This window comes from Haliotis asinina, chromosome 1 (assembly GCF_037392515.1).
Source record: "Haliotis asinina isolate JCU_RB_2024 chromosome 1, JCU_Hal_asi_v2, whole genome shotgun sequence".
NCBI lineage: Eukaryota > Metazoa > Mollusca > Gastropoda > Lepetellida > Haliotidae > Haliotis > Haliotis asinina.
This window is the reverse complement of record NC_090280.1, coordinates 40,694,150-40,766,238: the sequence shown is the minus strand read 5'-3', so window position 1 is coordinate 40,766,238 and position 72,089 is coordinate 40,694,150. Positions and strand designations below refer to the sequence as shown.

The window sequence follows — 72,089 nt, the reverse complement described above, 5'->3', positions numbered from 1 at the left end:
GTTCAACAATACATAAATATATCAATTTCATAGAAAATACTCTCAGGCCAACAAATTTTACAGGAACACCTGTTTCTTTTGCTAAGAGAGTGGAAAATACACTGGCTACAGTGCAATGTTCAGGATAAACTGCAACATGTCTGTTAAGAACTAGGTCAGTAAATGTCTTTGATTTGGGACATGATGTTACTAACTATCTGCAAATCAGAGTCAGATTTGAATTCGGAACCAGGAAGCAGTGTTGACAGGACACTTATTCCAGCATGGCAAGTCCATCTGATCCTGATATCATCTGGCAAGGCCCTTAGGGAGGTGGGTTAAACCTGGCACCTAGCAAGTAGGGGTGGCTGCCAGAGGGGACTTTATTATTCACTCTAATGTATAGGGTCAGCATGGCCAAATAACTGTGTATAGCGTGTATATATTTTCATGATTATTACATAAATGTAAATGTTAGTAAGTTAGTAAGTATTTATATTTGTCATATATTTTGCAATTTTAGACTGTAAAAAGCCAAATATACTTGAATGCTAAGTGCCAGCTTATCAACTTAAAAACTGTGAAGATCCAGGTTAGAATTGGTCTTTAGGAACCCATGCTTGTACCAGCAAGTAACTGGATCGGGTGGTCAGGCTCACTCACTTGGGTGACATCATTGTTTGACAGTTACTTAGATTGACATTCTTATGATGTCTGTCACTGGATTGTCCAGTATAGACCTTGTTATTTACAGACCAGTGTCAAATAGCAAGAACAGCAAACAAAATAACTGGTTCCTTTCAATCTCGCTAAATACAATCTCTGAGCATTTTACTTGAAAGGTTAGAGTCTGCATGTAGGTGGAGTCTGCATATAGATATATACGTCACAAAATATAAGCCAAGCAAATTCTTTTGCACACAAATGTTAGTAAGTATTTATATTTGTCATATATTTTGCAATTTTAGACTGTAAAAAGCCAAATATACTTGAATGCTAAGTGCCAGCTTATCAACTTAAAAACTGTGAAGATCCAGGTTAGAATTGGTCTTTAGGAACCCATGCTTGTACCAGCAAGTAACTGGATCGGGTGGTCAGGCTCACTCACTTGGGTGACATCATTGTTTGACAGTTACTTAGATTGACATTCTTATGATGTCTGTCACTGGATTGTCCAGTATAGACCTTGTTATTTACAGACCAGTGTCAAATAGCAAGAACAGCAAACAAAATAACTGGTTCCTTTCAGTCTCGCTAAATACAATCTCTGAGCATTTTACTTGAAAGGTTAGAGTCTGCATGTAGGTGGAGTCTGCATATAGATATATACGTCACAAAATATAAGCCAAGCAAATTCTTTTGCACACAAAAAACCCAATCTGTAAGGTATAAGATCTGTGGGCATATACTTGTTCTGAAGACTGAACAGAGCAATTAATGAATGCTAAGCTGACACCTAGTTACTGAGGTACCTGTACAGTGCATGACAATGCAGGATTTTGTGGGCGTGGCACTTCACCTTGTATGTGGACAATTTGCTGCTGCACATGGCTGAACAATAATGCAACATAGTTTTCTCTCAAAAGGAAGCAAAGTAAAAACATGTGTTCAGTCTAAGCTGAGCATTGATGACTAAGTGTGTTTGATAATTGCCAAGGAGTCATGTTATGCCTTATGAAGAAAAATCATTTGATTGACCTTATCTGTATTGATCTTCATTGATTTGACATGCTCTTTAGGGGATGTGTCATAAATATTAAAGTTAGTTTTGATGAAATAGGGAGATATACTGGTTAGAGATCTATACTGTAAGACTGTCACTTTTCTTGGATTGGTATTGGTATTCTGTTTCAACCCATTAGGTGAAGCTGATTTGATATGTTCCTTAGGGTTAGTGTCATAAATATTAAAATCATTTTACTGAAATGGGGACATACGCCATTGGAGACCTTTGAAGCAAGATCGTCATATCCCTTGCTATTGGTATTACTGTTACAGTAGATTGGTGAAGTTGATTTGTTTGTGCTCTGTAGGATATATGTCATTAATATTTAAGATAATTTAGATGAAACGGGGAGATATATTCATTGAGACCTACAGAGCAAGACCTAGTTTCTCTTGGGTTAGTGTTAATGTGCCATTATGTTTGAAATCTGATTTGGGAAAGAAGATTTGTCAAATGATATACCTACATTATTTGATATGTACATAGACAGTGCAGTGTTTGACAAACAAATTACCTCTAATATACAGCCTTTACTGGGCCCTAAGTTCAGATGATCTAAGCTTGTTATTTGCTGTTGTTTAAAACTACTTAGCTTATATTTTGCTGATTAACTTGATTAAATACCTGCCTTTTATCTTGTTTTTTATAGTTTATACAATCACAGTTGACGTCTTGATGAAAGTTCCATACTGAAGCTGACTCTTCTAATCATGTCCATGACTCCCTCTCATGACACCAGGGAGTCATGATGACTCCTAAGTTTTCATGTCTAGGGCAAACAGTGACAGTGATGGAGAGAAGGTTCTTTGTACATGCACACAGTTACAGTATATGGAGTAGAAACTGCGACAGGTACAGAACTGTACTCAAGGGACAGTGGGTTAGTAGTGGGTAATGGATTTGTTCAGCTTGTTCTGTGTTCGGGATCCAGTGGTCAGGCTTGCTGACTTGGTTGATTCATGTTATTGTATCCCAGATATGTAAACTGATGCATATACTCTTGATCAGTGGATTAAGTGGTCCAGACATGACTATTTACAGACCGCCATCATACACCTACACCTGGAATAATGCTGAGTGCAGGGTAAAACTAAACACAGTCGCTGATAGTATGATTAGGTTTCATCAAAATATTTATCAACTTAGTTATTAAGTTTGTTAAGACTATGTGTAATAAGAGTTTGAAAAGTACAGTGATGAATATCTCTCACAACATATTAGAACTGACAGATAGTTTGATCAGGTTTTTGTTCCTGGTCACTTTCTGTTGAAAATTTAATCAACATTCATTTAACAAACTATGGTTAAAACAAACTGACATTAAAGGTCCTTTTTGCCTTTTTATAACCATAACTTTATCCATCATGTTTGTTAAGGAACTGTTTGTCAAGATATATCTTGCATCCAGAGATAACATCAGACACACGATGATATAAATATATGATTGGAAGGTTCAAAGCATAATTTGTAACCATATTTCTTCAGGTGCCGAATCTAATAACAGACTGACTTCCTAAATGTAGTTTTCTGAAGTTTAGTTATACAACATACATTGGCCAGAAAAATACAAATTTCCCATTCAAGTGATATGCAAGTATGTCTTACTGAAACATTAGAACATCTACATTTACATTCTGTATACTTAGATAAGACTAGTGTGCCAATGTATATAGTTTCTATATTTAATTTCATAAGGAATGGTACAGTACACTTCTTAATTTTAGGGACAAAACAAATCAGTCTAGCATTGAAAAAGTCATGGGAAAGATTGCTGTATCTTTAAGCAATGAGAGTGGTTGATTTTTTGAAAAATTACATTTACTTTTACTTTTGGGTTGTTAGGTCCAGCAGGTTTGTGCCACATCCACTACAAAGAGAATTCTCTGAATGTACAAGGGCTTTGTAACAGTTCTACAACACAACATATATTTTGTTACAGTAGCCAGTCCCTTAATGTTTGTATTGCAGAACGTTATTATGATACATGGCTTCTTAATGAATTCTAACAACCCTAATAAAAAACCCTGTGAATATGTACTTGAAATATACTGATATGTTTCAGTACCCAAGTTAAGTATATAATCTTTGCTGGAGGCGCTTTCTGCTTGTCCAGGATCTCAAATCAACTGCATGCTATATGTGTAATATTGCCCTCGTGGGGACTATCTATTGTTATCAGGCTCCCTTGAGAGCCTGTGGGTTTCTCGCAGGTGCCGATCACTAATGTCACACGCTGTCAGACCTGGGTAAATACTGGGCTCATATTTCATCGGTCATGTCAACTGGTTGTCCAGCTTCAGGCCACTTGCTGACCAAATATGAATATTGATCTTTCGTGTGGACCATATGAACATAGTGTGTTTGAACTTTGAGCCTCCATATTTAGACAATGTGGTCTTGTGGTGTGAAGAATATCATTATTTGCATGTATGGATGTAAACACATATACATCAGTTGAACCTTTCATGGGAATCTGAACACATTAGAAAGATGTCTTGAGCTTTCCCTTGAAATTTCAAGTGTTGGTTTAAATCTTGATTTTTGCCTTTTGTTGGAATTGAAAGTAAGTGTATAAACAGAATGCCTAAACTAATGCTTGTTCTCTGAATGTTTATTATTTGGTAACACCTATATGAATTGAAAAGGAGCCTCACGGAGGCCAGAGATTCAGAGCATATCTTAAGGCCAGCTTCATTTAAGGCCTTAGCATAGCAGAGAGCTTGGAGAAAGTAAAAAAGTGGAAAGTAAGTAAGGAAAGTAATGTGGTTCAGGAACTGTGAGACAGAATACAGAATCTTTTTGACATATGTGTTAGTTATTTATCCAACAATTGTAATCAAGTGTACAAGTGATAATCCTTAGAAGGGGGAAAAAACTAAATATACCAAATACTGTAGACACTGGTTAGTGAGGTGGTTGAGGTTAGCGTTGACTTGCACAAGTCTTTTAGATAATAATGAATGGTTTAATACAACATTCTGAAGAATATTAATTACAGACCGGTGTCCTTAGACTATCCACTTATCTTGATGTGCTTCATTGAAAGATGGAATGACCTTGTGATACATATTCACAGACTTAGCATTCAGTACAGCCTTGGAGAAAGACTAAGGTCAACGTGGAATCTAAATATAACGTTTTTGAGCTCTGGATCTGTAGTTTCAAACACTGCAAAATAGAAAATATGAGCTCCTAACTCATGATAAAAAATCATTTAATTTGCAATGTATGAATAATTGTATAATAGTATTTGAGTGGGAATATCAGATTTATTATATTTCAATGGAAGTTTTAGAAGAGAAAATTCAAGTTTCTCAATGGTATTTCTCTTTTTATGTACTAACAAAATGCACACTTCTTCTAACATTCAGGGGCTCCTTTCACAAAGCAACCTTTACTAAGGTTGACCATAAATCCCATTCAATAATACTGCACTTTGTGAAAGGAGACCCAGGCCTATAATCATGATAATGGACTGCCTCTTCCAGCCAGGTGAGGGAAAATGTAAGTATTGGCCAAGACACAAGTAGGCAACTTCAAAGGATACATTTCAACATTTGTCTGTCTTGGCAGAAGACCCAGTCCCTGTCTTTGTGACCTGAGTGAAGGCTATTGACACAGTGTAGATAATTTGTGACAGAGAGGGCAGATTTGACACTCACTGTTTGCTGTTTGGGCACAGTCAGTTGAAGCTGGGAACGGAAGGAGTTGTCTCCCCTTTCTTCTTCAAGCTGGCAGTCATGTTGCATGCATACCAGTTCATGGCAGTAGGATTAGGGACCGTTCATAATTCATGACAAGGGTGTTGATGATGATTACTACGGAGAAGCATGTACAGTGTGAATGACAATACCTAAAATAAATGACCCCCTGCATGTCAAGAAGTTCAAAAGAAAATCCCATAATTTTTAGCTTATCATATACTGGAGTAAAATAGTTAGGGATATATGTAACTTTTGAAAGTATGTATAATGATCTATTTATTCATTGACAATCTGATGAAATATCAATCATAGCAATGCCGATATCCCTAAGTTATTTTGTCTGGGATATGATGAGGATGAGGATGATAACAACAGAGTGAAGTACTGCAGGGGTCAAATCATCATTTGTCTAAGCTTGGTGCATCGAATTGTTGATTATAGTGAGACTTATGGATTGTTACAGTGATTTGTTGTCAGTAGAGAATAAAAGAATAAAGGAACAATGTACAAAATGTTTCAGTTCTGATGTGGTAAGTTAGGAACATGATCCTTAGATCTTGACGGTATTACTAGGATTAAATATTTTCTATCTTTTTCTTTCCAGGTGTTTCTAATGTGTGTGGATTAACGTTGACCTCACCTGATAAGACGGCAACTAAAGGACCTCACCCTGTGGATGTTCAATGTGACTACGTTTTGGGAACAGGAGAAACGCTCTTTTCAATAACCATGAGTAGAAAGAGAGCTGCAGACCAAAGTTTCACAGACATTGCAGTGTTTAGATTCAATCCAAATTCATCACTCTATGATCAAAGTGTTACACAGGATTTTAAAGATCGAACAACTCTCATGGTAGTTGGTGCTTCCACAATTTTGCGCTTTGATCGTGTCGAGTGTGAGGATGAGGAAGCTTACAAGTGCACGGCTTCTTACCAAACAGCTGGCAACACGGCTGCCTCTCAGGAAGCGGAGATGAACCTTGTTTTGCTGGGTAAGGGAATTTTATGATCATTACATTGAAACTTAAAATAATTACTGCGGTTAAAATGACGAACTGTACCACTGGCTTGTCATGAGATTTTATGCAACAGTATGATAAATGATACATTTGTTTCTGTATCGATACACTAGCTATGATACTTCTTGTTCGGTGACACTACCCTACCCATGTTTTGTCATACCAATATTACAAAATGAATAGATATTACTTCAGGATAATATCACCTTTCTGTTTCTTTCTACTTTAATAATTACAGGACATTGAGGATCAGAACTAACTTCACTCATTTGCATGTTTAAAATAGATAACAAAATGGTCATTGTGTTTGTAATTTGTGCTTTCTGATTCCTTGAACTGGTGCCATCTTCTAGCATTCATTTCCCAGTGAAGGTTAAGAATTAAGTCATGCTCATTAAACTGGACAACTTACACCACTACTGATTGTCAAAGATTCACATTTATGGTGGAGAGATATGCAAACATTTATACATATTCATGCATATTTATGAAGTTCAGTATTTTGATTACCTCATTTACCTCAAATAATTGAAAAACATTCAAAGTCAATCTTCAAATAATGGACATATTTTGGCTGCAGGAAACATTAAAAAACCAGACATGAAATATCTGTAAACAGCATGAGCATCGATCTAAGCAACTGGGAACCAATGACATGTGTCTTCCAAGTCAGCACGCCTGACCACTCAATCCTGCTTGTTGCTTCTTATGACAAGCATGGGTTCCTTGTCCACATGCAGGACCTAAGAGGGCATAAGTACTTGAACATGTTGGGTCAGCTGCTTAATGTAAAGTGATATCTTACTGATAGTATGTTTTTGTTTCATTGCAGCTGAGCCCTTGACACCCACTATAACACTGTCTCCTCCAACTAGCACTGGCTACACGGAAGGACAGCAGGTTGAGTTCCAGTGTCAGGGAGTGGTTGGAAAACCTGCCGGAGATTTCCTGTGGTTCCGTTACCGTGACAACACACCAGTTGACATCACCAGTCTGGCAAGACTAAATCCTCCTTACCCAAGTACAGGAACTTGCACCTCTGAACGAATAAGTCAGCTCGCGCTGAATATGAGCAGGCTAGATAATGGAATGACCATCCGATGTGCTGCAAACCACACCACACTCACAAAGCCCACAGGATTCGAGAGATGCAACTCTACATGTCGGCAAACTGACACCATCACAGTTTTCTGTAAGTACAGAGGTTGGAGACAAGGGGACATTGACTGACTATCATTCAATAGTTCTAAATGACTCTTTTTCGAATTTCGCAATGACAAAATGTCTGTTTATAAGTCAATGATGTCCTGAATATGTCCTGAGACATTTAGTCTGAAGAAAATCAAGTTGACAATGTATGTTATTTGCTGTGGATATGTTCCCAATCAAAGTAAACTTATCCTCAGTACTTTTCGTTACACTCCACTACGGAGTCTAACAAAACCTTATGGAAGGTCAGGTAACCTTTTAGATTGACCAATCAGAACACAGCTTACCAAATCGCGAAAGTCGACATTCGCACCTACCATTTATACGTTTTATCTCGAAAAGGTTCGTACCCGATCGATTCCGAATGCTACTTAGTGTATGCTCACTTCCGGGTGATGCACACGGCTTACGGCAGTGTACGTACAACCATGATGAGTAAACAGTCACTTAAATGGTGTTTTGGGCAATATTCAAGGATGTCATCTTGCTGAAATATTAGCTAATGGTAACATGTCAACAGAAACCCCAAAGCGTATATACTGCAGGTCACATAATTGTGTTATAAGCGGATTTTTGTTTGTGGAGGGATCTGTGTCAGTGACCTGAATATTTTGAAAGGCTTTCGATCCCTAAATACAAGCCGTTGTCTGATTGGTTAAATCTATTTAACCATCTCGCATTTGATTGGAGAGTCATTGGTCGCTCAAAGGCTACCAGACACGACCTTCTACTAGGTTTTGTTAGACTCAGTGGCGGAGTGTATCGAAATACACTGAGACTAAGTTTACTTAGACTGATAGTTCCATGCTTTAATATTGATGCAGATGAAATGCCAGTTGTTTTAAAGTGAGTGAGTGAGTTAGTATTTAACGTCATGTCGGCAATATTTCAGCCATGTCGTGACAACCAGTTGTTTTAAACTGTGCCTTGAGATATGTGATGAAAGTATTGTTTCACTGGTTAATCCATCCTTGATATCTCCAGGGTATACGTTCGGACAAGTCTCTACTATACCCTGGACGCATCTACGGGTCGGCCCGATAATTTTATTACCTCCCTTTGCTGGCTTCACATTCTCACAATAGCCAATCAGCTAGGCCGTCGTTATAACCAAGCTTGCCACTGTCAAGAGAGGTAGCGGTAGCGAAAGTTTGCTCGCAGTGCGACTCAGTATTTGGAGAAATCATACAGACATATTTTTAGGTCCAAAAAGAAATACATGTGTATGTGCAAAAACTCCTTCTACCTCTTTCAGAGAACCTCTGCATAGTTTGCTTTGCCAACATTAATCTGTTAGATAGTTTGAAAAGCGAAAGCGAGTTGTGATTGGTTCGCTCAACTTCCCAGCATAGACACCTGATTGAATAAATAGCCAGCCAAGGGAGCCGGCTGAGCCGTGGATGCATCCAGGGTATAGTGGAGACTTATCGTATACCCTGGAGATATCGAGGATGTGGTTAATCAGACTTTGCTATCATTTGGGTGAAAGAGAGAAATTTGATGGTGGTACTCTACCATGGTATGGTAGATGTTGCGGCACAAGACATTCAGTTCAGTATATGAGATATGATCATAATGTAGAAAACTGACAACCAGAGCCAAACATTACGTTGTTTAATAACATGGAAAAAAACCATAATTATTGATTGAAAGAAAATGTCATTTTATGGTTAGATAGAAATTGAAATTACAGAATTTTTTTTTATTGCATTGTGAAGGAGAAATACCATGGTTCTACTAATATTGTGGTATATACCGTTAAACACCTAATGGACAGTGGTTATAACAGATAAGGTATGGTAGCTATTAACATTAGGTAACAGTTATATAGATATGTATGGTTGTTTCTGGTTGGGTTCAACACTTTGAAGATCCAGTTCGAATCTCAACTGTGTGCAATGTGTAACACCCATTTCTGTTGTCCCTATAAAGTATGTGACTGGAATGTTGCTGAAAGCAGCACAAAGCCGGGTTTAGAGTATCACTCATCCTGTTGTTTTCAGATACATTCCGTGACAGTGACCCTGATGTTAGCTCCAACCCATCTGGAGGCACACACACCGTGGGCGACACTGTCACCCTGAAGTGTAACGCTGTTACCAACCCACCAGCGACCTACACCTGGCAAAAAGATGGAACTGTTAATTCCACATCGTCTGGCGATGAATTAATACTTTCTAATCTCCAAATTGAAGATTCGGGAACATACACATGTTTGGCCACCAATGTTGTTGGTGGTGTGACATACAATGTATCCAAGTCCCTCAACATCAATGTTGGTGAGTATGGATATTGGCTTCCTTACATATTTGATGATATCTGGTCTGTATACCTTCTGATATACCCAAGTATACCTTCTGGAAAATCCAAATTATTCTAGACAAGGTGTTTTACCTACGAACTAGACAGACAAATATGGATTTTGGGAAAACTTTGTGGAATTTTTCAATGTATGACAGCATTGTAGTCATCTTAAACTTTATATCGAGGTACTTATCCTTAATTATGCTGTGTATCTTGCTTGTATTGTGGTCAGTACTAATAGCCAGGATCATTATGCAACCTTAGCTTTTGAGCCCTGATTTCAAGACATGACATTTCTCATGTTTTGAAGTTTATTACCTATTGAAGTAAGTAAATCAGGTATTTATTTACACATGCACATGAGATTGTAGCAGCCACCCAGTGTTAGAGCTGAGGCTAAAAAGTACTAAATAGCAAAAAAATAGGGTACAGATATGACAGGTATATCTGAAGTTGTTGTAGGAATGACTTGTACCTATATCTTTGCACGAGCATGATAATCTAACTGTGACTGAACTAATGCATGTATTCCTCTCTGTCTGTCTCTCTCTTCACCAACATCGGCAGTTCCTACAACCACATCCCCTCCCACTACAACTGCTACAAGTACACAAAGACCTTCTCCTGGAAGTACTGGCGCTGTTAAACCAGGACCACCAGGTATGTTGACCTGTTAACTGTAGTCATGTGACAGTCACATGACTGTCATGTCTCTTCATGTCATATCTGTCATGTGATGAGCTGTGACCTTTCACATGACATTAGCATGTGATGCACTTTGACTATACATGTGTGACCATGACTCTGTCGTCTGATATGCTATGTCTGTGATTCTGTCGTGTGATGTGCTGTAACTGACTGCCATGTGATATGCTGTGATGATAAACTTCTGGTATGTGATGGTGCTGTGACCATGATTCTGTCTGATGTGCTGTGACCATGATTGTGTCGTATGATGTGCTGTGACTTTGCCATATGTGATGTGCTGTGACCATGATTGTGTCGTATGATGTGCTGTGATTTTGTCGTATGTGATGTGCTGTGACCATGATTGTGTCGTATGATGTGCTGTGACTTTGCCATATGTGATGTGCTGTGACCATGATTCTGTCGTATGATGTGCTGTGACTTTGTCGTATGTGATGTGCTGTGACCATGATTGTGTCGTATGATGTGCTGTGATTTTGTCGTATGTGATGTGCTGTGACCATGATTGTGTCGTATGTGATGTGCTGTGACCATGATTCTGTCGTATGATGTGCTGTGACTTTGTCGTATGTGATGTGCTGTGACCATGATTCTGTCGTATGATGTGCTGTGACTTTGTCGTATGTGATGTGCTGTGACCATGATTCTGTCTGATGTGCTGTGACCATGATTCTGTCGTATGATGTGCTGTGACCATGATTTTGTCTGATGTGCTGTGACCATGATTCTGTCCTAAGGGTCTGAATGAGCATGTAAAATGCTACTGGTAATTTTACTATAGGAGGGAACACATTAGGACAAAGCTAACATTGGTGCCCACTGCTGATTTATTCCAGAAAGCAATATGTGGGGCTATATCCTTGTACAATGTGACTGATTAGACACTGGGTTGAGCTGATAATTTACCCATAGTGAATGCCTGCTACTTCATTAATGTCCAAGGTGAAATATATTTTCACGTGTTTGCATTGAGTGGGTTATGTGCCATGTGTGTGTTTGTATGACTGTTCTGTTGCATGTTGGCATGGAGCTTTGTTTGCATCAGTAGATGTGTAGCAATAGCCAATCCCTACAGCAACATCAGAGCCCACATGTACACCTGCCTTCATTATCAACCCCAGACAGTTCTCACACCAACCCTGTCATTTTACTGGTACAACCTCTACTATATGGCAATCCCACCAGTTCTATTTTGACAGCCTCTTGAACCTTGAAATTTCTCCATCCATCCTCGGTTTACCTGACCCTTTCCTTATTAAAACAACACAAAGCCATATGACCCAATCAAACCTCTGTTGACAGAAAACGTTCCCACTTCACAGAATGCAATACCACTTTAGTTGATCCCATCCCACTAAACCCACCCCTACCCCACCAAACCTCCCTCAACAGAACATCACTCAAGCTAATCCCATCCCACTATACTCAACTGCACCCTACATAATCCCACAAAACCCATTAACCAAACCCCATTCCTCATAAATCCATCATCACCAACACCCTCCACCCACATAACCCTATCTCCCTTAGCTCAATCAATCCTCCTTAACCCCATCCCACCTAGCATTATCTCCCTTACCTTGATCCCACCCCCTTAACCCCCATCCCACCTAGCATTATCTCCCTTAACTTGATCCCAACCCCTTAACCCCCATCCCACCTAGCATTATCTCCCTTAACTTGATCCCACCCCCTTAACCCCCATCCCACCTAGCATTATCTCCCTTACCTTGATCCCACCCCCTTAACCCCCATCCCACCTAGCATTATCTCCCTTACCTTGATCCCACCCCCTTAACCCCCATCCCACCTAGCATTATCTCCCTTACCTTGATCTCACCCCCTTAACCCCCATCCCACCTAGCATTATCTCCCTTAACTTGATCCCACCCCCTTAAACCCATCCCACCTAGCATTATCTCCCTTACCTTGATCCCACCCCCTTAACCCCCATCCCACCTAGCATTATCTCCCTTAACTTGATCCCAACCCCTTAACCCCATCTCACCTAGCATTATCTCCCTTAACTTGATCCCACCCCCTTAACCCCCATCCCACCTAGCATTATCTCCCTTAACTTGATCCCACCCCCTTAACCCCATCTCACCTAGCATTATCTCCCTTACCTTGATCCCACCCCCTTAACCCCCATCCCACCTAGCATTATCTCCCTTAACTTGATCCCAACCCCTTAACCCCATCCCACCTAGCATTATCTCCCTTAACTTGATCCCACCCCCTTAACCACCATCCCACCTAGCATTATCTCCCTTAACTTGATCCCACCCCCTTAAACCCATCCCACCTAGCATTATTTCCCTTACCTTGATCCCACCCCCTTAACCCCCATCCCACCTAGCATTATCTCCCTTAACTTGATCCCAACCCCTTAACCCCATCTCACCTAGCATTATCTCCCTTACCTTGATCCCACCCCCTTAACCCCCATCCCACCTAGCATTATCTCCCTTAACTTGATCCCACCCCCTTAAACCCATCCCACCTAGCATTATCTCCCTTACCTTGATCCCACCCCCTTAACCCCATCTCACCTAGCATTATCTCCCTTAACTTGATCCCACCCCCTTAACCCACATCCCACCTAGCATTATCTCCCTTAACTTGAACCCACATCCAAACCCCCACCCCACCCTCATCCACTCCCCACCCCAGAAACTTCGTATTGTAGAATGGCCACCCCAAAAGGGTGACATCTTCCACTGGTTGATGCTCACTTTACTTGAGGTAGTATTAAATGCTAGATCAATGTTGATGTCCATGTACAAAGAGACACATTTCTGCTAAATACTCTGTCACTGTCATGGGGTCTAAAAGTTTTTCAAAATATTAGGGTTGTCTGAGTGAAGATCACATGACGTATCTTTTCATTTCCATACCAACAAAGAATCTGCATGCCTTATTGTTCCTGTATTCATCTGTTATTTATTGCTGTTCTCAAACCTTGTTTTGACTTTCTTTTTCTTTAGAATGTGAAGTGTTCAACAAAGACCATCTACACATTGTTGTATTCTATCTATCTGTTTCAGACGACAATGACAATACTGTCATCATCGCCGTGTGCGTGGTTGTTGGGGTGATACTCATCATCGGCATCATTGTCGGCATCATCTTGTACAGGAAAAGAAAAGCAAAGAATGACATTGAAGGTCTGTGTTGTGACAAATAGCAACCATCCACACTTTAGTCAGTTTTATCAGGAGATTGCAAGAGGTGCAACAATATAGTGAGCAGTGTTTCCATTGATAAATTTGGAGATTATTGGTCACTGGGTCTGGTAAAATATCTAGACTATTTTTTTGTCCTGCTTTAAGTTACTAACATTAAAATTAACTCAATCAAATAATCCTTTAATAGAGACTCGTGATTGCATTTTTCGTGTGGGGTGAGGTTCACTTCTATTATCATTAAACTGCATGCAAAGTGCTTGGTCAGTTTGAGAGTCATTCAGAAATGATCACTGTGTTTTGTATCATTGAAACATCACTATAATTACTGTTGGAACAGGAAATCACTGAAAATATCAACTTTATCATTTCGTTTAAATATGTTGAGATGGCAGGCGGAAAGCAGACATTGCTTTTCACTCTTTGATGTAAACAGAGGGTTTCATCTATGGAGGATGATGAAACAAACTAGGGACAAAATAATGATTCAAGTGGGAATAAGTCTTCAAAACTAAAACCTAGTAAATTATGGACTTTTAATCCAGACAATGGCAGGCAAATTTTAAGCAGAACCAGTAAACCAGAAACACTCGTATATCTCCTGAGTAGTCACATCAAAATACAGTACTATCAAAAGTTCATATTCTCCCCATTGTCAAAGCTGAATCACAACCCTGAATAGTTTGTTTCCAAATTTCCACGAGCAGAGATTGTTGAGAGCACTATGCAGATTCTGTCAATAAATGACATACAGGAAATACTAGACTATCTGCAGAAGCTGCTTCTTGAACAGTTGCTGTTATTATAAAAGTGTTGACATCAGTGTAACTTGTACTGTAATTGGGACGGTGGGGTAGCCTAGTGGTTAAAGTGTTAGGTTGTCAGGCTGAAGGCCCAGGTTCGATTTCCCACATTGGAGCAAGGTGAAAAGGCCCTTTCTGGTGTCCAGAAATGGTGTCAGTATTACTGCATCCAATATATTGACATGTTTAGGAGTTGAACAGGTCCAATCAGCTAACCTTGCAAAATACTTGGCCCCACTGCACAAAGGGCAGTGGGGCAACATACCCTAGTGGATAAAGCATTTGCTCATTGCGGAGACCTGAGTTCTAATTTCCAGATGAGTACAATAGCCAATTTATTGTATCCCCGTCATGGTTTTGCTGTAATGTGGCTTAAAGCCGAGTAAAACTAAACTCACTCACTGGCTGTTATGTGATGGATTTTATGCATTGTGATGCAGAAGTTGTTAATCAATGTTTTCATAGCCTTGTACAGAGATACAATACCGCATTGCCGTATCACAACACCAGATAATAATAATGGTACATGTGACAGTATACTGTGACCAGAAAGAAATGCAGGTGACAAACTGGACCTGGTGGTGTTACCAGGTGACTTGACTGCATTTGTGGATCTAGGCTCATTATGTCTGTCACTGGATCTATGTTCGTTATATCTGTCACTGGATCTATGTTCGTTATATCTGTCACTGGATCTATGCTCGTTATATCTGTCACTGGATTGCCTGGTCATAATTTGATGAGTGTTGTAAGCAGCTACCAAAAACTAAAGGCATTATGATATATTTACATATATTTACTCAGAATTCATGTCGATCATGTGTTTGAAATGTTCTTCAGTGACTGATTACATGTTGTATTTTTCTGTGTCTCACATTCTCCTATTATTTCATTTACAGAGCCATCAGAAAAACCTTACAAGTAAGTAGAAGTAACTAATATACCTTCACATGTACAGTTTACAAAAATACAAATATGGCATGGAAGTACAGTTAAGGGGATGTACATAAATATTTCAATTATCCGAAGTTCAGCATAACTGATAATTAAACGATAATGTAAGAATATGAATATTTAGACAGACACGTAAACTGAAATATAACATGCTAGTGTTTGGCTGTAATTGACTTTATTTTATTAATTAGGTATTTCATTGAAGGTACAGTTATATGAATGTATATTTCTAGAAGGTACTTGGTAACTCTGCTTCAAGTGTCAACAAAATACCAAGCAATAACCGCAGTGGAAGGGAGGTAATTCTGAAGAGTTATCTGCCCTCATCTGCACAATATGATATGCTCACACACTGTGAAATATATATAATGTTTTAAAATGCAGCCTGAATATATAAATATATGTGTTGGATCATCTCTTTTGTAGCGTTATTGTTTATTCAAGAAATTTAATGCAAGGATTTGAGTTTCAGTGTTTGTCAATCTGTCTTTTTGCAGCAACCAGAATATGTCGATATACAACACAAAGCCAGACCTGGTCACGAGTGATCCCAAGAAATATAACCAGTACAATAATGTGAGTAAACTGTGATATAGTTAGTTAAAATTCTCACTGAGAATAAGAGATTGGCTGGAAATAAGAAAAAAAGAGACAGGTGCTCTTTGAATCAAGTTGATCTCTGGTGTACCTTGAATAGTGTACCTTGCCCTTTCGATATTCGGCCTTGATCATCGGTTCTAACTTGAATAAAACTACACTCTCCACATAAAAATACCTAAGATATTCTCTGTGCTGTGATCAGTGTTTCCTATATCTGTTAAATACCAGACATAACCTGTTCAAAGTGAGAATGTTCAGTATTTTCAAAGATTGTCAGTCATCTTGTTTGGTATATTGTATCATAAATTTTGTAATTACATCTGTCAATTATATTTCTCCTTGAAAAATCACATCACATAACAATGGCATCAAGAAAATAGCAGTTTTGGAAAACCCAGGCTAAAATAGCATCGACACATTGCAATACCCTTTAAATATCTGATTGGTTGTGAGATTGCAAGGTCTCAAATGACTGATATTTGAAATGCTAGCTAGTCACAATGTCCAGCTGTAAAAAGCCCACTGGTGATATCATGTACTGTCAAAGCAAAGCAGAATTACTGTCACTAGCCACTAGTTGACCAAAGTGGAGTGCCCTTCAGATGGTAATTTGACTCAACCATCAACACTTCTTAGAAAATGCATCTCTTTGATTCAGTTAATTTGGGAAATTTCCTTAGTTTCAGAAATTTGGAATTTATTTATAACAATAATATTAAGATATGTATATTGTGTGTTTCCAGACTTCATTTCCAGCTCAAAACACACAATCAGATCATTATTAGGCCTGATGAGCCAAGCTGCCTGTGAAGTGCTAGAGGGTTAATAGTCACATGATTTATCACACCTGGTACTCAATTTCAGCTGGGTGAACAGGGGCAGTTTTGGAAACACTTACTTGCCTATTAACTTTGTAGAGTGCTTTTAAATATAAACTAGGATCATTTACATGATTTATGCATGAGATGTTTCATAATGTAGCAAGAAAGTTGTTTGATACAAAAATATAAAACATGATTTTATTTTTTTTAAATCAGAAAAATGAGGATGCTCTGAACTATGCAGACTTGCAATTCGACACCAAGCCTCGGAGTCGGAAACCAGTAGCCCTTGCTGACAACATGACGGATTATGCCGATGTTTCCATGCCCCAGGTCTGATGAAGGAAATGTCAATTTCCCCACATGGTGATAGAGCGTTATCAGATGTCATGTTCATTGCCATATGAACAGTATCACTTGTTAAGAGATATCATGTATATTGAGAAAGATACCACACACAATGTGCATGATCATCAGTCAGTGCTATATATGGTTTATGTTACTTAAAAATTGAAAAAATGCACAAAAACAACAAAGGTGATTTCCTCAATCAGCGTTCGTTGAGACATGGGGTGATGGAGATCAACAAGGGATGATTTTCTTTGAGTGTTTTCATGGACTGTGAATGTCCATCTATACAGATTACCATTACCGGAACATCTGTCCATAGAGATTTAGAATCTTCTGAGTCGTTACAGTGTGTCCAAGACGTTCTGCAGTTGTAAAGTTCCTTCAGGGTGACTCTCACCCAAAAGAATATTTGTCTTTGAAAGTTCCTGATATTCATGAGAAACATTTTGTTGAAGTTGAGAAAACTGTTGCTTTCTTATGTGGATACAGAAGTTTGATCTTTCTCAAGGCTTTGCCGAAAGATGGAAAATGATGACCACCAGAGGAGAGCCAAGTCATGATCAGGAACGAACTGTCCTACATGTGATCTTGTAGCATTATCCTCTTGTGACACTGTTCCTGGTCTGAGTTGACCTGTTTGTGCACATTGACTCCAACTGTGGCTTTTGTACCTGGCTTTTTGATTTGTATTCAAGAACAATTAATTAATTTTTCTTGAGTAAGGCGTTGTTTTAAATGGAAACTTGATGAAATGCTTAACTGCTGTTACCGAGTCCAGCTAGTAGGAAGTGATATCCTTTTCAATTTGCAAATCTGAAATTCTTCTCCCACCCTGATATATTGCCATGGCTAATTTCAATGTTCATTGATTGATTATATGAAATTGAGACATGATAGATTTAGCCATTTGAAATTGTGACACTACAGACTGGCTTATCATACAAGCCAGAGGTTTAGAAGATGAAATTGGTTTTAACACAGAACTGAGAGTTGAATGTGTTCTATCAGCTTTGCATTTGGCAAATCTGTAACTAGAAAGTTACTTTGTATTTGCCTTTAGAGACCTTAGAGATCTAGACATTTTTGCCTCCCCCAAATTTTTCTGCCAACTCTCAAAAGTTGCAGTGACATTCTTTTAATTTTCTTTTTGTCAAGAAAGATGGGAAAATATTTATGAAAGGTCAGCATGAAAGCATGATTCCACAGTAGAAAGATTCTGAGCCATGTCAATATTTGATACTGATAGGGAAACAGGACAGGAACATCATAGTGTGTAAGAACATGATGATAGCTTGAGACAAGATTTATAAAGGCAGTTATTCAGTGATAACAACCATGTTATTGTTTCATGTTACATATTACAGACTTGACTTCATCAGAACGTCATCAGGACTGATTTTTATGTGCATTGCTTGATGTAAGGGACTGACCATTTTCAAGAATTGATACGTTGTTTTAATGAACATTTTTTCAAAATGGCTTCATTTAGCTATGTGTTTTGAATCAGTGATGAATGTTTTACTCACCGTTTAAGGTTTTAAGTTAATGGTTAAAAGCATTTTCAAGGGACAGGAAATATTTTCTTTAGCAATCCCACCCCTCCAATGCCCAGAACATCAAATGGTCAGTTCCTCTATATGTTTTTTTTTTAAAATCTCCCTATTTTAACCAAAGACATTCTGTTGCCATCATGCTCAGTCTTTTCAGCCATTAATCCGAATTTCGTTGATCATTGAACAGGGGTAGTGTGATGTCTGGTAGTGTGGTTTTAGGTTTGGACATACTTTGTTGTCTTAATATTAGAGAATATGTTAAAATCAAAATATATTTGTACGTGTGACATTGTAATGTTTGTTTCACGCACTTTTTAAGAATCATGATTGAATCATCAAGAATATGTCATTTCACTTCCATATTATCTTAACCAATATTCTACACATCTTTCACCACATCTGATGTGACGTGTTTTCTGTGTGTGTAAATAAAATAGACTATTGTCATGCTCTTTACTCAAGTCGGCAAAAGGTCAGTTGGATATTGTATTCAGTTTACCAGTTGTCATAGTAACTTAGATTCTGTTGCTAAGGAGATAAAACGTCAAGATACTTAATTAGCCCTGATGGCCAGTTTCAGTTTAGACTGTCCTTGAATTTGTGTTTATCCGTTCAACCCGATCTCATTCTATAGTTGATTTTTGTCATTTTACTCAGTGTTTTATGGAACTTGATTAGTTTTAAATACAGCTTTGATAGAACTCTTCATTATATGGCAAGAAAGATACCTATTCTTGATGTCTTTATTGAGAACTTAAACATAATAGAAAGTGTCATGTTTTTTAATGCAGACAGAGACCTGGACAGTTGCTTGACTTTAGCTAAGATTGCTGTAGATAAAATGTCAGCCATTGATATTATCTTTCTTACATGGGCTGTGAAACCAACCAAACGATATATCTTTTGTTTAGCTAGATAGTGTATAATGCAATAGATGTTATAGTAATGATTCTGATTGGCAACTAACACTTTAGTATGTTCAGCCAATCAGATTGCTTTAATGAGGTTGTCAGCTGACAATTTCAAATACTGATATATTCTTATACAGCTACTAGCATGCTTCGGAGCCTATTATTTATATAAATGCCAATGTTTTCTTTCTTTTCTTTTTTTTGACATGCCTTCTCTGCCAGATCGCCTATTATGAAATCTGTACAGTTTTTCAAATTGGATTTACCACAAATTTTTACTAAGAAAAAGAGTGAGAGAAAAAAGAACAATTGTCCAGAATTTGATATTGAAAATTATATATATAAGTTGTCGGCTTTCCTTAGCTCATTAATTTGAAAGAAATGAATAGTAGTTAGTACAATTTCAGAAAAGATAAAGTAAGATGTCATGAATTTACTATATGAGTGAAGCTGAAGAAGGTTTGTTATCGTATTTTTCTTTTTTACTGTTTCTAATTGTGATGTAAATTACAAGGAAAAATATCAATCCAAACTGCAAATTGTATTTCCTTAGTCAAATTGCATGTCAGATCTATTTCAGTTTTAACTTTAAACTGAAGTAACAGAAACGAAATGCAAATGCATACCGTTTTCCATCTCATGTATTCTGTATATTACAAACTTTGTCATTGCAAGGGGGTCCTATATCCCTACCATATAAATTGCTGAAGATTGATTCAATATTCATATTCTCATTTGGATGGATCATTGGCACATTGTACTGATTGTGAATGTGTTTCACATTTTTTTTCATGATTGTGAATGTGTGTCTCACATTTCTCTCATGAGTGTTAATAAATGCTTCACACTGATTTCATGATGATTCACATTCTCAAGGGAGACAATCCCATGAGTGACGCAGTGATTATTAATTACACTGTTAGTATTTTTAAATGAAATCAACATTTTGGCTTCTTCAGAGGCTGAAATGAGATCTTGGTGTCTAACTGTGATCATATTGACCAAACCTTTCACTTCTCGCATGTTTTCATACTCGTTTTGTGAGACAAGGGTTTTCTACATCTTAAAATTGGTATAGTCTTTATATTTATTCCCAAGTTGTATCTGGGTAAGTGGTGGTTACAGTCAGTCGTTTTAAGATCTTGCATATTATCAGACTTACTTGTATGATCTCATCACAGTGTACAGTAAAACTTTACATAGTTCTGTCCACCACCTTCAACTTTCTTCTAGCTAGAAGTTATTTGATTGCACCCAGCTCAAATGTCAGGTTTAGAGCAAACTATTTGATATATATCTCATTTGTTACAATATGTAATTCTGTTCAGAGTTTATGTAGGTAAATTTGAGTTATTGGAGCGAAATCTGAGACCATCGTGTCTTCTTGTACATTTAATCTTCATTCCTTTTAATGATTAAGAAAATGTACACTTCTTGGAAAATATGTTGATATATGTTCTTAACTGTTTGATTTTAAGGAATTTTAAGGTATTATATGACATACTATATTATTTTTTAAGCTACACACCTCACGAGCTGCTTAGATATATCAAGACGTGTCTAAGAGACAGTACGGTGATAATGAAGGTTTCTGATGAGTGTATCAGTGGCTTGCCTGTATGCATGAATGTTGGTTTTGTTGTTTGTCCTTTTCCCTGTAGTGGTGTTTTACTTGCATGTCATCCAATATTGTCATCACATTGTCATCATTTTCATTACATTGTCCCCATTGTTGTCATTGTCATCTATTGTTATTTCATCTGACATCCTCCAATCTCCGGTGTTTTCATCAAGCTCCCAGAAAGTGCATCCAAAGGTAAAACAGCCGATGCTCTTTTTGCCATCAGGAATTTTCATTGGGTCATTGTCTGGTTTTAGGCCACATGTTTTTTGTTTACGAGTTGGCTCGGTTGGATGAAACTCTTGCTTCTTACTGTGCACACCTTAACCTAAATGGGGTGGTAGGGTTACCTAGTGGTACAGCATTCTCTCGACATGCCGAAAGCCAAGGTTTTATTCCCCACATTGGCACAATGTGTGAAGCCCATTTCTTGAATCCCTGCCATGATGTTGATAAACTATTGCTAAAAGCAGTCTAAGACCTATCTCACTCACTAACATAACCGAAAAAAACATCTGAACAGAATTATAGTAGATATGTTTGTTCTTCCTCTGTTTTATCAGAATTTTGATGGTCAGAAACTACTATTTTGGCATCAATATTGATTGTTTTATTAAAAGAACAGACTTTTTAAGATCATGTAATTTTTTAGTATATATTGTATTTAGCAAATGATAACATATTTTAATTTTTATTTTAATTTTTGTTATCTGACCTTTTGCTCCAGTTGCCCTGGTAGCCTGGATGGTTTAGCAGAAGGCAAAGGTGTTGATGTACATACACCTGTGATTTGAGGATGATTCCTGGTCATAATTGCTTATTTCATTTGTAATTCATTTGTAATTAATCATGATTAGACTGTACATAGGTCATATTAGATTATTATCTCAGAGCATATTTTATTGTATTGCTAGCATGATCAATCACTGTAAAGAACAAATAAAACAAATTTATAATAACTATTGGTTTTAGATGTTTCTTTTTTGTTATTTGTTTGTGGTACGTGAACAGCTTCCAAGGAACCAGATGTCTTATTAAGGTGTTTTGTGAGAAACATTATTTTTAAACATGTGGTCAGTGACAGAAGGAATCTTATAGAAAGGGGCACATGCAATAAACAAGATCTTTCAGAAAAGGAACAAGCTGTCCCACAAAACAGTGCACATGTGAGAAACAATATATTAGACCAAACAAGATAAGACAGCCACATAGGAACTTTAGAAAAATAACATGTCTTACCTAAATTGATGGATGAGAAACTTGCAGGACACCTCTTAGAAACTTGATGTGTGACCAACAAGGCCTCTTACTACATAGAACAAATGATGGAACAAAGTGGATCCGGGTAGACTAGGCCTTCAGCAACCCATGCTTGCCATAAAAGGCGTCTATGCTTGTCGTAAGATGGCAGTTTCCTGATTTAAGCAGCACTGTTCGTGCAGCTATATGGCAGCGGTCTGTATTTAATCGAGTCTGGACCAGACAAATCAGTAATCAACAGCATGAGCATCGATCTGCTCAATTGTGAAGACATGACACAATGTTACGTTTTCAGCTGAAAATAGATTTTCCAGTTACCATCTCAACTTACACAGACCAGAATAACCGCACCTATCCATGAACAAGTCCCGCATGGAAGATCACCATGACTTGCGTCATTCGTCCACTGCCAGACTCTGTGTGAGATTTTACGTCTGCATGGAAAGATAACTGCCATTCATAGTACACTGAAACGTCTGTAAATGAACTTTACTGATGTCATTGCGCATTGATGTTTGCGATCTGGGAGTGGGTATTTGTTCAGTAGACAATCTTTCACAATTTCTATTCATCTACAAAGTACATGTACATGTTATCAAAGTAGCTAACGCAACACTGATATTTACGGGTTACTTATTACACCAACCTGAGCCTGACTGGGCTTCAAGCCAGACCCATAGTATAAATTCATTTATGCCACCTTTGATGGATGCGGAAGCCACAAACCTTGTTTGTGTATATTTTAACGCCTCACTCCGCGGGATCTAGTACTTTAAGGCACTGAAGGTTAGACTTCGTCTCGTCTAAACGAGGGTCTGTTTTCGCATGACGTGCTCAAAACGGATCACAATACGATGGGTGTTTGGATTGTCTGGCTGTTTATCGCCGCACTCAGCAATATTTCAGTTAATTTATCGAGTCTTGCCGTGGCAATCCAGTGCTGACGTGCAGCATAAGCATCGACCTACGCAGTTAGAATGCGATGACATGTGTCAGCCAAGTTAGGGAACTTGACCTACATACAAGTAACGATTGTAGAAAAGATATAAAATAATGTACAGCACAGTTACAAAAAAATCACATTTCATAAACCGAATGACAAGAAAATAATTGTTAAAATGAATGAACATTACATTTAGGCCATTGGTATGACATGTATGCGTTTCATATCTCCAACGAATGAGAGCGGGTGGGAAGAAACATCAAGTAAAAGCACCAATTGTGTAGCTTATTTTATGAAGAATTAAGGTCTTTCATTTGCTGCTACCTTTTATAATGTGGATGAGTGAGTGAGTGAGTGAGTGAGTTTAGTTTTACGCCGCTTTTTAGCAATATTCCAGCAATATCACGGCGGGGGACACCAGAAAATGGGCTTCACACATTCTACCCATGTGGGCAATCGAACCCGGGTCTTCGGCGTGACGAGCGAACGCTTTAACCATTAGGCTACCCCACCGCCCCTAATGTGGATGAAACAGGCTTGCTTCGGAAACCATATATTAATACATGTGGATGAAGAAAGGGTAAACTGAATCAGATTTTTGTGAATGTGATACAGTTAAGGATTTGTTTATCACAGCAGTGCGTACATTTCCAGAACGGTCGTGAAAAATGAGACAATAAAAATATTCGCTATTTCACGTCAGAATGGAAATTCGCAGCGGGAGATAGGAAACGCACACTAAACTACAGACAACCCTTGAGACAAGTGAAACAAGTGGCAAGCGAGGCACATATATAGCTGTATTTATACCGCCATGAATAGCTATAGGGCTACCGATGAACCCAACAGAAAAGTCTTTACACTGAAGACGACAATATGACAACTGGGAAAAACGTAACACCATGCCGCTGAACACCTCACGACATTGATGATTAGATTTTATGTAAGCTTCGCATGTTACAGTGGCGTTTTTCCCAGAGTAAATCAGTATTAGTTCAAGAAGAACACAGAAACAACGTGTGTGTGCATTAAACACTAGCATACGTTATTAATAGTTTATGATTCACATATATTCTCCATAAATTGTTCCTCCATATGACTGACAGTCTTTTGAATAAGGAGATCGTACATGTTATCTAGCGTGTAGAGGACCTCGCGAAGCAACTGGAGATCAAACATCATAAATATTTTAATATGTTACAAATATGTCATGATCTTTCACAATTTACCATTGACATCTCCAACGGACTGACCCGCGAAGGTCCGGGGTAGACTAGGCCTTCAGCAACCCATGCGTGCCATAATAGGCGACCATGCTACCCGGATCCACTTTGTTACCAGCATGTGTTCTGTGTAGTAAGAGGCCTTGTTTGGTCACACATCAAGTTTCTAAGAGGTGTAATGCAAGTTTCTCATCAATCAACTTAGGTAAGACATGTTATTTTTCTAAAGTTCCAATGTGGCTGTCTTACCTTGTTTGGTCAAAGATCTTGTTTCTCACATGTGAACTGTTTCGTGGGATAGCTTGTTCCTGTTCTGAAAGATCTTGTTTGTGCCCCTCACTCTTCAACGTATGATGAGGTCAATGTGTGATGGGCGCTATTCCGAGTCTAATTCTTCAGGAGTTTGATTTACTGAGCAGACTCACTGTGTATGTCTTTATGTTTGCATTGAATTACAAGGACCAACTACAGCTACGAACCTTTAACTTGACATTCAACATTACCATTTATGATGTTTAATTTAAAGGAAATTGCATTATTTACCCTTGCTCCAAACCCAACAACACACCCTCAATGACTGGTGTATGGGTTGAGCCATGTTTTAGGTCAAAACCATTTCCTATTATGCCCACAATAAGTTTTTGTAGGAAATCTGGTGTAGAAAGAATGGGGTGTAACCTAGAGGTGTAATCATGGTGACAAAACTTTCTGGCAGACTAATATTCACGTTTTGGCGTATTCCTCTTAACTTTCATTCCCAGTACTTTAAATCCATGCGATCGCTATTGCTTCAGGCAGCCAATCGAAATTGTTTTGGTTTCATTTAGCTCATCACACGTCCTGATGATGTTTGGAAACTACAGTATCAATGGTGGCTCTTTGAATCTGTACAATAACACTGTAGAAAAGGCGTGTATCATGAGCAAAGTGCCCCGCCCCTTTGATTATAGGAGCGATTGAGTGAGTATTGGTTAATGAAGCTTCAACAATGTTCCATCAAACTTCATATCTCCTGCACACTTGAGGAGGAATGAGCCAGAATGCTGTCGGAATGAAAATTCCCTGAGATTCCTGGAAACTCGAACTCCATCTAAAAAGATTTCATTCAGAGCGCATCCCAGTATTTATTTGGGTCAATTATTAACACGCATGGATGTTCTGAACATGTTCAAATCTTCGATGTAAATTCCAAGTGGAAAAGTATCGAACGGTGTTTGAAGTGCATTCTAAGCATATTTACTCCATTCGAAGTATTTGTACTGAATTCTGACAGTTTTCTGTGTGTTCTGAACGGATTCAAGGGAGAATGGAAAAGATAAGCCACTTCAAATGCTATCAGAATGTCCCGAACATTCCTCGAACGAAACGGAATGTATCTTAGTTGCGGGTGGATTTCAGGTGGTCAAATATTCAAATGTATCAAGGTATTTCGAGTGCAGTTGGAATACAGCTCGAATGTACATTGAATATAACCAGAAATTCCCTATTGCTGATAAAATGAAGTTAATTCCAGCCAATCAAGACGTAGGTGGTTGATACCGGTGGATCCAAAAGATGGTAGTTTATTCAAGATATTCGAGAAGAGGGAACTTTATTCAAGCCAATCACGTCGCGGCTGGTTAATACCGGTCAATCTAAAAGTTGGTAGTTTATTCCAGATATTCAAAAAGTGGGAAGTTTAATCCAGCCAAACAAGATGATGGTGGTTAATAGAAGCCAATCTAGAAGCTGGTAGTTTCTTCCAGCCAATCAAGACGTTGGTGGTTTATGACAGACAAGCCTGATGTTGATAGTCTACGTCAGACAATACTAACCTTGTCTGCTAACGCTGGCAAGCCACAGGTTTTCAGAATGAGCAACTGTTGTTGACTATTAAAATGGCCAACATAAAACAACTGACAACTTGATTCACTTCATAAAAATTTAATACCAGTAATTCTAAAACCGTGGATTGCATGTGGAATGTACTCTATGAACACTACAGAACCATAAATATGAAAACTAAATGAAACCTCAATGCAAACATTTATGTTGCTTGGCAACAAATGATGTCACCAGTTCTTTTACAAGGGACAAATTCAGCAGTGATTACTGAAGCACTAAAACAAAATAGTCTGAACAGTATACCAGATTGACTTTTCCCACTCAAGGCAATATATTTCCTGATTGTCATGGGGATGAATAATTAGAGTTTCATACACAATAACCATGGAACTCAAATATGAGGGAAAATCATTCACTGTTTAATATATGCAAATATATGTTCTACTATTGCCATGGGAAGATTTAGAAATTTAATGGTCATTGATACCTGAGCTGGAGAACCAGGGTCTCAAATAGCAAAGGAGATAGCAAACCTTGACACATCTGTTAAGGTCACTCCCATGCTTCATGCTAGTAGTTGTCTTAAACTTTCACATATTCCTTCATAATCCCATATGTGGCAAAAAGATCTCAACAGACGGCAGGTAATCAGTTCATAAGGTAAGAAAGTACTGATTTCCAGATGTAATTGAACAAGCATGTTTGAAGTCCAATGGCCTTGAGGGAAGTATCTGTGAAAATATACACCATAAATGTAAATTGTTAATGTCAGTTATAAAGTATTTGAAATCTTAAAAAATTCAAACATGAAATTGTATCATTAGTGTTAATCTAATCTGGAGAAAACAAGAGAGACTTCATTCCAAATGGAAAGGCAGCTCAAATACCAACTGAGCTAGTAAAAATATATAATCAACAAATTGTTATTAGATAATAACCAGTACATAAGACTTGATGGATGTCATGTACAACCAGGGTTAGATAATGTGGGCATTGGATGCTCAAAGCATATTTCAACGACGTTAATAATCAAGTATAATCCCACAAATAACTTCTTCTCAGAGTTGTGAAAGGGTAAATTTCCAAACTTGCGAACACTGCAAAAACAGCTTACATATTTTGCCACGTCAAGTTGGTATAGAAGAACATGTAAATTCTGGTTATGGCAGTTCTCTGTCACATGTGCTGTGAATCATCAATTTCTCAGAGCCAGAATCAACACATAAACTCACAAAGAAGTGGTCTAACATTCTTCTGTATGCAACTGACACTGCTAAATTCATGTTTGTTTGAACTAGGTCTATGAAAGAGTGTTCTATTTTCTGGCTAGGCGCAATCTAAGGTAACTAAGCAAAATTCAGACTTTCATATGGCACTCTTCACAATCCTCACCTCAGGATCTGCTATATAAATAATATCCTGTTTCAGATGGGGACTGACTCATCTTTGGTTGCCCACAAAAATCATATGAAATCACTTGTGATACATGATACAATGTACATTAAAACCTGTTTGACTATCCCAAGGATTTTCTGTAGAAAATGATGTTATACTGCAATCTCAAAAGTCTGCAGAAATTTCTAATCCCTGCAGTGGTGATATTGGTGAATATGAACTCTACCACCACAGTATGGCAAGAGCGAAAGCCTTGTACAAATCACGTAAAAAAATGCTGAAAAATATTGGAGAAAGACAGCTTCCCTGATACAAAGTGAAATCTTCCTTAGCATGCTGGTTAAACATCTTCCCTTCTAAGGAGAGCCCATTATACCAAAGTGAGCCCATGATTCCAAGGTTTACTAAAGTGAGCTACATTTGATTTCTACTCCAAAAAAATAATTAATCAGGTGGGAAACCACACCAACATTTGGGGACAGAAAAAACATGAAATCTTATAATATAATAGTAAATACCAACATTAACTAAAAGATATTTTTGATTAAGTGAAAATACCTTGAGTGAGAGACTGTAAAGAACACTAGATACATTCATCCACGATTTTATGAGTATGCTACACATCTGTGAATATTGAGACAATAAATCTATGACACAACTCCATATTAACGGTACAAACCTATACTAAAATGACGCAGCAAAGTAGCTTTGTGCTGTTGTACATAAACATGTATTCTGCTAAAATATGTCAATGTCCAGCCAAAACATATTTTCATTTGTTAAAAAATATATATTCTATATAACATGTTCATACGTCATATCTTATTTCACATTTCCATAATATTTGCACATTTTCAAACATATTGAAAAAAATCCCCTGATCTCCAAATGCAAGAAAATCACTAAATTATTACTATTATTTACTGCATGTAATATATTTCATAGACAAGATAAGTTCTGCAGTTCAACAGAGAATTATAGTTTATAACAGGTTTGATTAACTCAAGCTTTAGGGCACACTTTGTCTATATAGATACATTTTAAACAAGAACAATTATCACACACAATGTAATCAGTTCTTATCAAATGACATATGTAAAAATAAGCAAATAAATCTAGAATAAAAGGGAAGAAAAATATGCCTCACGAGTTTGTGAGTCGTTCACAGATAACATCATTGAAAACAAGTTCAGTAAATTACACTAAAGGAAGGTAACGTAACACTCCAAACAAACTTTACTGTTGTGAAAACTGCTTCTACACATTCTTGTCATGGGCCTCAGTGAATAATGTTTTTATGTCCAGCCAATAAAGAACAGAGCCCTGGTTTCACAAAGCTATGGTAGTGCTACTACTGTCAGAGGTCCATGTTACAGTACAGGAGGTACAACAGACGTAGGTTATAATAGCTGAGGTGACTCGTCCTTTTTCAAGGGGTTCAGATTACATAAAATCAGAACAAAAGCTACGTAAATAGAGCTGATATTAATACATCATCTTCTAAGTTAACTGTAAAGCAATACTTTTTTAACCATAAGGCTTTTGCTTGTTTTACTTGGTTTAACCTTCAAATAAAAACAAATATTTTAAAAAGCCAATAAAAAGTCCCACACTGAATAAAATATTGGTGTTTATTGCTTTTAGATTCTATATATAAAGATGCAGACAAGTCTGAATTATGTTATCCATAACATTAACGAGATTTGGTGTGTGTGTGTTTCAGCCAAATGTTTCGCAATGAAAATCAGTAACCCAGTAACCAAAAGGTGTCACCTCAGCATCAAACATTTTCTGCATAAAGTATTGGAGATATATTCTCTACTACATGAACATACCAAAGGTCCTCTTGATGAAGAGGAATGGATCCTTTTTGTTACTTTCTCAATCAATAAGAACCCACTTACAGCCATGCCAGAACTCTTTCAGGGCCATTTGTACCAAATATATTTTCCTGAAAATTCAAGTGAGTACTGTTTTATGCCATTTTAAAGCAACATTCTAACAATATCAGGGTAGGGGACACCAGAAGTGTGCTTCACACTTTGTATCCATGTAGGGAATCAAACCCAGGTCTTTGGTGAAATTTCAAAAGAATAAGCAAAAGTTTCCAAATTAATGTCTTGAAATTTCAACCTAATTAAATAGGAAGTTCAAAGTTTCTGAAACTTCAAGCTCATATCTCAAAACTCTAACCTATTTTATGTCCACAGTAATATATGGTACTTATCTTCAAATTTTAAGGTCACTACCTATAAATTTCACACATCAGCATTTATCTTGACATTACTGCAGCATCAGGAAACAAATGGCCCTAAAAGTCTTCCTTCAACAATTCAAACCTTAACATAAATACATGAATGTCCACAACTACCACAGAGAATGATCTGAAATAGCACTAGGTACATGGCAGTCACTTTTTCTATAATTCTTGAATGGTTATTTATATTTCCAATGTACTAAATAAAATACCATATGTACTTACAAAGATATTTCGACAAAAAAGGTAAATCAGCACACGAGGGAATTGTTAATGAGAAATGAAAATATGCACCAGCTGTATTCCAACCAGAACAAACAATACATCCACCTGTCACAAAAAGACAAAAGATCTGTTGTGGTTTGAGCAGTGACTGAACATGACAGATGTTTGATAAAACAATGAATCAAATCTGATGACATCCAAGATGTTAATTTGAATTTTGATTTCTTGTCATTCAAAAATCAAACTGATTTTGGAAGAATGATTATCAGCAAACCACATTTCCTCTCCCAGAATGAAGGAGTGTAAAGATTCATGTCAGTATCAATGATGCTATGGCACCTGTGAAGATATTATGCATGTATCCAATGTTTTCACATTTCTTACGAATTTTTTATGGTTGATAACTGGTGTTGGTTATGTAAACACACAAATGGAAGCGAATCTAACCGGTGTTTTAAATGACAGTTTTGCAAGTATATACATGACTAAATGGACAGAAAAAGTATGTAATGCATCCCATGGAAACAAAACAATAATGTGCAAAATTCTATGTTCCTGTAATAAAACATATGGCAAAAAAGTTATGAAAGAAAGCAGAAAAAAATCATCCAATATGATGCATGATAATATTCAATGTACTACATTCTTGAAATAAATATCAGGTTTCAATAAAATGATTTAAGTTTAATCATTCATCATTTCATTACTTTACAGTACCATTCTATTTCATGCTTGACTAGATCCTGAGTTTTGCTGGCCAATGTAAAACAATAACAGGTAGGAATATGATCATAAATCAATACATACATACACTTCAGCTGACAATTTTGGTGAGGAGACACTGAGGGAAGATATACATCTTTTTATGTCAACCCATAAACCCAATGTATAAACCCCAACATATAGTATATGACATGTAGGCTTGTTATTGTGATGCACATGATACAGCTAATACAGTCTGTATGTGTCTTATGTTTGTCTGTAGGCATGTTTATCTGTATGCTTGCATGTGTGTCTGTATGTTATGTATATGTGTGAGTATATGTATTCATTTATGTATGTGTTTGTAACACTTTGGTAACACCTACTTGACCACAAATCTGTTTTAGGTCAAATAGACTCAAGACATTAGCAGGGAAGCTAACAACAGATACAGAGCTACTTTTCTTTAAACAATCACCTAAATTAATTCCATAAACTTTGAATGTTCGGAAGGTTCTGTCAAAAATAGAAAATTATTAGGGCAGTTTTGGAAGACAAGAAAAAATGTACTGTAATCCAATAGCTGGAGCCTTTGTGTTCCTATGACAACAAATGTGTCACTTTCAGCACATCTAATACTCATGAATCTTTACACCTCTTTCAGTTCTGGCTTAAAAACTAGAATAAAACACTTCAAACTCATCAGCAACAAAGTAGAAACACCAGTAACATAGACACATCAAAACATTTACCTCCAAAAATTCACCATCACAGTACTACTCAAATATCATTACATCAGCACAATCAAAAACATCCAGTTAAATATACCCATGGTAACCAACAACACAAATACATGCATTACATGCTGAAAACAAATATACTACTTCTTATACTGCAAACGACGAAATAAATCTGAATACACATAAAGCTTGTGTGGAGAGCACAGGCTCCCAATGAGTCTGCAGTTCTGAGATATGCAGATCTCGATACAAATACTGATACGAACTTGCTGCCTCTGGGAATCAACCTAATAGGGCTCAATTTAACATTTAATACCATTGCAACATGAATCTGCACCGTGCAACCTCATATCAACTTGCACTTAGTGTGTGATAATATTTTGCTGTTCAAAGAACACAGAAATCAGATGGAAACAAAATGAAGAACTGACTTGGAGCAGTGACTGTGATGGCTCTGCAGACAGTGACTGAGCTATCATGGAATTTCATTACATAATAAAATTATGTTATATGAACCAGAATAATTTGTTATAATGATATTCTAAATCAAATACAAATATCAAAACTCCAGCATGATACATAATCTTAAACTCAACACAGGTGCCATATGTTTTAACCTAGTGCAACACGGTTGCACAGAGAGCAACTAGGTTTCATGTCCTTAAAACTGAGCCCTGCCTAATGATATACAACTGCTTGGATGCGTGCATGTGTCATCTTGACCTTCACCAAGATTGATGACAGAGGAGAGAATATTTGTTGAATGGAGTTGGGTTCGTAGCCCTTAGAATTTTTAATTGTGATTGTAGCCAATTTGTAAGAATGGGTTTAAGTTTGTAGGGCCACAAACGTCTTGAGAATAGCTAGCCAAGTGATGCTGCCTTTGGCTTTGAAACCAGTGAGCACACATGGTACTGACAACCTAGAAACAATCTAGAAACAATCAAGGGAAAATATTACTTCAAACCCACATGTTTCTCATATGCAAAGTATGCTAACCATTTGCTTTCAACTAAATGGATACATTACATCAAAATAGTTTTAATATACATCATTTTCTGAAATATATATTCTTTTTCTAAGATGCCATAGCCTATTCAACAAGGTTCACACTGACTAGATTACTTACCAGCCATAATTTCAACACAATCCATAACTTAAGACCATTGAAAGTAACATCAAAATGAACCTTGAATACAATATAATAGAATAATGATTTGAACAACTGGCAATAAACATTGTTCAGGGAGACAGATATCTTTGGACATTGTTGATAGGAAAAGACATCTTCCTCCTCTCTTCCAAACAACCTGTATCATCTCACCTGTTCCCCAATACACCAACAAAAAAAGCTGTATTATATCTCTGTCCAAATACAACATACACCCTTCCAACTAAGTATCATTCCATTTGCTCTATCTAGTTACCTGCCAATCACATCAAATATATCTGCAGTTCATGCATGTAACCATGGGAAGAATATAAACTATTTATGACAAGATAAATTGATTACAAGTAAATTTCTGTACAGATAAAAAATATGGTGAATAAATAAGCATTCCCACATGTAGATTAGCATGTATTCATAATATTCCCATAGTTTCACTATGAAACAATGTCAAACACCTCTTAAAGGCAGGGGTGAGAATTGTCTGCAGATCTGTGATATGATCACGCTGGAATCATTCATGATAGATGTTATAGCATTTCTCTTCACAAGACCCCAGCTGATTTCCTCTATTTTTTCACTCATACTCATCCCTGTTAAATTGTGAGACCTCAACATTGTTAACTCTGAAAATACACAAATCTGAAAAAGCAAGCATTAATAATTAATGATAATTATAAATACATTCCTTCAGGCCATAACATCTGTCATCAGATCATAAAACTTGGATGAAACATTAAACAATTCAAAGTCTCACCACCGTGCAAGCTAATGTGAATCTTAAGAGTTATCTCCCTTGCACACTTACTCTTGGGCAGATTTTCACAATACAGAACACAGAAGTAGTATTCATAATAAAGGGATAACATCAATAAATATTTGGAGTGAGAAAAAACAAGCATGATTTGAGGTTAGAAAGTCATAGAGGCACATTTTCTAAATTATTCATCTGCTCACACAACGCCAACATGTGAAATTTGTCAGAAAAACATCTTAAACATTAACAGGCAAAGTAGTTTTCATGTTAGTCAAACATGCAACAATAAAAGTCTCAAAGTCAAATACAATGGTGCAATGATCATACATAGTGATAAAGCTGTACGATGAGGTACCAACAGAAGGGCTCCGTGTTGGACCGATTCTTCTTCCACTCTCAGAACCTAAAATCTTTAACAGATAGTAAATGATCCAAGTAGCTCCATCTCATCAAACACATACACCCGTCTATCATCATTCTCTGGGTCCCAGCTGTGATAGGATTGATCAATGGATTATAACACCAACAGACTATGAAGTCTTTGCACTAGAGAGCCAATGACATAGTTGTAACAGTTGAAACAAAATTAGCCTGAAGAGTACATTGAAGATATTATCAGATGGCTTGTGATAGTTTAAGTTAGAAGATGAAATGAAAAATGGTTTTGAGCTGACATAATCTGAACTCTTGAAGGTGATGGTCAGCAGGGAATCCAGGGAATTCCAACACTGAATAGGACATTACTGATCTCACTCAAAAAGAAGGAAAACTTTTTACACTGCGAACACTAAATATTTAGATCATAATGAAAAGAAATTCACAGAGTTTGAAGATGATCCAACTCACAAATGCACTTTTCAAACTTCAGCAGTTATATTTCATTGTCAAATACTCACAGTCCACTCCAAGACAAAACTTCACAAACTGCAACCCTGAGAAACTGATCTATGATCACAAGGTTAACCAGGCACATGATTGCTTCCCACAGTCCTGTATGGCTCTGTACAGTGAAATACATTATACACTGTATAGCATACACTCAGCTTGATAATACCCGTACATCTCAAAGACACAGATTTAGAGCTTGATGATTGTAAACAAACAGGGCAAAAAACAAGTATGGCTCAAATTACCCAATAAACAATGTACTAATCAAAACACAATGTACCACCCAACACATCCAATAGACTATGTATCCCCCAATAAACAATGTACTAACAAACACACAATGCATCATTTGTTACACAATGTACCATTCAATATAGTGTATCCATGAAATACACAGTGTGCCATCCAATACATCATCAATGAACTAATACACAATGTATCATCTGATGCACAATGACATCACTAATTATATATTTTGCCAGTTTTTCACATGCAACATCAACTCTGTCAATTAGATACTGAAAGTATCTTTCCTTAACTTCCGAATCACAGATTTGCTAAATACAGACATCATGGAAGATGGTAACACATATTTAACTTCAGTATAAATTTTTTACCATACCAATAAAAATTGAAAGGAGCATGCTAAGATATTATTGAAAGTCAAAGTGTTGAAAAGAGTTATTCTCAATAGTGTTTTCATCTTGAATGGAGAACTAACAGAATTTGTTAAGTTGTAACATTAACCTGCATATAGTAAAAGTGTAATACAATTCACAACATAATAATAAGAATTTTTATTTTCATCATCAAAGGAAATTAATGAGTCCCAAAACACATCTATCAAGTGTCTTTGAGTCATAAATATTGTTGGCAATCTCACCAGAACAGAACTTGATTGGGCCAACCCTGTGTCTAATTGTAATGACAACCACACACAGTTTCTGCCAAGGAACAAAATGCTGTCCACAGACAAAGACTTAACAATATCTTCAAAGGTAATTCAGAAAAAAAGCTGTGTTTCAGGTGATATGAAAGACCAGGACCCTGACACAAATCAGTTTTGGGGGTATGACATGGGCACTGCCTTCAGCAGTGAAATAAATATTTCAGAATATGTACAAGCAACTGCCATGGCTGTGGCACACGGCCAGAAAACCCACGAAATAGTGTCAGAAATTAGACATAAAGCTCATGGACGTCTTGTCAAAAGCCCAATAAAAGAATAATTCAGGACCCCCATGATTCAAAGAATGGCAGTAAATTTCAGGGACTTCTAGACATCCTTCATTTCTGACACTGCCAAAAATGCTTCCATCATTAGTGACATATCAGTTATCAAACAATCATATGCATACACAATCATTTCACATTCATAGGAATAAAAAATTTCAAATATCATGCCAAATTAACAGACAGGGTCTTAAAGCTTTGAAAGTGTGCAGCTTGAATCTCAAAGATACAGTTAAATTAATTGAACCTTTAAAAAGTTCACCAACAAATGCCATGCACATACAGAAATGTGTGTGCAAAGGTTTTAACTGACAGTCTTTAAATCTTTCTGCCAGTGGAAGCGATCATTGTTGGGTGGCATTCCTTGCCCTAGTTTGGGATGCCCATGTTTGTAGTTGAAGCCCTTGTTGCGGAAATTGGTATTCAAGTTCTTGTTTTTAGCAGGCGGGGAGTATGCCCCGGGTGCTTGCCAGGGTTTAAAACCCATGGGGGGTGGGGGAGGGGGAACACTGAAGTCTGGGGGGATGAATGGTCGACCATTGTCCAGTTGTCCAAAAGGCTGCCTGTTATTGAAATTGTTGAACTGTTGCTGTCGTCTGTTATTCTGGTTAAACAACTTTTTGTTGTTGCTGCTGCTGCTGCTGCTGCTGCTGCTGCTGCTGTTGTTGTCAACTGGTCTGGTGTCTCTATCGGCCGAGGTATTGTTGTTGTGGTTGTTGTTGGTGAAGTGATGGTTGTCAGTTTGTGACACTGGGCGGCTGTTTGTAGGCACCTGCCATGACTTAGGTTTGTCCAATGGTTTGGTGTTGGAGTTGACACGCGTTGTGGTGATGTTCAGCTGCTTGTTGTAGAGCTCCTTGGCCTGGAGGATCAAGTTGGACACATCCAGAGTGTGGGCCTTGTTGTCAAGTGATCCATTTTTCATGGATGCAACCATACAGTAGTTGGCTTTGACATCACCAAACCTGGAACACATACATCATCATCAGTGAGTGAGAGAGTGAGTGAGTTGGCTGGATGATTTTGTTTCTTTTACTTTTAGCTCCATGCCAGCAGACATCATATTCACAGTCGAGGACACAAGAAATGAGCTTCAAGATTATTGATATCAAACCTGCATCATCGATAATATATTTCATACATAAACCATTGTGATGAAACAGTGTGTTAAGTTACACAATGTACAAAACCACATATATATTTATAGACTACTCAAAAAATTATGTTTTGTTCATAATCTATGCACACATTTCTTTCGGATATTTTCCTTTCAGTTTCCTCTCTGATGTTTATTGATAATATATCTATTTTCAGTACTGATTATTGATCTCTTATGATCTATATCTATTCATGATCTATATACTCTTGTGTGTACTCAACAGATGTATCCTCAAGGATAATTATTCTAATTATTTGTTCACAATATCATGATCTTGGAGCTCAGTTACTGTAAATACCACAATATCTTTTCATTGGAAAGAAACTTGTACATATAATGAATGGTGAAAATCAGTCAACATTAGCAGAAAGTATTTTCACAGCACAAGCTGTGTGGCTTAGTATTGAAATATAACAGATTGATGAAAAAATTGCCATTATTCTGGACTTTTATTGAAGGGATTTTTTTTATCAAGTTCCTGCAGAACCTGATGGAAGGGAGATAATCCAACCTCATTCCACACTGCTCATCATTATTTGATGACCTGTCACTTTCTATGAGAAAGTGTTATGTACTGTATCATGTAATCAATATATTGAAATCTTGAGTAATATTTAGTAGGGATTATGTACTGCTTTCCACCAACATTACTGTGGACCATTTGTACCCTGGGCCTATGGCCCAAAATACAGAATAAAAGAAATTAATTGAATAAATATCATAGCAAGCCGCAATGCAAGCTTTTTCTAGGGGCATCCCAAAATGATGTAGTGTAGTGTAAGTTCAGCGCATTGAATGAATCAGTGTAAAATGCTCAGGTAGTACTTGTCCACATGATCACACTAATGTGAGTAATCTCACCTGCAAACTATGCCACAAGCCACTTAAGATTCACAACATGGCAACATCCTTCGAACAAGAACCCAATACATGTTCAAAATTTATCATCGAAGATAAGCTATTTCACTGTAATGATTTGTTTAAAGTTAAACATTTAGGGATTCCAGGTACAAGCTGAAGGACTTCCCTACCAGCCCCTCTGCCAATATGTGTTAAAAGGACAAGCATCCCTGCAATCAGTCCAGTAAGGCTGAATCTTATCAAGGCTAAAAACCAGTACTCCATTGTTCTTAGCTTAGGTTGTTTTGAACAACAGAGCACAAGAACACATCAAAGGCCAAGTTCCCACGACAACAGCCCAGAAAACAATGCTGGCTGCCTCACCAATAAATCATTATGAACTTGCAGAGAACTGAGGCTGCCAATCCAAGAGCTGACCATTAGTTCTGTCAATTGATTTTTGTGTTTTTTACCCGAGACATTCTTCTATTTATATAGGTATAATGTGATCCAAACTTGACTCCTGGAGCAGCAAAGGCAACTACGGAAGATGACAGAAAGATCATGTACAAGCTCATCTCTTACACAGTCAATTTATCAGAATGACAACATACAGGACTGACAGATTTGGCCATAGTTGTCTATGTGCAAATGATCAATCTTGGTATCGATCAGCCTTTGTTCAGATAACGGAAGAAATTATTTTGAGTGATTGTTCTCCATACCAGTTATTGATCATGTCACCAATGACAACGACGCCTGATACAGCACTGACACATGACATACTTTCCAAAAATAATTTGATGACCAACATGTTCATTAATTTATTTAGCATTGAAATAATACAGATTGATGGAAAAATTGCCATTAATCTGGACTTTTATTCAAGGGATTTTTTTTATCAGGTTCACATGATCTCTACAAATAATGAAATAAGATTCCAGATTATTGGCAAATATTTTGTACTGCGAATTTTTGCAATATTAGCATCCCTTTGTGATATGTATTGCAATATACTGGGAGCTAAAGAAAGAAAGTCTCTGACAATGAGTGACACTGACTGTATCAAAATAAAAATAAAAATCCTATTTCCTACACACTGAGGCCATAGAATCCAAAGATATGCTTCTGAGAGCATCAGTCTAGAAAAACAATTGGTCTGGATTGTTAGGGATTCTTTCTAAATCATACAATCTACAGGATGTAAAGTATGCCATTCTGTCAGTTTATTTTATCTGGAAACATGTATGAAAGTCTGTGTAGATCATAACTCATAAACCGACCGTCTCTTGTGTGAAAGACAGGTGCACTCCACGGCGCAATCTTAAACACTTCAGCCTAATTAAATCAATCACCACATAACCACTTGACTGGGTGTGAACACTGCGCAGAGTGATTAAAGCATAACTTCAAATCCTCGAAGTGTGATGGCACATGAAAATATCTGGAAAGCAGGAAAAACATGCCCTGTTTCGGACGTTCAAATAGCAAATTACATGAAAATATTTTAACGCATTTAAAAAAGTGATTTTTTCAAAGGAATTTAACGTTAAATGGTAGAAAGATTAAAGTTTTCAACTTTGCAGTAAGTTCTGGAACATTTTGAAACTTGACAAAAAAACCCACGAAGATGGGATTGGAAGTGGTCAGTTGTAAAGCAGCCATCACACAGCAAACTAAAGTTTCAGACAACACATGTTGTCAAAATCACGCTTTCAGGTGTCAAACAAATGCTGCCAAATGGTTGCTTCGTTTGAGCGCCATGTATCTATCGGTGCAGTCATGTGACAATTTCACTGACTGCGACTGGTTGTTTCTGAAAAAACATGATGAGTTTGACATCTGAGTTTGACAACACTGAAATAGACACCGATCCCATTTCTTGACAACAATTCGTAACTTCTGAAAATGATGTTGGGGGCGAGTTGTTGGAATGTTCACACGCAAATTTGAGTTTGACAACTTTAATTAGCTGTGTGAAAGCCGCTTAGGGCTGACTCCTTTGATGGATGATGTTACAGTATTGATCAGGCCAGTGATATCACTCAAAAGACAATTTGGTCCAGATTAGATTATTTAGACCTGTGGATGTCACACTGCTCAGTGAGGAATTTATATACGCTATTATTATATTACAAACTATTATGACATGATGCAGCAAACCTTTCATTTCAATTGGCACTTGGCCAAACATAGACCAGAAAAAGCCATAAATCCATATATAGTCCATGTGCATTGTGACTGTTTGTGTTCTTAAAAAATAAAAAAATAAAAAAAGAGAAACCCATCAAACTGCAGTTGATACGTCGCTATGGTTACATATGAATAACATTTCAATTTCTGGAATTCAGTTTCATTAGACTATGAACAGTGATCAATGGCCAGTGATCAATAGCCAATATTCTTCACTCAAGCACTGAAACAGACTTAATGCTGACAAAGTCTTCAGAGGATGTGCATCGATGTGAAATAAGTTAATTTCATTGAAAACATGTTACATGGACATTATGAAGCCAGCTGTTTATTGCTATTTTACAACTGTGTTTCAGCTCAATGGTCCGTAGGACCAGTAACCTGTCATGTTCCCTGGCCCTAACAAGTATCACCTGGCCCTGTCAACAAATATAACTTACTTACAGCATCAATGAAACTTCTATGACACCCGACATGCTGCATCCACAGTAATGCACAATATAATTATTCACTATACCAAAAACACATCTATGACTTCGCCAAGTGTTGAGTATTTTTTTGGGTTTTTTTCACAACCTGTTACTTGTATCATATCATCCCAGTGACAAGGCAAGGTATTTAATCAGCACTGAGCAATCATTAAACTAAGTAGTTTTAAACAACAGCAACTTACAAGTTGAGATTATTGGAATAATAGTCACTTATGATTGAGTTAAGTAAACCCTGTGTACACCAATTTTTCTGTAATGCTTACAATTTTTCTCAAATTTACTACTTTGTTTCTTTGTTTTTTTTAAAAATTAACCTCCTCAGTTGTCAACATCCAGCTGAGCAACACAAACATAATCCTACAGCTACACAATAACAACATTGTAATTTGTATCATTTTCTGAAGAGATAGTCAGATACATCTTTCAAAATTTATTCGTTTTCAAACTGTTTAAGAGGCTTTGACGTTTTATTTTGAAAATTGGCTAGCCTCAGATCTCTGGACTAGTGGCAAATTTGACCACTGACTGACAATGTTTCAGCTTTATCATGACAAGTCTGCAAGCTCCAGATAACATTTTGGGTCATTGATATGTGTACTTGTTTGTGTTCACCTCAATTGAATATCTTAATTTTGCTCTGAGTAACCAAATTAACTGTACCCACCTCACTCAAACTCAACTGAGTATTTAGCCATTTAATTTTAAAAATGTAATAAAGTTTAAAAATTGTTATTTATAGTTGTGCAATAATATGAGGAACAATAAGAAGGACTGCAAGTTGTCATGTTCATGTACTTAAAATGAAACAGAACCTCTCAATATGCCTCAGTTATTTTATCTACTTTGGGTTTTTTTTCATTTAAGATAAATTTTACTGAGTCTTTAGAAAAATTCCAGTGTACAGACCAAATAGTTATTATGTTTTCACCCAAGTAATTGCGTTTGTAACTCCACACTCAACAATATTCAGGCTTTACAGTTATTTGTATCTAACACAATCACATATATTCAGTTATGTTGGTCTAGATAGTTGTTGTTTAACGCTGCATTCAGCATGTTTAGTCCAGTAACACTGGTAAAAGGGATAGAACAAATAAAAACAACTTTGCTACAACATTTAGGCAAGTTGTGTACTTTTAACATATCCAGAGTAAAGGAAAATATCAAGAGTAAAGGAAAGTATCAAGAATGATTTTGTTCGAAAAAGTTACTTTTTGTAATGCCAAATTATTCAATGTACATCCAATAGGGAAACCAGATGGTCGATTTTACTCGCTGCCTTTAAATCGATAATAGATTGTATCACATAAACAAGATAGTTGATGAACGTACCATCACTGGTGGCTCAATGCAACCTCAGTAATTGTTTTCATACATATACAAGATGTATTAATATCTAATGCATACAAAGGTTGCATATATTTCATCTCTCAAGGCCAAGAGTCAATGACGTAGTGGATACTGTACTACAGTTCACTTTGAGCTGTTGACGCCATTCAATGTTCATGATACACAGTCAAGATTTCACTGAAAACACCCCTTCTCCATCCCACAAATAAAACCCTGATCAGTGAGACATAATTTGACGTCATTACTTTCTGACAGAAAAGCTTTTTCTTTACAAAGCATCCCGCAAAATCACAAATAACAGCATAGACTTATTCTGTTTGAATTTTCAATGTATGGAAGCTCATAAGGAATATTACTTTCCTCAAATTCATCTATTTTTAGGCCAGTTTTATGCGTTTTTTTGGTCAGTACATGAGCAAAGAGATTACAAACTTAAGTTAGCTAAGTTTGTGTAACAGAGTATATACGGTAAATGCATATAAAAATGTACATTTTCATAAAGACAGGTGTTCAGTATATACATACAATGAAATGATTGTTGGAAATTCTCTGGTAACGGATACACAAATCACCCTGCTGTTACATGTGTTGGAAACTAGTAGGTTGTAAAGAGAATTATTTTCTTAATGCTTGTATTTAAATATCATACGGTAAATTTGATGTTTTTAATTATATATCATCAATATCATGAAAACAATGAGCACTAAACAATCAACTTATGTGATAAATGCCCTTTCATGCCCCTTTTGACGAATCTCTGTCTAGTGTACCCATTCAGTTGCTTCTGGGACAAATTAACAAGCATGTGCGTTTTGGCAGCAAAAATCGGTCGTTGTATAGTCCTACACTTTGATATCTTCAAATAAATATTATGAGGATTACAAAACAGAAGAGTTCGGTTGTACTGCAATTTGTTCTAGCAGGGAGCCTATATAGAGGGGGAGAAGAAACTCCTCGAAAAGCTGCTAAGCTGCTAAGGTCTTTGCGTAACCAGTGTAGCCAATATGGTGGCAGCGTAGTGTTTAAGATTGAGCCTGGTTGACTTTCAACAGCTGATTAAGTTCACTGAGTGTTGTAACAACTGAAATCCTACTTGTAGAAGGTAACTATTTTGTCACTTCAGTTTACGTCAAATAATTGGTATTAGTGTCCGTATTAGGACAGTAGATTTGGAGCAAAGTTTCAAGTCAGTATGTTATAGATCACTGGCTTCTATTCTCGATTCACCATGAAGACGACTACATCGTGCCAATAAAAACTTCTTTCACACATTCGTTTAATTTTTAGAAGAAAACATACCTTTAGTTGAAAGGTATTTGCAAGTAATAGTGAGAGTTTTATGACCTAAAAAACTGTTAGGGTGTAATTAAGGTGTGTGACAAATATGACATTTCGCCGATCTGTTCTGACCTGCTGTTAAAATGCTATACGCCGCTGTTTGAGTATTCCTAGTTACTTCGTCAAAAACATCTTTCACATACACCTTTAACTCATATGAAGGGAATATACTATCAGTTGAAATATGTTTGCAATAGTGATAGCTTCATAATCTAAAAAGGAATGTTAGGGTGTATTTGAGGTGTGTGAAAAATGTGACATATCGCCGATCTGCTCAGATCCGCCATTGAAATGCTACACACCGTTGTTTGAGTGCTTCTAGTTATTACTTCAAAAACATCTTTCACATACACATGCATATACCTTTCATTCTTATGAGGGGAATATACTATCAGGTGAAATGTGTTGGTAAATAATAGTGATTGTTTCATAATATAAAACAAAATATTAAGGTGTATTTGAGGTGTTTGAAAAAAATGACATATCCCTGATCTGACCTGATTTGCCATTGATGCTTGAGGGTTATAGTTACATAACATCTTTCTTTCTTGTTGATCTTATTACTTGACAAAACTGGGAAGGTGTTTTAGGATGCTTTGTGACAGTTTTACACTTTATTTTTGAGGGCAGTATGACAGTTTCAGTTAACCTTTTGTTAATGTCCATTCCATTTCCCACATGCAATAACATATCTGGATAAATTATTAATGTAAACAAAAATGTACCATAGTAGATTTTTCAAAAGGATAGCTGATGTGAACACATGTTCTCGCGATACTTTTGCATTCTTTAACATGTTTAGGGAGGGAAGGCTGCGGTGTATCATTTATTCTTTCATTCATTCACATATGTACTTTTTTCTTTTATTCTTTATCTTCATTTCTTTTATTCATTCACATAATTCTTGCTCTTAATTCTTAATTTAATTCATTCATCCATTCATTGTAAAATTCCGACTGATACAATAAACTGGCTGAAGTTCTGTTAAACACAACTGAAGTTGCTCTGGGAACGAGCCAAATCACTGTGTGACTTGGCGCATGACGAGGCACAAATTAGTTAGTACAAATGGTAATTAAAGCAAGTGAGTGACCAATCCCTGTTGTAGAGTATCCCTGTTTCTAGGTTGAGCTGTATATGAGCTTAAAGATCACATATACTCCAGGGGGTGCAAATGCATACACCACTAACTGACATCCTTATAAATGAAAAACATTAAAACTGCTCAATTCGATCTTGAATTACCTTAAATCGACCTTTTTGACAACAGTGCACAATTCTCAGTTGCAAACGAAATTTCAACCAATCTGAGCGGCGCGTCTCCGATAGTAGGTATAGATATGACTTTAAGAGGGTCTGTGCAGAATTCATCTACATTTCAGGGGGTAAACTATTTTGTTTACAGGTTTGTACAAACCTGAAATCGCGACAGCTGTTGTGAAAACTGAAAGCTCTATGTTCTCACAGTCTACTATTAGACTTGTGACGATTAATTGATACGCAAGTTATCGCGATTCAAGAGCTGCACGATACGATACATCGATACGATTGTCGTGTATCGATTCAACACGATACTTACATTCTTAGCAGTCTACGAAAATACCGTCTCCCCTTCTATTTAGATTTTCGTGGAAAATATTGCCATGGACAAAATATTGCTCCGACTGGGATAATTTTCACAAATTTATTTTGTTATCTGTGCGAAAAAGCCAGTTGTGCCAATGTTGATCCCTGTTGTTCCATTTTTTGGGGAAAACACTACTTTACTGACACATGCTAGACATTTTTAATAAAATGTCTTCCATGATGACGTGTTTCATTTTTCTTGGGAGAAGAATACCTTCCCTGAAATGATAACATAACAGCACATTATTTCCAGTACTTTTATTTTTCTGTATACAAGGACAAAATATCGTGATACGTATCGTATTGTATGTATCGGACTACCAGTATCGTGATACGTATCGTATCATGGGCGTGTCATCACAACTCGATCTACTATGATTTACTTTTGTCTCCTGCTTTGTCTAGTTTCCGACTTACAACCCTTGTTTTCATAGACATTTCTGTTAAAATCACTTGGTGCCGCTGGGTTGTAATCCGTGTTAGGTGGTATAAACCTACACCTTGTTTGTCATCATTCACTTGGTGCTCAGTTAATGAATTTATAACAGGTATAATTAGTGGTAACAACACTTAGATTACCCGACAAAGGTCCCCATTTGGCATTTATTGTGTTTGGATCCATCAAAGGATTAACCGATAACATGCTGACTGATTAATTACTGTTATACGGATTTCATTGGGGATTTGTCAAAAGGTAGTGCTTACGTATGTACATTTTCTATTCTATACTGAATACACTCTGTCATGTATGTGCCTATGTAAAAACAACACCCTTCTTTCAAAGGATTAACTGCCAGCACATTGATTGATTGCTCATTATTGGCTAACTAAATCACTTTTTTAAAAGAATGACGCACATTATGCAATTAGTTGCCAGGTGTGCCATCTTGGGTAACCAATGAGACTATACAGCAATGTGAAAAACCTGAAATGATACATTTCGTATATTAGATTGTTGAAAGACATGTCACTTGGGAAATCTGCAGATGGATTATATATCACCTGTCCTTTTGTGGATATTGATGGATACATTCCTCAAACAAGGTAAGAGCCTGACATTGCTCCTAGTCCTATAACTTTAATTTGTTTAAATTTTAATATTTGCATTTTGTTTTTATTAAGTTATCGTAGCTTTCAAAAGAATCATAGTTTTCAGCGTGAAGTCGTAATGATACAGACGACATACACTTGGGTGTGCGTGCAAATTATGATTCATATAGGCAAACTATAAAATGTCTAGATATCACATTCCTCTTACACATTCACAGATCGTTTCTTTTTGGTAAGTTTCAAAATGCATACAAGTATGATTATAAAGTAATTAGGATTATGAGACCAAATATAAAGACGTATATTGACAAGCGTCTGTGTAGCGCAAGTGTAGAAATTTATCGCGCAGTATGTTCACTTTGACCCCCACATCGCTTACGCTATGTTACAAGTTGAGTCACGCAAACTCCTTTTGGTCATGATTCAAATACATATTTAACTACTAATAGAAAGCAGTTTTGATTTTCTAACTTGATCAAAACAAACTATAATCTCATTAATTCAAATGGACTTCAGTCCGTGACTTCACGATTTTCAAAAATGGGGGCGCCCTGTCAGAGAATGAATGCTATTTAAGTTTGTTTTCACTGACTTACAAAATCAAAATTACTTTCTACTGGTAGTAAAATATGTATTTTATTGATGGACAATAGGATTTTGCATGACACTGCTTATAACATAACAATTTCACACTTGGAAGCGAGGTGGAGGGCAATAATCATATTAATATTACTTGCAATATTAATGTCACTTCGACCCCCACCTTCCTTCCGTGGAAGAAGCCATTGTGTTACAAGTTGTGTCATGCAAAATCCTTTCGGACATGATTCAAATACACATTTAACTACTAGTAAAAAGTAGCTTAGATTTTCTAACTTGATGAAAACAAACCATAATCTCAATAATTCTAACACAGTAACAGACTTTTAGCCCGTGACTTCACCATTTTCAAAAATGGTGGCAACCTGTCTGAAGATAAATGCTATTTAAGTTTCTTTTCTCTTACAAAATCAAAATTACCTTTCACTGGTAGTAAAATATGTATTTTATTGATGGACATCAGGATTTTAAATGACACTGCTTATAACATAACAATTTCTCTCTTGGAATTGAGACAGGGGTCGTTATAATATTACTTACGATAATACTGGCACTTCGGCCACAACCTCGCATCCGAGGAAGAAAGCGTTATATTCATGCAAAATCCTTTTGGTCAGCAATGTGTACTAAGCAGTCTTTATCTTATAAACTCAATGAAACTTGAACTCCATTTTCTATCCTGGAAGCGTGGTAGGGGGTGAACCATCTGATTTAGTATATACCACAGGCTTCCACAACGCTTGCTTCTCACACACAAACACCCAATTTAAGCACAAACTACGGGGTCCGGTGGAAATCTGTGCACAGGAGCAATAGACAATTCGGCATGTCTTTGGTGGCGTTGAGAAATCAGCAATATGACGAGCCTCCTACACATTTCCTATACAACTAACTTAAAATCTTTCCATAACGTCACTGAAGGGCTCTGGCAACAGAGTTACGTAACCTGTCTGTTAAGAGTTGTGACGATATGCCCATGCCATGATACGATACGTATCATGATACTGGTAGTCCGATACATACAGTACGATACGTATCACGATATTTTGTCCTTGTATACAGAAAAATAAAAGTACTGGAAATAATGTGCTGTTATGTTATCATTTCAGGGAAGGTATTCTTCCCCCAAGAAAAATAAAACACGTCATCATGGAAGACATTTTACTAAAATTGTTTAGCATGTGTCAGTAAAGTAGTGTTTTCCCCAAAAAATGGAACAGCAAGGATCAACATTGGCACAACTGGCTTTTTCGCACAGATAACAAAATAAATTTGAGAAAATTATCCCAGGCAGAGCATGTCAATGGCAAATATTTTCCACGAAAATCTAAATAGAAGAGGAGACTTCATAGACTGAAGTATGTAAGTATTGTGTTGAATCGTTACACAACAATCGTATTGATGTATCGTATCGTGCAGCTCTTGAATCGCAATAACTTGCGTATCGATTAATCGTCACAACTCTGCAGTCTGTGGTTTCGTTTGCGGGCAAGAGAGAAGCCGATGGCTTTTTAGCAACTTTTAAGCGCTTGGTATTAATTAATGACAATTTTTTTTTAAAAAAAAAAATCGTGTTCAATTTATGACTAACCAGAAATCTTTCATATGCAGTGGTAAAAAGAGTACCAAAAATTGAGTTTAGTTGTTCTTTTAGTAAAAATTGAAGCAAGTCTAAACTCTAGACCAGCTTTATCACATATGTGATTACTGTACCTGCAGCACACTTCATTTGGATCCACCCAAAGTGTCATCTCTATGGGCAACAATGGTTCTTGGAGATTGATACCAGATTCACAAGCAGCCCTCTCCAAGACCGGATCCACAGGTTCTGCTGGGCTGAATGTAATACATCGATATCCTTGTCCACGAGTTGGCCTTTCCTTATACCAATGATCCCGGAATCGGTCAATCAACACTGATGACAGACATTTAGTGAAAATTTCCAATTTTCCACTGGGAAGGGACTCACATTTCTGCATTAGTCTTTTCAGAAAGACAACAGCTGCCGCTATTTCCTCTCTCATTGTTCAGTCTATTAATGTCTGCGTCCTCTAGGTGAGACATGCAGACCTCAAAAGTGCACTCACTGGCAACAAACAATTCCCACCAATATCTTCTTGTTGGCCTGGTCGTGTTTGTAAACAAGGAGACTGTTTACAACTTGCTATGACAAGGTCAGCTCGTCTGAACAAAATCCGGTCTTGTATCCTGTCAAACCGGAACGAAAAACAGAGTATAGTGTTCTAAAATACAAAGACACGTCGGTAGTCGGGTAAACTCGGCTACAAGTCATGACTTAATTCCAGGGATTAACTTCACGAGGTATTAGGCAAGCCAGTTCCTCGATCATTCTTATCCCGCCAGAAATAAATTCGACGTGACCCTTGTTAACAGCACAAGGTCGAAAAACAAGTCAAGTCCTGTCAAATTCTGATATTAATATCAATAAAATGATAGCAAAATGCAACCTATATTAAATTAACAATGTCAACATGTGCAATACATGTATAAGCACTTACCGATTTATCTCTTATCTTCGATTAAATGCAATATTATTTCGTCTGCAGCGCTTGCCTTGAGAGGAATGTTTTGCTTGCTCGGAAAACTAGCCAATCACAAGCGAGGTCACAAAAGTCCAATGCGCGACATCTATCAAGGGAGGTAAGAAATTTCTCTAGAGATGCCACTAAAAATAGCTGCTGTGGAGGCGAAGTGATGGGCAGTGATTCATCGCATTTGATCTAATTATCAGCTGTTGATGATATGTAATACGTGTCTTTGTCGATCCCAAATTCGTATTAGCGAGGATATTAAAATGAAAAGAAAGCAGCAAGGCTCATATTAAAGTAAGGTTTTTATTAATTATTGCAAGACGAGGACACGCAGAACGTTACGTAATTCACACTGGTAAATAAGCACTGATTGCAAAACATCACATTATGGTTTTGGGGTGCCCTGCTTGCCATTTATGATGCAAGGATGGATTTTCAAGGTCCATGTAACTGCATCCTTGGTGTCATGGAAAGAGTGTCATCCCGTAGAGGTCGACCGGGTCTGCTTTGTGTCAGCGTCATTTAATGACGGGAATGGTTGAAACTCCTTTCCTCACCACTTCAAAGTGTAACAACAGTCCAACTCGGTTTCATCTGCCCTTTAAGTCTCGCACGTGAAACCGAACACGTTCGTTTTTTTCTGCTTTAGATATACTACAAACAAAAAGTGTGAGAACACCCGAAAATGTGATAGTCACATATAAACTTCAACGTGGTAAGGTCATCTATACTCTAAGGCAAAAGCAGCTTCCTTCGTGCTTATGCACACTTTAAACGACCTGTTAGAACTTGCAGTGAAGCAACTGATTAGATATACGATGAGTCTGAGAGAAATGAAACACTGTCAAAAACATCGAAAACAAGGGTGTTGAAAGACACTGGTCAGCGCCATGTTTGATTCAAAAGCCCAAACATAACAGCCAAATGTATGTACAAGACTTCCCATGCTGCTTGTGGCAACTAGCAGTTGTGAATCGGTTCCGAAAGGCTTGGAGCACAGCATACTGGTATGTTCCCATACTCTTTGTATTTAAGGGGTACACATTGTTTCTTTGTGCGGATACTGACGATACACTTACTACAGCGGTGTTCTGTCTGCACCACACAAACCAGTGATCAATAGCATGAGCACCGATACTGCGTCATTATGATACACAGTCAAGTTCTAGTAGTTCATTCTTACCACAAACTGTTGATTTAAATGGATTGAGGGATCCTGAACGTATATTTTCCCTTAGTGTTTATATGTTTGGTGCTATATATTCCAACTGCGTGGCGGCGGTCTGTAAATAATCGAGCCTGAGGCAAACAAATCAGTGATCGACAGCATGAGCATCGATGTACGCAAATGGGATACGATGACATACGAATAACAAAAAACCCAAAAAGATTGGTACAGAAACTCCCACGATTTTCGGTAAGAAATGTTAGGACACTCAGTCACTCACTCAGTCAGTCACTCACTCACTCACGTTTTTTTATCTAATCTCATTCATGAAATAATCACATCACATTCCAGCGAGACTAGTATTTCGCATCGCCCCTAAACATCTTGTCTGTTGACGAGATCGTTATATTGTCATGTGAGGGTAGATCTGTTGCACGTCACCTAGTTCTAGTCAGCGCCTAGTGTTCGCCTGTAGACAGTTACAGGCATTGGAAAGAGGGCTTCAGCACTCAACACATCTATCTTTAACCGTTTGACGTTGTTGCAGTGTTGTGGAACGGGGCGGTTTCCCTTTCACTTGCTCCCTTAAGTCGGTGATATATGTAACTGAAACCGGTCCTTACGAAGATATTACTAGTATGTAGAAAACAGGAAATGTTTTAAATGTCTCTGTCATAAGGAATATGAATTACTGGTTTTTATGAAAATATTCTTTTTTAAAATAGGTAATGTTATAAATGTCAGTGATACTGAAGATGAATTGCTGTCCTTATGAAAATATTATTTTAGAAAATAGAAATAGGTTTTAAGTGCCTTAGTGGTACTAAAGATGAATTACATACTTTGTTTCACTGAGTATTATATGGCCCCATCAGGGTGCTACCTTTCAATGAGTGTTAATTTATGTTCATTTTCTACATTGAGCTGATATCGACAGCTTATGTTTAATCTTTATCCTTAGTGCAGTTTTGACACATTTAAATGATTTTTGTCACTTATAATTCCTGCTTGAATAGTTCTTTACATTTTACTCCACTGAATGTTTGTAAATATCATTTGTATGTACAGAAGTTAGACGTAAATAAAGTATTGCCGGTCTACTAAAGCTACTATGAGTAGTGGTCGATTCTGTAGACCAACACCCAGTCTCTCTAAATGTATGATTTTTCTGGAAACAAAGAACTCCATTTACAATGAAAAGGAGCTCAAGCGAGGTGGGGCCATGGATGTGAGGAAAGTCAACGAATGCTTCTTTCATGACCTTTGTATTTTTGGAAGGTTTGGGAGGAACGGGAAAGATTAAGGTACAGGGACTGTAAGATAATGTTTCTCATGTTACGAGTGGCAATTGAGTGAGATAAAGAGTTAAATATTGCACTATTCAAGGAGGTAGATAGCGACAAATGTTGACGAGAGCCGATCCTGTACTCTGCCAACTTGCGTGCGAGTTGGAAGCCTAAAACTTCCCTAAAAGGAGCCCGTGTTTTAGCAGTCCATGCAGCCTGGTTCCCTGGGTCTGTTGCGCCTGCGCTACGCTCCGACACTGTGTGGTGAAATGATTCGTCTATTTTTCCCAAAATATAATAGAAAGAAGTAGTTGAGAGCCACCGTTATGTATAGTAGTTTCATTTCAGTATGTTAATACTGTTGTAACGGAGCCACTATGAAATATGGGGAATTCTGCTAGGTTTCTTTATTTGTTCTGAATGTTATTTCATCATGTTTGATATGACCTAGCTCTTGTTCAGTGTACCAATCGAATGGCACTCTTGGTCTTGTGAAACTTTGGCCATTGAGAGCCCTTTAGTCGCCTCTTACGACAAGCAAGGTTGCCTTTTATGGCAAGCATGGGTTGTTATTCTACCCGGGACCTTCACAGGTCTTCGACGAACGGAATGGTGCCAGTCAGTGGGGAACATGTCCCACTTCCAGTTAATTATGTGCATATCATATCTCCGGGACATTCTGGATGTCTTGTGCCTATCTGAGCCCGTTGGAAATATCTGATATGTAAGTAGGACCCTGATCCCGGGCAAATACCACAGACAGTGTGACAGACCTAAAGGTAGACGAATAAATATTCCTTATTCTCCTCATTTGAATTGCAATTGTCTTGCAAAGCGGCTAAAATCATTCATAACACCGACCGACATACTAGTTTCTTAAAGCATATTTTTTCTTAAATACAACTTTAACGAATCCACGAGGCAACTGAACCACACGTCAAAGGATGTTCATAACTCGCAGTAGTTGGAACAGTGGAACAAATACACCTGAAGAGCGTTAACTTAGACCAACCCTACCTGTTCTCGGTGTATCATGTAAAGCGCTTATGCCCCCGTAATACAAACCAATAATAGCGATTTGAAACTATGATTGTTTGTTAAGCAACTCTTATCCTAAGTTGAATAAAATTCTGAGATTTTGCTCTAAGGTAAAATTATAAGGTTTCGCAATCTTAATGTTACTTTATTTGATTTACTTTTGTTTTGTTAAAAGTGAAATTCATCGGTACGTTTTCACTGCAAGCAAACTATGATCAGTTGTAAGCAGAAGATCGGATGGCTTCAATTTCGATGCGTACGTAAAGTGTTACCTTGGACCTTGTGCTAAGGACAAATGGCAGCGCGTTGCATGAACGCCAGATAATCTGCATTCTGGATTGAGAACTTTATATTCGCTTCCAGCATGGACGCTATTTGGATTTACGCCTCCCCTTCAACTGTTAGGAATTTAGACACATCTAGATATACATTACAAATACAAATATGCTTCGACTGAAACAGTGGAAAGATGTAATTTACCTCGAATGTTTTGAGACTTACGTACCTTCGACGGAGGACCATAAGTTTAGAATACTTTAGCCCCCGGCCCGTCGTGGATACAGCCGAGAACAATCTTAGTTACTTATTCAAACTTCCAGTCATAAAATGTTTATCTGTTTACAAATCAGTTAAGAAATCTAATTCTTCTTAAAATGCAAGAATTAAATGAAAAAAAACACAAGCCATTAGAAATAGCGATGGTTATTTTGTGAAGTAAAACATCTTATACAAAGTAAAATACATCATAAGTTTCACCAGAAAAGAAGTCATTCTACAAAGGAAAATATTTTTGCACGTTTTCTGACATTAACATACATTGGCTGATTAATTTATTCGCCAACTTTGGACCCCTTGTACCTTGACATATCAGAGTTATATACACACTAAAAGGGGTCAGTGTCTCCTGGGAGGGGGGGGGGGGGGGGGGGGGGGCATACCTGTGATGGCCTATTACAGTGGCAAGATCTTTTGTGAAGATCAGTTCCAAAAACTGCATGAAACAGTGATCGTGTATATTTGGCACTCCTCCGAAAGATGCACTTACACCGCCTTACAGCATTATATTTATTGTGATACAATTTATTTAAACAATTTAATCGGATATACTTCTATTACACTGGGAGGATATCAAGTGAAATATTTTGAATACCTCCGGATATAGATCGATTATCAAGTACATTTTTAATCTCAGGATGATCGTCCAGATTGATTCTATCTAAATACTGTTGCATGTCATTATCCTAGTTCATTTCAAAAGTCCTTCAATGGCTTTTCGTAACTACATATGGAGGTAGTTCCATATTTAAGTGATACCAACAGGAAGAACCATCCTTTCAGTTTGAGGTTCGTTTGAGGAACGGCATTCTTCTTGCTGAGTTTCAAAGTCACGATGCCATGAGTCAACACAGCAAATATTGTTACTCTGTGATAAATGAGGCTGCTTCGTAAAATAAATGAGTGAGTTAAGATTTAAAGTCACATCGGCAGTGTTTCAACCATATCGTGACTAAAACACGTGCTAATTGCAGAATACATATTCATAACTGTTATGATTAAAAAGACCCTTCATAGTTCGTAATATAAAATATTAATCCTGTGTGATGGAATATTCAACACAGTCAAGCAAGACATGCCTGACCGTGATTCTTTCATCACAAGGGATACTGAACAGAGGATATTCTCCTTTCAATAGGTACTCATGAGTATGTCTCGCATGGCCAATATCGCATGATGACCTCTTCAAATCGGACTGACAACCCAAGTATGTGTAACCGATATATGGTTTTATTGCATGTAATTTATTTATACCTACTTGGATGTCCCACTTCTTCAGCATCAGCCAAAGTAATGTTGTTACCTTTGTGATCTGGTTCGGAAAGGAAATGACTATGAGTAAGGTGCTGTCGTGAACACACAGCTGGTTTTTGTCACAGTCTAACGTCATTCCACCACATCATGTCTTGGTCTTGGTCATACAATGTATAATGTTGATGCCATCGTATGACACTTTTATCGCGACAAATACACAAAAATAACCTCTCACTTTCAGAATCAACTGACAGGTAAATGACATACACACCCTAACGTGTTTTACCTGAGTAAAACAACGCTTTCACAAAATTCCAGGAATGTGATGGCTGTGGACTCCAGAGATGGGCGCGGCACTTCTACCCGGAGCTTCGACCCAACCAGCCCCATAAGATTGCTGCCGACAATGGGAACGAAAATGCAGTATTTATCTTTATGGTATTACTGTAGGAAAACTGATGTAACAAAACTAGACTCTATATTTATACAGCTTTTCGCTAGGCTGAAGACATATTTAGTGTCCTGAAAAATCTGTTCCGTGATTCCATAACACGCAGGGGATAACCATGACAACTGCTTGTATTGCAATAACGAATCGCGAAATGGCTACTCGTAGCCAGACGGTGGGATCGGCTGACCGTTTTCAGGTCTTGTTTTGTCGGGATGTTTTTTTTTCTTTTCTTCTTCTTTTTTGACGTTTTGCAATCGGTAATTCAGTTCTGTAACCAGATGTGTGAATATCACCCTTGTAAGCATGCAGTGTATCTTCACTGCATATGTGCTCAAATCTATATCGTATAACGCCGATTAGGCTACATTCCTGTATTTCAGTACGGTCGGGAGCTGATGCGGTGCGCGAAATCTGAAAGTAGTCTTATGGAACATGTGAGGTTTGTCGTGAGAATAATAAATTACATGTCCATGATATTATTCAGTAATTTTTCGTAAGTATTATCTGTTAAATGTGTTAAAATAGAAATAAATACACACACAAATCTACATGGAATAATTGTGGGATAAAATTTAAATTAATGTCATCTAGATTTTAGTACATTTTCTATGTCCATTCCTAAAACACACAACGATAAGGTTTTCTTCGAGAACTGTTGCATAAAAATCTAAATATCAAACTCTAGGTAGATAGTATGTGATCTTTCATATGAAATATTTTGTTAACATGATGTTACCAAAACAAGAAGATACATACGTATGTCATGTAATTCTATCATATGCATTCTCTTGGGTTGTCACAATGATCTGTTATTTGTTAAGACAAATCTCTGTAAATGACTACTTATGTTTAGAAGTTAAATAGTGGAGCACTCTTTAAACTTTTGTATAGTTTTACGTCACACTCAGCGATGTTCCAGCTATATGGAGGGAGTCTGTAAATAACCAAGTCTGGGCCAGACAATCCATTGATCAACAACATGAACCTCGATCTACACAATAGGGATACGACGACATGTGGTCAGCGAGCCTGACCACCCGATCCCGTTAGTCACCACTTACGACAAGCATAGTGGTCCTTTACGGTAAGCATGTGTTGCTGAAGGCCTTTTCTACCCCGGACCTCCAAAAGGAATAAAAGAAAATAAATCACATTCTGTGAGTGTGGAACGAACATGTAGGTGTGCATATGGTTTGACAGAGTGTCATGTGTTTGACATCATGTTATATGTACATGTATTCAGTGACGTCTAATTATTAATCATAGCCTTCTGAGTAAGACACCCCTCAAATATCGACTATTTACCTGTCCCTGTAGCCTGTTTTTTGACTGTCTTGTCAGATTTAATTACTAGTTTTCAGTGAATATCTATGATACTCTCGTTGTTTTACTATCCTCTGCAGGCAGGGAAGTATATTTGCCAAGTGGGTTTTTTGTTCATTTCCATATGTGCAACTGTTTTAGTCTCGGTATGGCGGACATACTGTGTGAAGTGACATAAAATATTTACTCACTCACTCACTCACTCACTCACTCACTCAGTGTTCTAATCATTAAGGAATAAACATTGGACAATGAAATTAATTTCAGATTTTGCTCTGTGCATGTTTTATGATTTTTCCTCGGAACACCTTTAGAATTCAGCACCACAATCTCTCGTGAGGACGTTCTGAGCCGTAGGTCACATGTCACTGAGACAGGCAACCAGTTTGAAATTACACTAGACACGTTCCATTTTCGTGTCGGTTCGATCAAAGTATTCTATTTATTAGAATTATTTCAAGGGTTTAGGTTTAATGTTAGGGACCGGGAAACATGAGTACCATGTTGTGTGAAATGAGCCGATATGGTTCGAACTGAAAACGGTTGTTGACGTCAGGCGTCGCATATGCTTATCGATAATGCTGCATCACTTTACGCTGTGGTATTGTGAATTTTGTACGGCTCTGAATCCTAAACACAAATACCAGCCAATGCCCAAGATGTTGATATTCTTCTATCCAGGAATAGTTGTGAAAAAGAAACACTTGCGATTAGGTCAGCTATCTGTATTTAGTATTATTTGATAGAGATATATGATTAAGTGATTAACGATGACGGCAATGTCAGTCTCGATACATTTCGGAATGCCACCAGCCCTGATGTATTCACGTATCAATTTATCTGTTTTATTCAAGACAGATTTGCTGTGAGTCAGCACAATCTCAATATCAGAGTGACGAGTAACATAAGATCAAATGCAATGGAAAGTAGTAACGTATATATTCAATTGTATTTGTGAAAAGGTGTCTTGACAATATACGTGACACATTACTTAATGAAGTGAAATATTTATTAGATATTTGCAGTGGGTAACTGAGGAAAAGGCCTACCTTTAGAATACAGCACCACAAACATTTAAGACATGTCATAATACTATTTTACGTAACTGCAGGTGATTTTGTTCAAAAGCAAGTTCTAGAAACAATGCCCTATGACGACGGCACAGCAACAAGGTCGTCAAGCTCAGCGAGTGCGCGTAAGCTCCGCTTACTGATGTTTCATCTCTGCCACACGTCTTTGCAGAAACCCAACGATGTTGCGAGTTTCCAGTAGTAGTGACCCGGTTACTTTATGCTTCGGTTTCAAACTTCACTATTTGGATCAAATGAATTATAAATGTAAACTAATACAAATATATATATCTTTGTCATTCTGTAATTTGCACCATTACAATCAAATGGAGTTTATTCGTATTTATTTTTCGAGGCGGTAAGAATGCATTATACCATTCTCTTCCCACAGAGGTTCCTGCTGTCATATCACTGTCATATCCTGCCATATCATATCATTGCCTGTTGCAGTGACATGTGACCCGCGGCTTAGAAAGTCCTCACGAGTGAGTGAGTGAATTAAGATCTATCGTCACATCGGCAATTTTTCAGCCATATCGTGACGAGAACCACGAGAGATTGTGGTGCTGAATTCTAAAGGTGCTCCGTGTCGTCATATTACAGAAATAGCTGTAAATTGTAATAATGCAGAAAAATTAATGAATAGCGACACATTTTAACAACGCAGCTGAGACACAGACACTAGTTTGTGTTTACTCAACGGAGAAAACCGACTGACGCTTTCAAGTCCCACTGAATTGAAAGCCTGGATCCACGTGTATTCACGCCATGTTTTACCTTTACGTCTTTACGATGTCCCTGATACTAGATATCTGATACTAATTATCTAAATGCCCGTCAAAGAATTGATACTAAGTATCTCATATATCAACCATCCACAGGATGTTGATCTGAAGTAATTATGTTTACGTCTTAGAGATAAAAATTCCTGGACATTACAAACACAGAGAAAGTGTTGAATCGGAAGTATTTCATTTCCGAGGTACATACGGCCATGAAATTAAATTTTGTAGCATCTCGTAACGGGTAAACCTTGATCATCTGTTGAAGTGGTCTTCCTTGCCTTTTGACAGCAATTGTTTCATATCTCCAAGTGTGAAGTTTCTTTCCTTGTTCAGTATAGGTTGGTAAGCATGTGGGTAGGTAGGTGGACATTATAATGTTCACCATTAACAAACATCACAATGAAAACACTGCTGATATTCACTGGACTAGGCGTATATCAAACTGGCAATTCATGCAGTTGGAAATCACAAACAAACGCACACTGGATAATTTGATGTGTGATATGATATCCTGCATATTGTGACCCATGATGTGTATCGAATTGAACTTTTTATTACAGAACCATCAATGTGTGAGCTCCATTTCGGCTGTAGGGAAGGACATGTGGAGACGGTGAAGTCAACAGTAGAGAGTGGAAGATGAGGAAGACACCGGTGATGGTGGCAGGCGAATGGATATATAAAGAAGTGCTGGAGTTACTTGCAGAGAATGGAGATGATCTGTCACTCACCGATCAAAGAGGTGAAAACATCCTTCGGTTGGCTTGTGACAAAGGGCATGTGGAGGTTGTGGAATATGTCCTTTCACTGGACAAGGTGGACATCAACAGTAGAGGAAGGTGGAAAAGAACACCACTGATTATAGCAGGACATGGAGAAGTGATGGAGTTACTCATGAGAAATGGAGCTAATCCATCACTTAGAGATGGTCCCAGTAATATCATCCATCACTATATCTGATGGGAAAGATATGTGGAGATTGCACAGGGTAGACATCAACCAGAAAGGAAGGAAAAATAGAACATCATTACTGTCAGCCGGATTAGAATGCCACAAAGTTAAGAGGCTGTGGAATTACTCGTACAAAATGGAGCTAATCTTGCACTCAAGGATTATGCCAGTGACAACATCCTTCACTATGTCTACCGTGAAGCATTTGTAGAGGTTGTGAAATATTCACCGGACATTGTGGACATCAACGCCGTGAACAACAAAGGAAAATCAGCAGATTAGATTCTGACATCCAAAGGACAACGAGAGGTGGTGGATGTTCTCGTGTTAAACGGTGCTTACATGTAACATGTGGTGCAGACGTCTCCACCTGTGGAACACATGCATGATGTAGAGGCATGCTGTCATGTTAGATAAATACATGTGATATAGACACGGCGCAGACATCTTAATGTCTTGACTGTATGCATGCTGCATATTTCCCGCTGTCACTGTGCAGACATTAGTAAGTCAATTGACGGTTAGTCTTCAGTGCAGTGCAAATGTTTAGTAAATTATTATCTCCCGCAACGCTTTTTGCGGGGAATATTAAAGTGCACCCCGTCCGTCCGTGCGTCCGTCCATGGACATTTATCTTTTCCGGAGCAGAACTCTAAAACCGTTCAATATTTCTTCACCAAACTTAATTCGTCTAGTGGTGTACTGGTGCCTTTTGATAGTTTTGGAATTCTGAATAAAATATTTTTGGCATTTCCATGGCGACAAGTTTGACTTCGACTAAAATTGGACGTAATGCGGGGGATATTGATGACTGTGTCTTCTTGTTATCATTTTTATTCACTGGGTGTCATGACGGATTGTCGGTCTGCTAGCGTTGTGAAGTATAAAGTTTCTAGTGTAACCTTAGTCAAGTTTAAAAAAAACCCCTTTACTTTTGTCTCTATTTTGCCCTGACCAATATAACACGCACTCTTTCCTTTCTACATGTAGACAGTTCGGTCTTGACTGTCGTCAAGTACGGACGTCTTTCGCTTGTGAGCAGCAGAATCCTAACACACTTGATTGCTTATGGGTGTCCCATTTTGGTTGTTTTCTGTGTTCCTCTTCTATTGGAGTGTATTGAAACTTTTACTTTGATTCGCTTTAGTGGGTTAACCAGTCTGTTTTGGGGGATTTTCCTCGGCAAAGGTTGACCACAACTGTGAGGATGGCTTCAAACTGGTGTCAGCAGTGTTTCACATGGTACTTCTACGAAAGCTTTTATTCTGAAGCAAACACCTACTGCCACCCCTTCTGCTTTGTCTGATCGTATTTCTGTTTATAATGAGCCAGGCCAGGCGAAGTCAACCACAGTCATCCGTAAGGTTGTTGTTGTTGTTGTTGTTACTGTTGTTGTTCTTGTTGTTGTTGTTGTTGTTGTTGTTGTTGATGATACTCTTATGCCGTGACAAAAGGTATAAAACTCTCGGGACCCTTTTAATCAGCAAACTAGAACATAGACAAGTCTAAAATATTCAATAATATATTGAGCAAACAATGCGCAAGTTACAATGTAGATATCTAGTACAATGCAGTTGAGTCACAAATCTAATGTAATAGGTCACAAATATGAAATATTAACTAACCAGAGTCTTGGCATTTACAGTGATAGTAGAAACACTAAATGGAGTTTGTTTACAACGAGTGTCATTCTTGAATGCAAGTCAGATGACGTTGACAAAGGACGAGGTAGACAGATGTATCCACCATGTATTCACCAGTCCGTGTGCTAGTCCATGTGTGATTTCCTGTCGCACAACACAACACAACAACCAGCCTTGAACATCGCAACACCACGTGGCTGTATCATCATTTAGTCAGAAAAAGTTCGCGAAAAGGAAGTAAACAATTGATCGCCAAGGGCAGGTAACTGAAGCGCTATCAAGAAGGCCTGTCGCTAAAAATACTATTGCCATTCAACATATATGATATGAAAAATGACCCACAATCCACACTCAAGACTCTAACCATTGTGACCCAGTGATCACCTAATCTATGATTATACAAATTAGAAGAAAAGACACATCCTCGTAACAACTTCTAAAACCCGCAGTTAACCCAGCGAGCTTCGCTGAGAGCACTGGCTCAGCGTACACAGTTAAGGGGACGGCTAGTGGGATGTTAGTGTTACAACACTACACATCGTCACACACCGTTGAGGCCGACCCAAAAATCGTGCAAATTATCGAACGTAGTGAACATTATGCTACCACTTATGAACCCGAATCACTAATGAGATCCTGAAGGGTTATATATGTAATCGATCTGGATATTGAGATGAATGAAAATGAAGGTGAACGAACAGTTCAGATATGCTCTGCTGCATGTTTTATCCGTGAACCTGATAAAATTCGTACAAAATCTGTTTTACTTACATTTGTTGGACAGTCTTTTCCAGATCATACTATTCTAATTTTGATGTATGTCCCTCCTGCTATGAGCTGCTTTGTACATGTCTGTCCCTTGGACATGTCTCTGCTAAGTACTCATCATGTTTGCGCATGTGGAGGGAAACACAAGACAGGAGTGTCATCCCAGCTAACACAAAATGTTTTAAAAACATCCCAAAAACATTTCATGAAATGCTCCAGAAACATATTTTAAAATGCTTTATTCACGTGATTTTGTATAGTTCCAAAAATGTTTTAGAAACTTTTTTTAAAACGTTTAACTATAAGGGTTTTATAATGTTTCCCTGAAATGTTTTTGTATTCACATGATTTTGTATTGTTCCAGAAATGTTTCAGAAACATTTACTAAAACTTTAGCTATAAGGTTTTTGAAATATTTTCCTGAAATGTTTAAAGAAAATGTTTCATTCACGTGATTTTGTATGGTTCCAGAATTTTTAGAAGCATTTTCGAGAACGTTTCACTATAAGGAAAATTAAAGGCATAATCGCATTTTCAAAATAAATTTGGATATATTGGGGCATAAATACCTAGTTTAGGTTCCCATTGATGCAATAATATTGTTGGTTATGATGTATAACAGAACTGTTTTAAGAGAGGGTCCGTGCAATTATGCCTTTAAAAGTAAATATTTATTAACAAGCAATTGTTTGTAAATGAACATAAAACACATTTATTCATTGTACAATATGATGACATCTTCACTCTGCTTAATATGTACCAGTTCTACAAACTGACACTTAAAAGGAAAGATGTTTCTACCGATAACCTACGTTTCAACATTTAGTTCAGCTGACATAAAGGGTTTGTTGTTGTTTTAAGTAAACGGGATTCATTTAAAACCATCTTTCCCCACCATTCCCCAAAAGGCTCAGTTTACACAATTAAGTGACTAAATAATTTTTTGAGATAAATCACATGCCCCAAACTGATTCATTGAAACCAGACTTGCAATATACAATACTCCATTTCCCGTCAACATTTACACTCCAAGTGTCTCAATACAAACACAATGTAAACAATGCAGTGGTACACTCAATGTTGACATTTTATGAAATATAACTTTTTATAAAGTCTTCTTCTGCACATATTGTCCTTGTTGGGCACTGCTAGGGTCAATAATATTCACATCCAAAGTCACGAATGTCTCAGAAATATAAAACAAGGAACTTCTAGGTTTTAAAGTTTTTGTCAACAGTCTTGATCCCATGCTAGATGTCATATGTCTTAGGAGACGTTTTTGAATCCTAATCAGCGATTCCGTTGGGAAGTGCATGTCTGCCTACTAAAGAATTGTCCGTTCGGTTCTAGAGGTGGTTGAACTTCATTGAAGCTTTGCTCTGGATTTATTTATTTAGACTTGTATTGAAAAATACGAACTCCACTGTGTCATTCGTGCGTAAGTTTACGTCGGGTCTGACGTTAATTAATAAAGAGTTGAGGTCTGCCTCAGCATTGTTTGCAAAACTGCCCCGGTTTCTATAAAAAATACTTAGTTTTACAGCTTTCGTGTTTGTGTGAATATTCTTCTAATTTCTTTGCAGAAAATATTGTTTGTCGAGGTGAGTTCATATATTATAATTGTAGATCTACTCTTTAGGGTGACTAACGGGATCGGGTGGTCAGACTCGCTGACTTTGCTGACACATGTCATCGGTTCCCAATTGCGCAGGTCGATGCTCATGCTGTTGATCTCTGGATTGTGTGGTCCAGACTCAATTATCTACAGACCGCCACCATGTAGCTGCGATATTTGCCGAGTGCGACGGAAAACTAAACTCGCTCACTCTCTGATTTACTATGAACAGAGATGGTGATGAGCTTGCAAACAATATATGGGTTGTCAGTTGTTGGTTCCATTTCTGAAGCAGTCACAAAATCAGACGATCAAATTCGAACATTTCACGAAGTTATGATAGAATTCTGACTATAATCCCAACCATCACAACAAATTCTATACAGGGACTACAGTTTATTTCATTCATTATCCTTTGTGTCAGCAATGGGTACAGGTTTTGCTTGTTCCATCGAAGTCGATAAACCGTGGTCTTAGTTTTCTGCTGTCACACTGTTATCACACAGCCCCGATAGTGGGGTAGCCTAGAGGTCAAAGCGTTCGCTCGTCACGCCGAAGACCAGGGTTCGATTTCCCACATGGGTACAATGTGTGAGCCCTTTTTCCGGTGTCCCCCGCCGTGATGTTGCTGGAATATTGCTAAAAAGCGGCGTAAAACTAAACTCACCCACTCACCCGATGCAATTTAAATTGAGTGCGTCTAAATGAGTGCGTCTAAAACTCACGGGCAATTAAAGACCTGGGTCCCGAGTTACGACAGGACGTTACGAATGCTTTGTGGGTCGTGGCTCAGCAGTGTCTTCAATGACTGAGTCACCGCCTCAAAGATGAAGTGTAAATGAACTGTTCACCGGCGTGTTTACCAACTACGTCACCGTATCCGGGAAGATCAGAGTTAGAACTGATCTTCGGTAACCCGTGCTAGTCGTGAGTGGTTACTAACGCCGACTTGGTTGACACACGTCATCATAGAACGAAGTTCATGTTGTTTATGACTGGAATGTTTGGTCGATGATTTACAAACCACCGCCATATTTCTTCGTGTGGCGTTAAATAAGAACGATACAACACTATGCCATTGTACGATGTTTGTGACATGAGTTGCATGTATAATGTGTATAATTAGCAAGACAGCGTCCTGAACATACTTTAGAAGTCGTCCATGAATAAAGTCCTATTTTTATAGTGTGTGAGTAAATTAAACCCCTTTTCTGTCACAAAAGTTAATGTACGATATTGACACGTTTTCATAACAATTATTTAGCTTTCTTCCTATCGACGATATTTGCTATTATCGATCATCTTAGTCATCCCTAGCAGTCGGGAATATTTCAGCCACACGACTGTACAACATAATCTAATGTATCATATCTTCATTTGGAAGGCAGTAAACGACGTTTTAAACGAGCACGCTTATACTGAGCTGTCATTACGACCAGTGATTTTGTCCTGGTCACTTACCGTTTGTTTTCGTCGAAATTTGTATAACGAAGTACCGTTATGCAGGACTAATATTTAGGATATTTGCGTTCGATATAACCGTGGTTTTCAGCATCAGGTGTTTGACATAAAACGTGTGGTATTTATAAAGAACTGAAAGTAGATGGTCTTTGAGTTTGGTATTGGGTGGGTAGCTATAAAGACATCCGTAGATATCTCATCAATGTCCAAATTTCAATGAAGCAGAATTTTCATTTGCATATCGGCGTTTCATTTGTATGGAAACCTCTATAATTTACAGGTTTCAGACTTGTTCCACGGTTCCAACTGATTAGCACGGGGTTCTAGCGTTTCCGCACTACGGGACCGCAGGGAACCGAGTCACCATTATCTTAGCGCCAAGCCCTTTGCTTGCAGATATTGTCAACCCAGTGATCGTTCTGATGATTGACGGATTTAAACACAAATTGAAGTCTGACACAGCTGAAATATGTGCGATCACTTTAAACAATCTGACCTCAGTTGAGAACTGGGTCTTCTAGTATTTTGAACAAAAAGAAACTTTACCATTCTCCATCAGCTGGCGTTGTGTTGCGTGGACGTCCACTTCCTGGTCTGCTTACGAGACTCCAGTCTCTGTAGCGCTCAATAAGTCTTATAACCCTGATACGGTGTCATCCCAGGGCGTTGGCAACAGCATTGTATGTCGACGTCATCTGCATCTTCCCAATGGCTCTTTGCCTATCTTCGGTTGTTAGTCATGGCACATTTCTCGTACTTGAATCATATCATGCATGCTAGTCTCTCTTTATACCCCAGAGAATCATTCTGCACGTGCATTTGATGCATATACTGCTTGACTATTGCTACGCGTTAACGATTGGTATTACAATGTGTAAACGGAAAGGGGAAAATGTGTTTAATTGCAAGCAATAATGTTAACAAAGACAAGTTTAGATGTACGTAAACACTGTTGCACAATGTCAAATATACGTGTTTCGTGTTTTCACAAATGTAAATCAACAAATGTGAATTCTTTATAGAAATCTTGTTTTATGACGCGCATAATGTTGTGTTGTTGAGTTTTCTTGTAAACCAATACCTTATAACATAGCTTTGATAGTTGTAAAGTAAGTCATAAAGGTAGGAGCCTAAAGGTGTTTGGCGCTTAGTGTATAATGGAACATGGTGTCATCTCTCCAAAATTACTTTCATTGTCATTCGTTTGAAAACATTATGTGGGAACATCGCTCACTGCAGTTTCTATAAAATACAGGACTGAATTCCGAACCTTTCGATTGCCTTAACATTATCACCTCTCTATCACGATACCTCTGTACTACGAGCCTTTCGACTGACTTAATATTATCACCCCTGTATTCCCAACCTTTCGAAACACTTAATATTATCACCTCTGTATCAACAACCTTTCGAAACACTTAATATTATCACCCCTGTATCCCCAACCTTTCGAAACACTTAATATTATCACCTCCGTATCCCCAACCTTTCGAAACACTTAATATTATCACCTCTGTATCCCCAACCTTCGAAACACTTAATCTTATCACCTCTGTATCTCCAACCTTTCGAAACACTTCATATTATCACCTCTGTATCTCCAACCCTTCGAAACACTTAATATTATCACCTCTGTATCCCAAACCTTTCGAAACACTTAATATTATCACCTCTGTATCCCCAACCTTTCGACTGACGTAATTTTATAACCTCTGTATCTCCAACCTTTCGAAACACTTGATATTATCACCCCTGTATCCCCAACCTTTCGAAACACTTAATATTATCACCCCTGTATCCCCAACCTTTCGACTGACTTAATATTATCACCTCTGTATCCCCAACCTTCGAAACACTTAATATTATCAGCTCTGTATCCCCAACCATTCAAAACACTTAATATTATCACCTCTGTATCAACAACCTTTCGACTGACTTAATGTTATCACCTCTGTATCCCCAAACTTTCCACTGTCTTAATATTATCACCTCTGTATCCCCAACCTTCCGACTGACTTAATATTATCACCCCTGTATTCGCAACCTTTCGACTGACTTAATATTATCACCCCTGTATCCCCAACCTTTCGAAACACTTAATATTATCACCTCTGTATCCCCAACCTTTCGAAACACTTAATATTATCACCCCTGTATTCCCAACCTTTCGAAACACTTAATATTATCACCTCTGTATCCCCAACCTTTCGACTGACGTAATCTTATAACCTCTGTATCTCCAACCTTTCGAAACACTTAATATTATCACCTCTGTATCCCCAACCTTCGAAACACTTAATATTATCACCTCTGTATCCCCAACCTTCGAAACACTTAATACTATCACCCCTGTATCCCCAACCTTTCGACTGACTTAATATTATCACCTCTGTATCCCCAACCTTCGAAACACTTAATATTATCACCTCTGTATCCCCAACCTTTCGAAACACTTAATATTATCACCCCTGTATCCCCAACCTTTCGAAACACTTAATATTATCACCCCTGCATCCCCAAACTTCGAAACACTTAATATTATCACCTCTGTATCCCCAACCTTCGAAACACTTAATATTATCACCGCTGTATCCCCAACCTTTCGACTGACGTAATCTTATAACCTCTGTATCTCCAACCTTTCGAAACACTTAATATTATCACCTCTGCATCCCCAACCTTCGAAACACTTAATATTATCGCCTCTGTATCCCCAACCTTTGAAACACTTAATATTATCACCCCTGTATTCCCAACCTTTCGACTGACTTAATATTATCACCCCTGTATCCCCAACCTTTCGAAACACTTAATATTATCACCTCTGTATCCCCAACCTTCGAAACACTTAATATTATTACCTCTGTATCCCCAAGCTTTCGAAACACTTAATATTATCACCCCTGCATCCCCAACCTTCGAAACACTTAATATTATCACCTCTGTATCCCCAACCTTCGAAACACTTAATACTATCACCTCTGTATCCCCAAACTTTCGACTGACGTAATCTTATCACCTCTGTATCTCCAACCTTTCGAAACACTTAATATTATCACCTCTGTATCCCCAAACCTTTCGAAACACTTCATATTATTACCTCTGTATCCCCAAGCTTTCGAAACACTTAATATTATCACCCCTGCATCCCCAACCTTCGAAACACTTAATATTATCACCTCTGTATCCCCAACCTTCGAAACACTTAATATTATCACCCCTGTATCCACAACCTTTCGACTGACGTAATCTTATCACCTCTGTATCTCCAACCTTTCGAAACACTTAATATTATCACCTCTGTATCCCCAACCTTCGAAACACTTAATATTATCACCTCTGTATCTCCAACCTTTCGAAACACTTAATATTGTCACCTCTGTATCATGAACCTTTTGAATGAGTGAACATTATTATCGCTGTATTCCGAGGCTTTCGGCTGACTTAGCATTATCAAGTGAGTAATTGTGAGTAATTGTCCAGATTTATGCGCACCTGGCGTGAAGTTAAGAAAATCTGCTGAGCAGAAAAAAACAACAACCCTGGTAATATAAAATTTCCGCATTCAACAAACTGCCACAGATACTTAGTAAGGTTTCTAGTACAGATTCCCATTCATGATGATTTACATTTCGCTCTACAGAGCAAGGATCGGACTTTTTACACACCCGAGGGGTACACGACAGGTAGACCAGGAAAACATCAGGTACACATAGACACACAAACAGCTCGGACATGTCCTAACAACAAACCATATGTGGTCTACTGATATCAGTGCTTTGTATTCTCTCATTCTCACTGATTAGGTATGGGGAACAGCTTGATACCTTGCCTATCATCTCATCCATGGTGTCGACTGATCAATGTTTACATCTGTGTGATGTTGTGACGTCACTGGCCCTAACCCATTGTTTACATTTCGACCGATCATACTGTGTGCTTCATTTCACCCATAAACGATACAAATAGCAGGCGAGTTAGAACTGAATCCAGCGCCTCTGAGTAGACAATTAGGGGAAATGCAAAACAATATTTTTAATCGTATTCAGGATTCAAAAGACAAGGTTTGTGGAGAAATCAACTCGGTTAAAGAGGACATAAAATCCCTCCAGTCTGACATCAGTAACCTTCAGACAGATATTGAGAACACTAAAGAAGAACAGACTGTACTCAGACTAGACATAGATTCACTAATTGAGGGAGTGGAAGACACGGAAGACTGTCTGTGTGAGTTAGAGACGAGGCTAGAGCACCATGAGCAGCGAGTTAGGAGAAATAACATGGTGCGGGATGTATTCCAGAATCTCCAGGTAAAGAGACATACACTGAAAGCAGGGTTAAGGTTCTGGAAGTACCTAACATTGCAAAGGAAGTAGAAGAATTGCCACCACTTAGACCAAGAGACACAGAGAGGGCCCACAGAATAAATAGCAAGAAATCAGATTCTAATAAACCTGTTGTGAAAATGCTACATTGGGAGGATAAATGGCATAGTGTTAAAATGAGAAATGCTCTGAAGGGAAAGGGTTTTGGCATCCCGAATGATCTCACTGCTGCACAAAGACAACAGCTTGCTAGGAAAAGAAGTTTCCATCCAGATAGGAGAGTCTGTTTCAAGGGCAATAAACTTGTTGATGAGCCGACAGAGACAGCATAAAGTGAGACTCCCAAGCTGCCAGCGATAACATACAGCTTCAGCGACAACGACAACGACAACGACAACAACATCAAACAGACAAGACCAGGACTGCACCCCGCCTTTCTAACAGGATACATAATAGATAGGGATTAGCCCAGGCTGAGGACACTGACAATAACCTTACAGAACACTACAGTGATCACAGTAAGAATAAAGAAAAGAAAACCACAAATGTGTATGATCAAGACATCCATTTTATAGTTTGGTATTTCCAGGAATTCTTCATAAACTCTGGCTTTACAAGGCTTTACAAATTCCTTGCAGAACTTTGATGTAATAGGATTAATTGAGACTTGGGTGGACAATTTGAATATACAAGATGTATTTCCAGACTACCTTTCGATAACTAAACACGCGGAACGAATTTGCTGACTGTGGTAGATTATCTGGTGGAATATCTGTCTTGATAAAAAAACGAGTTTGTACTATGGTCGAAAATCACTGAAAATTCCATATTTATTATGTTTGACAAAAAGATGTTTGGTTTGGATCATGATATTTTATAAGCATGTGCCGATGTGCACCCAGAATCATCTACCTGGCACAACAAACCTTTATTATCATATAAAAATGGTATCTGTATATTTCAAGACAGTCTCCTACAAAAACTAAGTGAGATTCCCGAAGATGTTTAGGTCTTATGTGGCGGAGATTTCAACGCACGAACAGGTACAGATGCAGATTTTGTCGAAGACGATATTCATGAACTAGTAGAAAATCATGACTTTGCATTCCTAGATTTTGCGTGTGATAATTTAAATCAAGTACGTTACTCTTCCGATAAGATAATAAATAACTTTGGAAAATGTTGTATTGATCTATGTGCAGTACTGAACACACGCATAATGAACGGGCGATGTATGATACTAAAGTTGGAGATTTTACTTTCATTGGCAATAACGACGCAAGCGTTGTCGACAATATTATATCCTCTGCGCCTTTGTTTGATTGTGTATCTGACTTTGTGATACTGTCTCGATCCGAGTCATTATAACAGCCGCTCACTATGAAACTACGTACGCTTCATGTGAAATCGTCGCGTGCGCAATCTGTTTGCAAGAATACCGTTAGATTTGTTTGGACAATAACAAGCTTGAATCCTTCAGAGCAAATGTTCTTTCGGACTTTGTACTATATATCAGACAAATCTGTGCTAGAAATGAATCGAACGAATGGTATGACGATGAATGTAGAAAACTCAAAGCTGAACGCTATAAATCTTTAAATACGTTCAGGAAACCTAAAGATAAATGATCATTGACACAGTATAATCTCTTAAGAAATAAATATTATGCCCTTTGAAAATATAAACGTACTTCACTCTGTAATAAGAAGCAACACATAACGGAAGAAAATATAAATAGGCAAAAGGATTCTTATAACAATATTCAAACCCAGGTATGGTTTCACCACTTTAGAGACTTATTTCCAGGTCAAAATACAAGTAAAAAAAGACAGAAAGTAATGATTATAAGTCAGAAAATACAGATCCAACCAGTGATTTTACAAAAGATAGCCTTTACTCTCCTATCCAGACAAGAGATTTTAGACAGTATCAGTAACGTTAAATATAACAAATCTCCAGGAATAGATGATGTAATTCCAGAATTCTTTAAACACTCTGCTGATCTTCTTCTGTCGTATTTAGAAACGGTTTGATATAAGAAAGAGGGACTTTTCCTACATCGTGGTCTGTTAATATCTGTCTGAGATAATAGTGCCAATGTATAAGCAAGGAAATTTGAATAAAGTAGATAACTACAGAGGAATCACATTGTTGAGCATATGTAGTAAAGTGCTCCCGTTATTTACTTATTTATTTATTTATTTTTTATTTTTTTATTTTATTTTTTTTATTTTATTTTATTTTATTTTATTTTATTCTATTTTTTTATTTATTTTATTTTATTTATTTATTTATTTATTTATTTTTTTTTTTGGGGGGGGGGGGGGTGTCAATGGACAAAATAAATGAAGCCCCGGCAGGATTTAGGAACGACTGATAAGATGTTTATACTACTGAGCGGGATCTAAATATATTTGAATACACAGAGTGGTAAGTTATATGCCTTTGATTCTCTTCAATGACACAAACTTTGGTCATTATTTAACATAAACGAATTTAGCCCCAAAATGAGTAACTTGCTAAATGACATACATGAAAATGTGACAGCCTGTGTCAGAAACAACACTGAATTGTCTGCAACATTCGATGTAAATATTGGAGTTAGGCAAGGGTGCGTACTCATTCCTTTTCTGTTCTCTTTTCTCATAAAGGAGCTAGCCGCACAGATTGAGAGAAATTGCTCACATGGTATACGTTTGTTTCCCAGTATGTTCCATCTCTTTCCCTTACTGTCTGCAGACGATGTTCTCATATAAGAATCCTTTTTCCTATTTATATTTTCTTCTGTTATGTGTTGCTTCTTATTACAGAGTGAAGTACGTTTATATTTTCAAAGGGCATAATATTTATTTCTTAAGAGATTATACTGTGTAAATGAGATGTATATGTGCTTTATAGGTGATATAAATATATGTGTGATACTGTGAAGTGAGTAATGTGGCATGATACGATATTACATTTAATGTGATTCATGTATATGATATGATATACGTTTTCGTATTTGATATGTGATATGATATATGGTATGGCGTGATATGATGGTATAATGTAGTATGATAGGGCATGGTAAGATATGATTCAGTATGTTAGAACATATAGGATATGATGTGGCATGACATGATATGGTACCATTTG

The 72,089-nt window shown here is 37.5% G+C and overlaps 3 protein-coding genes across 3 annotated transcripts in view; 2 read left to right on the top strand and 1 right to left on the bottom strand.

Annotated features, from left to right (window-relative positions):
• LOC137291401 (cell adhesion molecule 2-like) overlaps positions 1–22,418 on the top strand; it is a 38,199-nt gene extending 15,781 nt beyond the window's left edge. The window contains exons 2-9 of the mRNA XM_067822740.1: positions 6,014–6,400; positions 7,260–7,619; positions 9,640–9,915; positions 10,508–10,600; positions 13,696–13,815; positions 15,536–15,557; positions 16,088–16,166; positions 17,228–22,418. Of these exons, the coding sequence (XP_067678841.1) occupies positions 6,014–6,400; positions 7,260–7,619; positions 9,640–9,915; positions 10,508–10,600; positions 13,696–13,815; positions 15,536–15,557; positions 16,088–16,166; positions 17,228–17,350 (1,460 nt within the window). The 3' untranslated portion in view covers positions 17,351–22,418. The remainder of the gene's footprint in view (positions 1–6,013; positions 6,401–7,259; positions 7,620–9,639; positions 9,916–10,507; positions 10,601–13,695; positions 13,816–15,535; positions 15,558–16,087; positions 16,167–17,227) is intronic.
• A 13,193-nt stretch (positions 22,419–35,611) lies between these two features.
• Positions 35,612–49,324, bottom strand: LOC137291393 (maternal B9.10 protein-like). The gene is made up of 3 exons (XM_067822728.1): positions 49,229–49,324; positions 48,423–48,917; positions 35,612–37,027 (listed from the first exon to the last, which is right to left on the bottom strand). Exons 2-3 carry the CDS (start codon positions 48,731–48,733, stop codon positions 36,367–36,369), a joined length of 972 nt encoding a protein of 323 aa, XP_067678829.1. The 5' UTR covers positions 48,734–48,917; positions 49,229–49,324; the 3' UTR covers positions 35,612–36,366.
• An 8,162-nt stretch (positions 49,325–57,486) lies between these two features.
• LOC137272574 (putative ankyrin repeat domain-containing protein 19) lies at positions 57,487–59,151 on the top strand. Its single transcript, XM_067804966.1, has 2 exons — positions 57,487–57,531; positions 58,786–59,151. Exons 1-2 carry the CDS (start codon positions 57,487–57,489, stop codon positions 59,149–59,151), a joined length of 411 nt encoding a protein of 136 aa, XP_067661067.1.
• The last annotated feature ends 12,938 nt before the right edge of the window (positions 59,152–72,089 follow it).

Coding starts and splice junctions, on each gene's coding strand:
- LOC137291393 (XM_067822728.1), bottom strand. CDS start 48,733: ATGAGAGAGGAAATAGCGGCAGCTGTTGTCTTTCTGAAAAGACTAATG. Junction 37,028..48,422: donor CCAAATGAAGTGTGCTGCAG/GTACAGTAATCA, acceptor TATGTGTTCCAG/GTTTGGTGATGTCAAAGCCA.
- LOC137272574 (XM_067804966.1), top strand. CDS start 57,487: ATGACGACGGCACAGCAACAAGGTCGTCAAGCTCAGCGAGTGCGC. Junction 57,532..58,785: donor GTCAAGCTCAGCGAGTGCGC/GTAAGCTCCGCT, acceptor TTTCGGCTGTAG/GGAAGGACATGTGGAGACGG.